Here is a 60,948-nt window from a genome sequence, read left to right as displayed (position 1 = left end):
TCTAAGGATTTAACTGCTTCTTCCCATGTATATGTAAGTTACATAAGAACTAGATTTTTTTCTCTGAAATCCACGATTGTAATGATATCATATGGTAACACAAAATAATATATAGTAATACCAAGCTATTTTAGACATTATAGATCAGACCAGTTACCATCTGAATACTCCTTTAGTGACCACAGTCAGTGTCACATGGAGCAGAATAATCACTCAGTGGATCCTGCCCCAATTCCTGACCCGTACACTTATGAGGTACCATAAAGTAATGTTCTAAGCTACATACCTAGGGTGTGATTTGTTATGCAACAGTAAAAAACTGAAACAGAACCCTTCCAATAGGTTACAAAATCAACATTCTTACCTTTCCTTCCATTATTTCTCTGGATGGTTAATATGTTATAGTAACAGTTGCTCTCTGAACATTCTCTTCTCTGAAATGAATGTCTCTGTTATGTATTTTAAGATGTCTTTATTGATGCCATGATACCTCTTTAAACAAGAGAACTAACTGATGTATAAGTTGTGGATATCATTTAAACTTATAGAGAAGAGATACAGTAAATAAATACCTTAAAACAATAAAAAAACTGTGTACAAACTACATTATTTTCCAATCAAGTTTGATTGAAAATATATCCAAATGGATTTTCTGTATTTTAATGGGAAACATCTAAAGAAATATAAGACTTTTGCTTCTTAACGGTAACTTTTGTTTGTTTAGCATACTGATTCTCTTTTCTCACTTATCCTACTTTCATCCAGAAGAACTTGGCAAAATAATGCAATAAATATCAGAAACGCTGCTCTATTAAATTCAATTATATGTTCCACCAAAAGAATTAAAAAAATTAAGTCAAGTAATCTTATTTTGGGAACAGTAGTTCAATCCCATATGTACCGTATGTCTGGAAAGCACAGTGCACTCATTTTTGCATTAATAAAATGTAAGGTAAGAAATTACCTTATTATTAATAAATTAATAAAATATTATAAAATTAATAAAATATTATTTTATCATAAATTAATAAATTTATTTATATAAATTATATAATAAATAAATATTATATAATAAATAAATTTATTATAAATTAATAAATTTATTATAAATTAATAAAATATTAATAAAATGTAAGGTAAGAAATTATCAAAACATTACTGGTCATGAATCAGCAATATAGAAAAAGCATATGTCAAAGAGAAAATCAGGCTGACTATAGAAAAAAAAGGCATATGCATTGCCATCTTAAAAATTTCTAAATTTCTAAATATCCATTATCAAAGGGCTTTTGTTTGTTTTAGTCTTTCCTTTAGTGTTCTCAAAATCATAACAAAGAAAACTCAGTTTGATGAATGGTAAAATGTCTCATTAAAGTATAAGCATCTAGATATTTAGCAAATATTCTCCAAAGGCTTACTATATTTACAATCGAATAATTTCATGAGAAGAAAAAAAGACTGTTACATAAAAGGGAAAGTATCAAAAACATTCATTAGACCATCTTTTAACTGTAAGTTCCTGAAATAAAGTCCATTTGCTCTAAGTAAAAAAAATAAAATAAAACAAAATAAAGACTATAATTTTTAGGTGGAAAAAGTATATGGCAATAATTACTAGATAAGAAAAATTACATTTTTCAGTAAAAAGTAACTAGTAGTTACTAGTAACTTTGAAGGAGAAGTAGAGTGGTGGCCCCAATATGGAATTGGCTGGATATTAGTTTCTTAATTTCTTAATTGGCATGACCACCTTGTGGATATAATCCTGATATTAGAGTCCAGCAAAAAACAATAAGTTCAGCAATGAGTACAGGTAATTAATGTATAGTTAGATAGGAAAACAAACTGAATACTAATTTTTGATTGCACAATGGCAGAATTAAATAAGAAAACTGACAATGAGTTCAAATCAGCAACTAATACATTAAACTTCAAGGCAACAATTTTCTCAAGGCTACCATGACATCCTTATTTCTCAGAGTGTATATCATGGGATTAAACATTGGGGTGACGATGGTATAGAAAAGAGAGAGAAACTTGTCTGTACTAAAAGAATGTTTAGATTTGGGCCGTAAATATGTAATGATTGCAGATCCAAAGAACATGGCCACAATTATGACATGAGATGAGCAGGTGGAGAAAGCTTTGGTTCGTCCTGTTGCTGATGGCAATCTCAGGATGGTAGAGATGATTTTACTGTAGGATCCAAGAATCAACAGAAAAGGGATCATGACAAAGAGCATAGCAACTGTGAAGACTAACATCTCATTCAGGAAAGTGTCCCCACAGGCCAGACTGAGTAGTGGGGGAATGTCACAGAAGAAGTGATTGATTTGGTTGGACCCACAATATGGCAGAGAGAAAATCTGGCATGTCTGTCCCACCTCGACTAGAACGCCAGTGATCCAGCAGGCCGCCACCAGCTGGACACAGACCTTGTGGTTCATGACGAGAGGGTAGTGCAGAGGGTTACAAATGGCAATGTAGCGGTCATAGGCCATGACTGTCAGAAGGAGGCACTCTACGTTTCCAAGCATAAGCACAAAACTCATTTGTGTTGCGCAGGCAAACAAGGAGATACTTCTTTTTTGAGTCCAAAGATCTGTGAGCATTCTGGGAAGAGTGGCAGATACAAAACAGACTTCCAAGAAGGAAAAATTACTAAGGAAAAAATACATGGGAGTCTGGAGAGCCTGGTCAACCCTGGTTATGAGAACAATAATGCCATTTCCCATCAGAATTATCACGTAGACAAAGAAGAATATTACGAAAAGAAACATTTGAAGATTGGGATAATCAGAAAATCCCAAAAGAATAAATTCCGTCATTGAAGTGAGATTTACTTCTGCTGGGGTTTTTTCCATCTGTGAAAATCATAAAATTAGCCATTTATCTTTTGAGGGCTGCTTTCCAGTTTGTTTTTTTTTTTTTTTTAAATATCTAATGGACTAAAGGGACTTGGGGGAATTAGCCTATAAAATTTCTATTGTTTACTAATTTCCAACTTTTTACATCCTGGTCTCTAAGAACACAACTGACGTCTAATGGAGAATACATGCTAAATACTAAATATATCAACATATTTGATATTTAAGGCTAGGTTTGGGTTTGGATGAAAGTGGTATGTTCTAGAATTATTAATTTTGAATTTTTGTAGGTTTGTGTGTAGACCAAAATAGTCCATTTTTTTCTTCATATTAACAAACAGAATCCTGAGGCAGAAGCTTTTACATCATATTTTCTCAGTGGTATATTATCATCATATTTCAAATTATTATTATTTTTTTTTGCAATTTCTCCACTCTTCCAAGTATAAGGCATGCCTTTCTTTCCACATGGTACAGCTGTAGCTATTACTATTCATGCATGCATGTTATTTGAACCCATCTGTTTTCATTTATTTATCAAAATAGAAGAAACAACATGGTCATCAAGTATTGCAATGCAAGATTTTTTATTTATCTTATTCAAAGATACAGTAAATGTTTTGAGTGTTTTTGGGCCTATTGATTATTTAACTAATAATGACAATATTAAAGGAATTACATTGATGATATGATTTCTAAAACTCTGCCTAGTAAATTTATGTTCCACTGACTTGTACCTGCCATTGGCCATTTTCATCTAACAATTTTCATTTTAATAATATGTCAGAGGTGAAAAATATAAAAATCATAATGGAATGCTACAAAGTATTTTAAAATATCATTATTAGTTTCCAGAAATACCAAAGACAGAGAATATATATTTTAGCTAGAGAGTCAACAAGTGTATTTTGATCAAGAGTAATTAATAAGACTTACAGAGACTCAATAATCTCATGTGTTGAGATATAGGTGGACAATATGGAAATTTAAACAAGAAAGACAATTACGTTATACCATTAAACAATATCTGAGAAAACAAAGGACAAAAGTGATTTTAACTAAGTGACCATTGTGTTGGCCAAGAACGCGCAATAAGATCTCTCATGTAGTCTAAACTGATCTTGAATTCTATGTTGGTGTCTTCATGGTACATTATAGGTGGAAGTCCTTAAGCTCAAACAGTGGTATGACTAACCTAAAAACTCTTCAAGATTCATTAGCATTCTGGGAGGGTAATGGATACATAGATTTCCAAGAAGGAAAAGAAAATTAAAGATTTTATTAGGAAAAACTTTAAAAACAAAATCTACATGGTAACATGGACAATGGGGCCCAGTTCTATCTTTTTTAGAAATTATGGCACCATTGTCCATCAGCATAAGGATATAGACAACTAAATCCCATGGATTATCACTGTAAAATCTCTCCTGAAAGTTCCTTGAAGGTCATTCCATTACACTTTCTGAAAACAACCCAGGATAAAGAAACTATACCCCAGTCAGCAGAGGCTCTGGAACATTGACTATTGTGGAGACAGTCTCGGAGCTTTGCCATATGACCTTACTTTCTTAATTGACTGCACTTTTTGACAATCCTATTGTACTTTTCCATGCAGTTTTTTGTTTAGTACCACTTTTTTTTTTTAAGATTTTATTTATTTATTTGACAGAGAGAGAGATCACAAGTAGGCAGAGAGGCATGCGGGGGTGGGGGGAGCAGGCTCCCCGATGAGCAGAGAGCCTGATGTGGGACTCCATCCCAGGACTCTGAGATCATGACCTGAGCGGTAGGCAGAGGTTTAACCCACTGAGCCACCCAGGTGCCCCCAGTAGCACTTTTCCATCAAGTGTCTTTTCACATATATTTTCAGCCACCAATTTCAGGCCTTCATTCCCCTGTCCTCACGTGTTGACCTTGAGCTTAAATGCCCCTATTATTCAGCTCAAATTATTAGATTTTTTTAATTGTTAGAACTGTTATCATCTCATGAAAACATCTTTTAGAAGGCTTCTAGGTGGAAAACATAAGAAGGTTTTATACAAAAATATTAACTAGAGAACACTGATTCAGATAAAAAACACTAATGGCGGTCGACCTTGGGGAAACAGGGATATCCAGAAATGTGTTCACTGCCAGTGGTCTGTATGTCTGTGGGTGCAGGGAGGATAGATGTCCACATCTGGTTTAACCCTCTACAATGTGCACCCTCCATTGTCTTTGTTGGTCCTCCAGACATACTCCCTCATCAGCATTTCTAAACTCACCATTCTTTAAAGATAAGGACATTGGACCTCACAAAATGTGGGTCGTTGACCCGTGGCACATGTTTGTAACTGCAAACTAGTGATTTTTTTTTTCATCTTTGAATCCTTTCTCCATGATTTATCATTTGTGCAATGTTAAATAATCATTTAAACTTTCTAAATGTTGCTTCTTCATTTGTGAGAAATGAATGGGAGACTATTGATAACATTATTACCTATCAAATTTAAGCTGATTACTTGTTAGTTGGGATTAAATAATTACAACTAGGATTATATTTTGTTCTTTGGCTGTATTCTCCAGGGTCATGGTGCATTGCCAGCAGAATTTCATGTCATAGAGTTATTGCATCCTCTTGTTGGTCATCACTCTTTTCCACTCTTCCCTTTCTCAGGGCCAGGATTAGTGAGGAGAAGGAGGCTCTGGAGAGTGATTTTAAGGGGGAAGGGGAGTGCAATCATGCTCACGTCTGCTCTTGAGCCTGTACAGATCTATCTCCATGTGAGCCCCTCCTTGACTGTTCCACACCCATGTCTTTTGGCTGACCACAAGGTCCACCCAGCCTGTCCCTCATCTCTCCATCTTGATGGGATTGGACATGGTTCATGAAACTTAGCACCTGTGCAAGGTCATAGGTAAGGAGTACAGTCCTCCACTGGTGGACGGAACTGAAGCCTGGCCCCTCCACTGCTAGTCTGTGACTGGTACAAGTGACTCTGTTCTCTCAGTCCAAAGTGATCCTGCTGCTCTTCCAATGCTTTGGGTCATTATGTGAATTAAATCATTTAATATACGCAAAATCTGGAAGAAGCCTTGGCATTTATAAAAGTTAACACAAGTGTTGGTTATGATCATTATAACCAAAAACTAGGTTTTATTCTTCTGCATTATACTCAGAGTTCCACACAACTTGGAAAAATGCCCTGTAAATAACTTTTCTTTGTGTCACACAATTATTAGAGAAATGCAGTGAGATTTTAAAGCAATCGCTGAATGTTATAAACATCCCAAACAATTAAACACTCAAGTTGCAAATTCTCCTGAATTCTCTGCCAATATATATTGTTTTGGAACTATTAACCTTGCCTACAAAACTTGCATAACTGTTCAAGATTTAGTGCTGCAATTTGCTAAATTCCTTTTGTTTGCTTTTCTTTCACCGACACTAAATTATCTGATGGGAAGGACTGTAATCTCTTTCCTATAGGGATACATACAGATCAATCAATCAATCAACAAAAGAAATACGATATATGTATCACGGTGCTCAATATTTGATTCTACAATGAACTGAAGATATAGATACTATTTAAGAATCATCACTCTTAAAAGGGATAAAAGGATTAGTGCAAGAAAGAATGAGAGTCTAATGTTTGTCCATCGCTTTAAAGAATGGTAGCATTTAGTTTAAATTATTTCACTCTAATTATTTCAATGTAACAGCCTCCAGTGCTGAATAAAATACAATTTCTAGTTGGACAAACCCTACTTTTTCACACTTAAATCATCAAGGTAAAACATGAACCGTGTAAGATTTGCATAGGCTACTCTCATGAGGGAGCAGAGTAGAAAGAGCAAATATTTACTCTGTGTCTCTCACAAAATTATTTATATTATATTCCTTTCCTATAAATGTTTAATTATTTACTCACTAAGAAAAAATTAAAAATGTTCTAATATAGCTATCTTTTAAATTCAAGCTTCTATTCTCTGGAAATATTCAAATGATTGAGGGACTGGGCAATATTATTCTAAATCAGTTCGATATTTGCCATATTAACATCTCTACTGGCTTTACTTATGTTTGTATATTTACTATTGATAAGCAAATGAAACCCTGTAATTAATTATAAGATCATTTTTTCTTTATTTTGAAGAATAAAATATTCCTTGGATTCCCATAAAATTGTGATTGTATTAGCTGAATTATTTTATTTTAAAATATTCTAGTAAATGTTGTCAAGACTAAAATTAATAAATAAATGTGTATTCATTACCAGGTCTTGGCTCAAAATTAAGTTTGACTCTATTATGTGTTTACCATACTTACAGAAAATATATCAGTTATTCAAGTTTTGAGTATTTCAAAGAGATTTAATATCACTATTTAACATTATTATTAAACTATAAACTATATTTAATATCAGAAATCTGTAGGACTTGCTTTAATATGACACATTTGCAATATATGTTAAATATTAATTTTTTAACTTAAACATATTATGACTGAAGCTTCCAAGAGTTTGAAATAGTTCATATTTACCTTTCTTAGGTGGGATGATGCTGATTTTTTTCTCACTGTAGAGGATTTAAATATTCATATTTGCTTTAGATGATATCACTTAGTCCATCAAAGACATTCAACTATAAGTTGTTCTGTTCTTTCCAAAAATAAAGTGCTCTTTAAATAAAAGATAGTCATCTTTACACTATGGGCTCTCTCCAACCAGACATGCTTAAATCTCTAATTACAAGTATCATTTTGAAATTCTGTGATTTGTTACATTTTTTTCCAGATAGCTCTCACTCTACCCAGAATATTTTCTCTTCAGCCTCTCCATGGAATAATGCACACAGTGCATCTTATTTGTTACTATGAATAGAGTACTGAGCAATATCATTTAAGACCATCCAAAACTGACAAACATCCAATTCATCCACTGTTATGAATACTCCATATAGAGCTTCTGTTTCTGTTAGACTCGCTCCTGTCACTTTCCTACACCATTTTTTTTCTTATTCTTCTCTATATCCAGAGTTCTGCCTGTGTAATCGTTGTAAATGTCCTGATGACAAATAATATTTTAACCTGTTATTTTATGACTTCTTCATGAGCACCAAGGCAGCCTGAGAGCTAGCTGTTGGATGTATTATATCTAGTTTAAAAAATTAATTTTGGGGGATGCCTGGATGGCTCAGTTTATTAAGCTCTCAGCCTTTGGCTCAGGTCATGATTCTGGAGTCCCAGGATAGAAGCCCACGTTGGGATCCCTGCTCAATGGAGTCTGCTTCTCCCTCTGCCCCTCCCTCTGCTCATGCTCTCTTTCTCTCTTTCTCTCTCTCTCTCTCATAAATAAATAGAATCTTAAAAAATAATTTTGGAACCAATACGACGTTTGGTAGGGGAAAATTCTTTTTAATACAGCATTTTGTCATCTTCCTCTAATTTTATTTCCAGCCTGAACCCACTTCTTTTTTAAAGATTTTATTTATTTATTTGACAGAGAGAAATCTGAAGTAGGCAGAGAGGCAGCCAGAGAGAGAGAAAGAGAAGGGGGGAGGCAGGCTCCCCACCGAACAGAGAGCAGGATGCGGAGCTTGATCCCAGGACCCTGGGATCATGACCTGAGTCGAAGGCAGAGGCTTTAACCCACTGAGTCACCCAGATACCCCCTGAACCCACTTTTAAGTGGAAACACTACCAAACAACATGGAAGATAATTATTTGATTTTTCCCAACTGTGTGGGAAAGATGCCAGGAAAAGAGTTGGTGTCCTCTCAGCTTCAATTCTGGAAAAGACAATGATTTCCAACACTTAGATTGTTTAAAAATCATGGCTTGGGTTCAAGTCCTCAAAAATAGGATGTTGCTTCTTGTTATTTAATAAACAGTGATTTCTACGAGTTTATGATTAGAAAGAAAATATTTCCGAGAGAGAGAACTCCTAAGGTAATGTGATAACAGAAAGTGATTAGGAAAACTAATTATGAAATATTAGGAACACAAGCAGGAGAACATGGAAGGCAGTGAGGAGGGCGACAGATGGCACAGGGAGGACAGCCATGACAGAGCTCAGCATGTGAGTGAAAGGAGGGCCAGGCAGGTGTTACTGAGAATGTACATCCAAGAAGTAGCTCTGCTGAAGGGTTCGGAGCCTCATGATACTAGTCCAGGTGTGGGTATGGAGATCTTCTGATGCCATAGAGTAGAATGATAGAAAAAGATTCCAATACGAATGAGAATTGATCGTTCAATAAAACTCACCTACTAAATTGGCAAGACGTGGACATTTAAAATACATGTTACTGGGACAGCATGGAAAGCTTTGAGGAAAAAATACAGATTTTCAGTAAAACATCATACTACAGTAAGGATACAGTCTAATAAGCCATACGTTTAAATATTTTAGAAGATAAGATAATGAAAGAGTTCTAAGTTTTTATAATTTTTTTTAAGTTTTTGTAATATTGAAGCACAGAAAGTTTATGTAGCTTTCGCTCAAGATTAAAAATTCAGGACATAAAAATTGAACAAAAAAAAAACTACATGAAAATAAGTAATTCTATGTTTTAGAAACAAAGTTGAACCAAAAGTAAAATCAAAATACTATTGATAATGTTGATAAAACGTAATATCTCAGGTAAAGTGTTATTTGCCATTACAAATAACATCTTCTTAAATATCAAGAATTCCAAAAAGAAAGAAAGAGAAAAAAAAAAAGGAAGAAAGGAAAGAAGTAAGGAAGGAAGGGAGGAAAGAAAGGAAGGAAAGCAGGTCAAGTAAATGAAGTAAAACTTTATAGAAAGGGGAGGGAAACCATCCTTTAAACATATGAAAGAATACTCAATTTCATTCAAGAAAAAGGAATACAATTGTAAAGGACACAGATATTTAGTTGGTAAGAAACCCTAGGACACTTGCCCAATGTAATTGCTTGGAAACACACATTTTATCTACTAATGGTGCACAAGCCCTGTGGGGAGGGATGGGACACCATCCCCTATTCCTTGAACAATACAACTTGCACATGTATGAATTTGTGCAGTTTTGTCTTTGGAAACATTGTAAGCAATTCTGCTGGATACATTCCTGAGAGTAAGTGTCTCTAGATGAAGGCAAACTTCTAATTGGAGTACCAAGGTTTTAATATCCATTTATTTATTTTTCTTTCAATTCCTTCAAATTATTTTATAGTTTATTGGATAGACTTTCCACACATTTTTATTAAAATTATATTACTCAAGTATTTGACATATTTGATCTTATTTGCACTGTGTTTTTTGTACAAAATATTAAATATTTAATTATGTTTGCTTCTCTTCATAAAAACAAATTGATTTTTGTTTACTGACTGTATTCAACAAACATGTTAAAATCATTTATAAACTATAATAATTTCATTGAAGATTCTGGAATATGTTCTGTATTTATATACATTTATATCCTATGACAATCGTAGTAAGTGTAAAATTTTTTACTCTGCCTTTCTTCCCCTTTTACATCTGCACTTAATTATTTTTTTCTTTTTTAAGAACTTAACCACAAAGGGGCACCTGGGTGGCTCAGTGGGTTAAGCCTCTGCCTTCGGCTCAGGTCATAATCTCAGGGTCCTGGGATCGAGCCCCACATTGGGCTCTCTGCTCAGCAGGGAAACTGCTTCCCTCCCTCTCTCTCTCTGCCTGCCTCTCTACCTACTTGTGATCGCTCTCTCTCTCTGTTAAATAAATAAATAAAATCTAAAAAAAACAAAAACAAAAACAAAACTTAATCACATGTAAGATTCTGTTGTCTAGATAAGAGTGTCATTGGTGAGATAAATGAGATGCATAATACCAGTTATAATGGGAAAATGTTTTATAAGCCTTGATTACCCAAAATAAATTAAACACCACCAAATGCTCCAAATGCAGTTTTTATGCATATGATTGTATTTGATTTATTTCATTATTGTATATAATCTTAACAATGTGTTTCTTTAAATTTTAAATGGTTTTCCCCAATAGAATATAAGTTACACAAAACTGGATTTTTGTCAAGCCATTTTGTACATTGTAGATCAGGCCCATCACCACCTGAGTACCCTTGAGTGACCACAGTCAGTGCCACATGAGATAGAACGATCACCAGCTGTCCCCTCTCTTAATTCCTAACCTCTACATTTATGAGATACAATAAAGTGATAATACTCTAAGTTAAAAAGTCTGGAGTATTTTTTTTTTTTTTTTATGCAGCAGTGCAATACTGGAACAGAGGGATTCCATAACTGTTATAAAATCAACTTTCTTGGTGACTTTTCTTCCATTATTACTCTAGATTGGCACCATATATAGACATTTGATCATCAGTTACTATTAACGTTCTGAGCTCTGAAATCATGGTCTTAATTCATTGGTGTTGATTTGTAAAATGATATTATTGGAACCATTTCTATTTAGATTACAAAAGAACTAACTAGGTAAGTTCAGGTGTATCAAAGATAAATTAGTTCCTACAAGTATTATGTTAAAGGAGAGAGAGATTAATATTATTCACCAAAAGAATTGATAAAGTCAAAAAATTTTAGAGAATAGGTGATTCCATATTTGAGCATTATAAAAAATTGTCTCATTATTTCTCTGAAAAAAACAAGGATGCGTTCATGTTTTTGCATTAGTAAAAGGCATAAAATTCTGGGGATGTCACTATATGATTCTGCCATATATTCAAATCATTTCTACAAATGGAAAATAAGGTTAACAGAAGAGCGGAAAAGAAAGATAAAAAAAAAATTCTGAGCTTGTTCAGATAACTAGTTCTAATTTCTTCTAATGGCTATCCACCTCCACTAGTTTAAAATAAAGGGGGTGGAAAACTTAAATAGTGCATTTCCATATCGAAAGCTTCTCAAATAACATTTTCATTAAGGTTTTATTGTCCATCTGTTCTTAGATTAATTATAGGTTAAATTTTAAATCAGAAAGAGGCAACATCCATCTTTTGAATGGGTAGAACTTCTAAAAATATAAGCTAGAATCATTCAGGAAGTTATTCTCCAAAGGCTTACCATACAATATTCTTTATGAGTTGATGTCTTTTTGAAACAAATATAAAGTACATGACAGAGGGGAAGGAACAACGATATCCACAATAATTTTTCTTAGGGAAATAGTATTGGGACATCAACTATTAAATAAGAAAGATGAATTACCAGTGAATAGACTAGCTCACCTAATATGAGATTTGATGAAAAAAAATTAGTTTCTTATGGGCAGCAGAAATACTGTGAATATAGCAGAAATTCCAGCACAAAGCAACAAGCTCCGGTATGAGTAAGGATAATGGATGTACACAGTTTTCCCACTCACTCGTTGACGGATATTTGGATCATTTCTAGTATTGGAATAAATTGAATAAAGTTGTTATAAATGTTGCAATAAGGACTTTGTGTGAACATGTGTTTTCTTTTGTCTTGGGTATGTAACCCAAGTGAGATTTCTGGGATATGTGGTAAGTGTATTTTCACTTTGTAGGAAACCATCAGATTGTTTTTCTAAAATGGCTGCACCGGGGCGCCTGGGTGGCTCAGTGGGTTAAGCCGCTGCCTTCGGCTCAGGTCATGATCTCAGGGTCCTGGGATCGAGTCCCGCATCGGGCTCTTTGCTCAGCAGGGAGCCTGCTTCCCTCTCTCTCTCTCTGCCTGCCTCTCTGCCTACTTGTGATCTCTCTCTGTCAAATAAATAAATAAAATCTTAAAAAAAAAATCCTTTAAAAAAAAATAAAAAAATAAAATAAAATGGCTGCACCACTTTGCTTCTTAGTAGCAAGGACTGAGGGCTCCATTTGCTCTGCATCCTTGTGAGTATTTCTATTGTCATTTACTATTTATGCTTTAACAATTCTAGTCCTTCTAATGGATGTATGAGACCACATTGTGGGTTTAAGTGATAGTTCCCTAATCTCAAGTGCTACTGAACAATTTCTCATGCACTTAGTTGACATCTATTTATCTTCTATGATGATGTGTTTATGTCCATTTTTATTGTTCATTTTTCTTTTATTTTCACATGATTGAGTTATTAGGATCTTTATATCTTCTGGATATATCCAGATATATACCCGCTCTTTATCAGGTAGCTGTCTAGCAAATGTTTTGTACAAGTATGTGGCTGGCTCATGCCCACGACAGTGTCTTCTACTAAGCTAAGATTTTAATTACAATGGACAGTTTATCATTTTTATTTTCTCCTATGATTAATAACTTTTGTGTTTTATATACAGATTTGTGGCTAACCCATGGTCACACAAATATCTTTTCCTCTCTCTACAAATGTTATAAGGTAAGGTTTTATATTAAGGTCTAAGATCCATTTTGAGATGAGGTTTTTTATATGGTGCAAGGAATGAGTCACTGTCTCCTTTTTTGTGCTGTAAGATTATTCTTCATATTCAACATCATTTTTTTAAAGACTATCTTTTCTCCATGGATTTCCTTAGAAACTGTCAAAAATTGGGGCACCTGGGTGGCTCAGTGGGTTAAGCCTCTGCCTTCGGCTCAGGTCATGATCTCAGGGTCCTGGGATCGAGCCAAACATCGGGCTCTCTGCTCAGCAGGGAGCCTGCTTCCTCCCCTCTCTCTCTGCCTGCCTCTCTGCCTACTTGTGATTTCTGTCTGTCAAATAAATAAACATAAAATCTAAAAAAAAAGCCGTCAAAAATTAATTGATTATATTCTGTGAATGAAATTCTGAAGACTATTGCATTCCACTTATCTAGATGTCTATCTTTTCACCCATGCCATACTCTTTATTATTTTAGCTTTGTAGTAAATCTTGATGAACTCATGCGAATCCTTCTAACACTTTCGTACTTTTTCAAAATTGTTTTCACTACCTTATTTCTTTTGCCATTACATATGAATTACCCTGTCAACTTTTTCAGAAATGGTTGTTAATTTTAATTAGAGTTACATTGAATGTGTGGATAATTTGGATTGCATTTAATGAATAGATCCTTTGTTCATAATTGGACTGGCTACAAATAACATCTTCTCAGCTGGGATGCCTATGAATTTTTCTTCATTCCTTCCTCCCTCTCTTCCTCTCTCCCTCCTTTCTTTCTTTCCTTCCCTTTGCTTTCCTTTCCTCTTTCTTTTTTTTTCTTTCCTTCTCTTTTCTTTTCTTCCTTCCCTGCTTCTTTCCTTCCTTCTCTTCCTTCCATCCTTCTTGCCTTCCTCTCTGTCTTCCTTTCTTCTCTCTCTCTCCCTCTTTCTTTTTTCCTCCCTTTCTCCCTTTCTGTCTTCCTCTCTTTCTTCTTTTTCACCCGATTCTATGGCCAACATTCTTTAACTACTAATTTAGAATCTCTGAGTGTACAGTTCAGGCATCCAGGTATTGTTTACAATTTTAAAAAATTAAGTACTAAGTAGGTACTAATATATAGATTAGTATATGGGATCCCAATACAACACAAGACATATACGATGCAAACCATTTAACATTTATCTCTGCCAGATCTCTAATATTCTAATGTCATACTATATAAAATATAAAATGGTCTGTACTGTGCACCTTATCTCCTGTCAATACTTTCTATTCATGTATTTATATCCTATATCCTCTGTTACACTTTCAATGAACTTAACTACATCTCTTGTACCACTTAGATGTATAGCACTTTAAAAGTTAAACAAGTATGGTAAGCTTTATTAAGTGATTTTGAAGTGTGTTCTTGGTTATGCTTTCATATTATTTCATTATGTACATGCTTACAGAATTTTGAAAGAATTAAACGGGTGTTATTCCCAGGAAGAGGAAGCTGGATTTTCAGAGAGTTTAAGTCATCAACCCAATGGTACATACTTATTTAATATCAGAACCAAGATATGTTGTGCTGCATTAGATTTCTATTCCAGCCCTATGCATATATATTTTTTTTTTCCACTAAGGATGAGGTTATTCCAGAGGCCAAACTGCACCATATAACCATTTTTCTCATGTAGCTAATTACTACAGAAATAGTCACTTATTCATTATGGAAAAGAATTAAATCATCTTGTAACTTCTCTGTCCCAGATGAGAACTGTTGTGTTTTGTCCTCAGGGCATTGTTGTGGACTTCAGGAAAAGCTTGAAAACCTGGCATAACAGTCCAAAAGCTTAATGTTTATAGAGAACCTTAGCTGAGTGAACAGTTCATTTCCACAGGTAAGAGGAAAGGATTTTCATCACTTATAAAATATTTTAGGAGCTATGACCTTAAATGTGAAACTAGATTCTTCATTTTAAATTTAGATCTGAGATAGAAAGTTCTAGTCAACTCACTGCTGAATTAAGAATTGAATGAGTGTATTCCAGGGAACACAGTAGGGGAAATAGGAAATACTTCCATTATCCTTAGGTCACTAGAGCTATAAATTAGAAAATCACTCTAATTTCTTTGATGGGAGGTAACAGTGAGAATGAAGATAGTAGAAATAAATGGCTATATTTAAAATTTGGGGAATTTATTAAGTGGAAAAATTAATTATCAGCCCGCCATTGGGCATATGCCATTTTGGGATCATAAATCACCTTATAATTTATTTTATTAGTTAGCTAATTGATCTACAAGCCACTGCAGATTTTTATTTTGTGTGCTTTAACATCATAGTGTATTCAAGCTTGATGATTTCTTAAAGAAATTCAAATACACATAGATGTTATATTGTATTGATTCTAGGAGATAGCATTTCCAGAATTAGGGCATGTCACCATGAGTCTGCAAAATGGACTGGTGGAAGTAGCTTAAAATGTGTGACCAATACTCCTGGACTTTAATTCTCCTCCTATTAGTAATTTATTGTGTGGCTTATATTAATTTACAATTCTCACTGATCCATAGTGTCCTCATCTATTAAAGGATCCAAATTATTTAGTTTGTAGGTTGCACAAGATGAAATACACAAAATCCCTAACCTCTCTTGACCACTTTATAATTTGTGGTAGTTGCCATCATAGTTTGCTTTCTTCTCAAGCTTAGTGTTTATAGTACAGTTCTCATGGGTATCCATACGGTCTGTGTTAGGGTTGAGGAACTCATTTAACTTTAGTTTGGAATCTATTATTTTTGCCTTTCAAATTTCTGTCTCTCAAAGCAAAAGCAGCTAGGTATAAAAACAATTAGTTTTAATTTCTTTAAATATTAGGTGACAGAAAGGCCTGTTTAGACCCATCTAGGATGAAATAAATGAACCTCATATTTTGTGTCTACATAATTGCTCTAATGGGGCATTATTTGGAATAACATTTACCTTCATTCATAAACTACATTCCTGTCCTACACATATGTTCAGATATCAAGAGTTATGTGAAATTATTATGGATAAAATGATGATGAGGATTTAAATAAACATACTATTATTTTACTGAAATGCCCAAGTCAGAATGCAGTGACCTAGATGCATTTTTTTTTTTTAATTTTTTATTTATTTTCAGCGTAACAGTATTCATTGTTTTTTCACCACACCCAGTGCTCCATGCAATCTGTGCCCTCCCTAATACCCACCACCTGGTTCCCCCACCCTCCCACCCCGCCCCTTCAAAACCCTCAGGTTGTTTTTCAGAGTCCATAGTCTCTCATGGTTCACCTCCCCTTCCAATTTCCCTCAACTCCCTTCTCCTCTCCATCTACCCTTGTCCTCTATATTATTTGTCATGCTCCACCAATAAGTGAAACCATATGATACTTGACTTTCTCTGCTTGACTTATTTCACTCAACATAATCTCTTCCAGTCCTGTCCATGTTGCTACAAAAGTTGGGTATTCGTCCTTTCTGATGGAGGCATAATACTCCATAGTGTATATGGACCACATCTTCCTTATCCATTCATCCGTTGAAGGGCATCTTGGTTCTTTCCACAGTTTGGCGACCGTGGCCATTGCTGCTATAAACATTGGGGTACAGATGGCCCTTCTTTTCACTACATCTGTATCTTTGGGGTAAATCCCCAGCAGTGCAATTGCAGGGTCATAGGGAAGATCTATTTTTAATTTCCTGAGGAATCTCCACACTGTTCTCCAAAGTGGCTGCACCAGTTTGCATTCCCACCAACAGTGTAAGAGGGTTCCCCTTTCTCCACATCCTCTCCAACACACGTTGTTTCCTGTCTTGCTAATTTTGGCCATTCTAACTGGTGTAAGGTGGTATCTCAATGTGGTTTTGATTTGAATCTCCCTGATGGCTAGTGATGATGAACATTTTTTCATGTGTCTGGTAGCCATTTGTATGTCTTCATTGGAGAAGTGTCTGTTCATATCTTCTGCCCATTTTTTGATATGATTATCTGTTTTGTGTGTGTTGAGTTTGAGGAGTTCTTTATAGATCCTGGATATCAACCTTTTATCTGTACTGTCATTTGCAAATATCTTCTCCCATTCCGTGGGTTGCCTCTTTGTTTTGATGACTGTTTCTTTTGCTGTGCAGAAGCTTTTTATCTTGATGAAGTCCCAGAAGTTCATCTTTGCCTTTATTTCCTTCGCCTTTGGAGACATATCTTGAAAGAAGTTGCTATGGCTGATATCAAAGAGGTTACTCCCTATGTTCTCCTCGAGGATTCTGATGGATTCCTGTCTCACGTTGAGGTCTTTTATCCATTTCGAGTTTATCTTTGTGTACGGTGTAAGAGAATGGTCAAGTTTCATTCTTCTACATATAGCTGTCCAGTTTTCCCAGCACCATTTATTGAAGAGACTGTCTTTTTTCCACTGGATATTTTTTCCTGTTTTGTCAAAGATTATTTGACCATAGAGTTGAGGGTCCATATCTGGGCTCTCTACTCTGTTCCACTGGTCCATGTGTCTGTTTTTATGCCAGTACCATGCTGTCTTGGTGATCACAGCTTTGTAGTAAAGCTTGAAATCAGGTAACGTGATGCCACCAGTTTTATTTTTGTTTTTCAACATTTCCTTAGCAATTCGGGGTCTCTTCTGATTCCATACAAATTTTAGTATTATTTGCTCCAGCTCTTTGAAAAATACTGGTGGAATTTTGATTGGAATGGCATTAAAAGTATAGATTGCTCTGGGCAGTATAGACATTTTAGTGATGTTTATTCTTCCCATCCAAGAGCATGGAATGGTCTTCCATCTTTTTGTGTCTTCTTCAATTTCTTTTAGGAGTGTTCTGTAGTTCCTCGAGTACAGATCTTTAACCTCTTTGGTTAGGTTTATTCCGAGGTATCTTATGGTTTTTGGTGCTATAGTAAATGGAATCGATTCTCTAATTTGCCTTTCTGTATTTTCATTGTTAGTGTATAAGAAAGCCACTGATTGGGGCACCTGGGTGGCTCAGTGGGTTGAGCCTCTGCCTTCGGCTCGGGTCATGATCCCAGGGTCTTGGGATCGAGCCCCGCGTCGGGCTCTCTGCTCGGCGGGGAGCCTGCTTCCCCCACCTCTCTCTCTGCCTGCCTCTCTGCCTACTTGCGGTCTCTGTCTGTCGAATAAATGAATTAAATCTTTAAAAAAAAAAAAAAAAAAAAAAAAAAAAAAAAAAAGAAAGCCACTGATTTCTGGACATTGACTTTGTATCCTGCTACATTACTGAATTGCTGTATGAGTTCTAGTAGTTTGGAGGTGGAGTCTTTCGGGTTTTCCATATAAAGAATCATGTCATCTGCGAAGAGAGAGAGTTTGACTTCTTCCTTGCCAATTTGGATACCTTTTATTTCTCTTTGTTGTCTGATTGCTGTTGCTAGGACTTCTAATACTATGTTGAACAAGAGTGGTGAGAGTGGGCATCCTTGTCGTGTTCCTGATCTCAATGGGAAGGCTGCAAGCTTTTTCCCATTGAGGATGATATTTGCTGTGGGTTTTTCATAGATAGATTTGATGAAGTTCAGGAATGTTCCCTCTATCCCTATACTTTGAAGCGTTTTAATCAGGAACGGATGCTGGATTTTGTCAAAAGCTTTTTCTGCATCAATGGAGAGGATCATGTGGTTCTTCTCTCTTCTCTTATTGATTTGTTCTATCACATTGATTGATTTGCGAATGTTGAACCATCCTTGTAACCCAGGGATGAATCCTACCTGGTCATGGTGGATCATCTTTTTAATGTGCTGTTGCATCCTGTTTGCTAGGATCTTGTTGAGAATCTTAGCATCCATATTCATCAGTGATATCGGTCTGAAATTCTCCTTTTTGGTAGGGTCTTTGCCTGGTTTGGGGATCAGGGTGATGCTGGCTTCATAAAAAGAGTCTGGAAGTTTTCCTTCTGCTTCAATTTTTTGAAACAGCTTCAGGAGAATAGGTATTATTTCTTCTTTGAAAGTTTGATAGAATTCCCCAGGGAATCCGTCAGGTCCTGGGCTCTTGTTTTTTGGGAGGTTTTTGATCACTGCTTCAATCTCGTTACTAGATATCGGTCTATTCAGGTTGTCAATTTCTTCCTGGTTCAATTTTGGGAGTTTATAGTTTTCCAGGAATGCATCCATTTCATCTAGGTTGCTTAGCTTATTGGCATATAACTGTTGATAATAGCTTCTGATGATTGTTTCTACTTCCTTGGTGTTAGTTGTGATCTCTCCCTTTTCATTCATAATTTTATTAATATGGGCTTTCTCTCTTTTCTTTTGGATTAGTGTGGCCAATGGTTTATCGATCTTATTGATTCTTTCAAAAAACCAGCTTCTAGTTTCGTTGATACGTTCTACTGTATCTCTGGTTTCTACCTCGTTGATCTCTGCTCTAATCTTGATTATTTCCCTTCTTACGTGTGGAGTTGGTTTGATTTGTTGTTGATTCTCCAGTTCTTTAAGGTGTAGAGACAGCTGGTGTATTCTGGATTTTTCAATTTTTTTGAGGGAGGCTTGGATGGCTATGAATTTCCCCCTTAGGACCGCCTTTGCTGTATCCCATAGGTTTTGGAGTGAAGTGTCTTCGTTCTCATTGGTTTCCATAAATTGTTTAAGTTCTTCTTTGATCTCCTGGTTGATCCAAGCATTCTTAAGCAAGGTGGTCTTTAGCTTCCAGGTATTTGAGTTCCTTCTGAACTTTTCCTTGTGATTCAGCTCCAGTTTCAAAGCATTGTGATCTGAGAATATGCAGGGAATCATCTCAGTCTTTTGGTATCGGTTGAGCCCTGATTTGTGACCCAGTATGTGGTCTATTCTGGAGAAGGTTCCATGTGCACTTGAGAAGAATGAGTATTCTGTTGTTTTAGGGTGGAATGTTCTGTATATATCTATGAGGTCCATCTGGTCCAATGTGTCATTCAATGCTCTTATTTCTTTATTGATTTTCTGCTTCGATGATCTGTCTATTTCTGAGAGAGGCGTGTTAAGATCTCCTACTATTAATGTATTCATATCAATATGACTCTTTATCTTGATTAATAGTTTTCTTATGTAATTGGCTGCTCCCATATTGGGGGCATAGATATTTACAATTGTTAGATCATCTTGGTGGATAGTCCCTTTAAGAATGATGTAGTGTCCTTCTGTATCCCTGACTACTGTCTTTAGTTTAAAATCTAATTTATCTGATATGAGAATCGCTACCCCGGCCTTCTTTTGAGGCCCATTGGCGTGAAAGATGCTTCTCCATCCCTTCACTTTCAGTCTGGGTGTATCTTTAGGTTCAAAATGGGTCTCTTGTAGACAACATATGGATGGGTCCTGTCGTTTTATCCAATCTGCAACCCTGTGTCGTTTTATGGGTGCATTTAGGCCATTCACATTGAGAGTGATTATTGAGAGATACGTTTTTATTGACATTGTGTTATCTTTGAAGTCTTTCTTTCTGTCGATTGTCTCTATATTTCTGTTCAATGCTATTCTTAGGATTTTTCCTCTTTTATAGAACCCCCCTTAATATTTCCTGCAGTGTCGGCTTGGTGGTTGCATAGTCTTTCAAGCCTTGCCGGTCTTGGAAACTCTTTATCTCTCCATCCATTTTGAATGTCAGTCTTGCTGGATAAAGTATTCTTGGCTGCATGTTCTTCTCATTTAGTGCCCTGAATATATCTTGCCAGCCCTTTCTGGCTTGCCAGGTCTCTGTGGACAGGTCTGACGTTATTCTGATGGGCTTTCCTCTGTATGTAAGGAGGTTCTTTGTCCTAGCAGCTTTCAAGAGATTGTATCTACAATTATGATTCCTCAATTTTACTATGAGGTGCCTGGATGTTTTTTTTGAATTTATAATCTTGGGGGGGGACCTTTCTACTTCTAGTACATGAACACTTGTTCCATTCGCAAGATTGGGAAAATTTTCATGAAAAATTTGTTCCACTATATCTTCTAGACTTCTTTCTTTCTCCTCCCCTTCAGGGATTCCAATAATTCTGATGTTGGAACGTTTCATGGCATCATTTATTTCCCTGATTCTGTTTTCGTGGTTTCTAAGCTGTTTGTTCCAGGCTTCCTCCTGATCCTTTCTCTCTATTTGTTTGTCCTCCAGATCACTAATTCTATCTTCTGTCTCAGTTACCCTAGCTTTTAGAGAATTTAGATTAGATTGGAACTCATTGAGAGCGTTGTGAACCTCATCCCTGGTGGCCTTCAGCTCTGCCCTAACATTATGAACCTCCTCTCTGGTCGCTTTCAATTCTGCCCTAATCAATTCTGTTTGGTCATCCATGGCTTTCTCCAACCTAGCTATTGCCTGGATAATTGTTAGCCTGAATTCTCTTTCTGACATATTGTCTATGTTGATAGCCGTTAGCTCTGTTGCAGAAGGCCCATCCTCTGTATTTTTCTTCTGTTGGGGATTCCTCCTCCTAGTCATTTTGGTGAGAGATGACTGGACAGATGTAGCTGGATGTATTGACCGTGGTGCAGTCAAGGTGCACCCTGGAACGCTTCTGAGCACTCAGGATTCCCCACCCAAATGAGAGAAAAAAGAAAAGAAAAAGAAAAAAGAGGGAGAGAGAGAGACAGGAAAAAAAGGGAAGATAAAAGTGAAGGTTCAGCCCAAATGGGCCCCAGGGTAAGGTTTATGACGTATACAAACAAAAACAGACAAACAAAAAGACTGATAAAAGTATATGACAAGAGAAAAAAAATATATATATAAGCAAAAAAAAGGAGGAGCCTCGTCAAGAAGAACCCCAAGTATAAGATTTATATACTATCCAGACAAACATAAATACACAGAGACACTGGCAGAAGAAAAAGATGGGAGCATGGTTATAGATTCTCGGTGTGGGCGAGGAAGGTTATTTTGATTCTTCCTGGATGTATCTTGATATCTTTGTTAAAGGACTCAACTTTCCTAAGAAAAAGGGGGATTAAAAATTGGTTCACCTATAGGGGTAGCATTGCTTGGAGAAAGGGGGTTACCTTGAAGTTTAACTCTATATGAATATTAGAAAATAAAAATAAAAAAGGAATAAACTGGACTAAACTAAATTAAAAATTTTTTTAAAAATTAAGAAAATAGAAAAGCAAAAGAAAAACACATGTGTATGTATCAAAAAATTCAGGTTAGAAGTTTATTATGGAATTTGATGTACTGGACATCTCACTGTGATGGTAAATAGGTTAAAAAATTATCTATATAAAAAAAGAAAAAAAATGAACCAGAATAGTGGGAAAGAATTAAAAATAAAAGTTGTATCTATGAAGTAGTGGTGGTTGTTCTCTTGTAGTCTTTTTTTTTTTTTCCTGATTTGTTTTCTGGGGGAGGGGGCTGCCACGTGGGTTTTCAGTCAATGATGTTCCCTGAGTTAAGTCCTCCCAACCCCCTCAAGGGGGTGGGCTCTGAGAAAAACGTTTTTTTTTTCAGGTTTTTGTTCTCTGGAGGTTTTTATGTTTGTTCACTTCTTTTCTCTCGCCTTGACAGCTTTTGATGGTTTTTGGAGGTTTAGAGGAAAGAAAACTGCACCCCAACCTCCGTCTCAGAGAGAAGCCTCAGTCTGCTCCCCTGCAGGTGCTGCAGCTGCTGGGCCGCTGGCAGAGCAGGTTCTGAGTCACGGTCCCTGGGGACGCAGGATCTCCTGCTTGTACGCAAAACCAAGGCAGCTGTGGCTGTCTGGGCAGCTCCAGACCGCCAGAGACGTTCCAAGCAGGGATCGCACACTGAGATTTTCCCGCTGGCTGGGGCTGAGAGCTCAGGTCTTGCGCGCACCTCTCCCAGGGGATGGTTTGGGGCGCGGCGCCTCCAGCTCTATCGGCTCTATCGCCGCGTGGGTCTATCACCGCGTGGGTCCCAGAACACCAGGCTGGGCGTTCGTGCACCTCTCTCAGGGGAGGTTGAGGCACGCGCGCATCTCCAGGAAGGTGCGCGTTCTGCCGTCTGGCGTGGCCCCAGCCCCTCACGGGAGCCGGACTCCACCCGTTCTCGGGCGCACTGGCGGCTCCGGGACAAAGACCAGGTTTCTCCGCCGCACTCTCCGGCTCAGCGCCAGGGGATGCTGTCCTGGGTCTGGGGATTTAAGCCCCTATCCCTATCCGCCCCGATTCCCACAATTTCCCCGCGCGAGTCTTTGCTCTTTTGAGTGCTTTCAACCAGACTCCAAGTTAATGCTGGTCCCCAGATGCCGGGCACTCTCGTATTAGGGTATTATTTTCCAGTCGGTCGCCTCTGGTGGCTCCCTCCCCCTTTTGTTTATCTTCCGATATCAGTCCGACGTTCCCACTCCACTTTACCTGCCCACTGGCGTCTTCTGGCCCCCGTAGAGATCCAGACGTGTATAATTCTGATCTCAGGCTGATTTCATGGGTGATCGGAGTTCTTTGGTAGGTAATCAGCTCACTTTAGGGTGCAGGTTGAAAAGGCGCCTCCTCCTACTTCCCCGCCATCTTGTCTCCCCAAATCGACCTAGATGCATTTTTAAGATGTCAGATACCATAGAATATTGGGATTCACTGGATTTAGTCTCATGAAAATGGTATTTTAATATGTAAGTGTCATATAACATGTATATGCCTACTAAAGAAGAAACACTTGGGATCCTTTCATTGCTCAATGCTTGGATGAAAAATTGATTTTATAACTCCCTGTTTGTTTTGTTGTAGTTAAATAAAACTTGGAAGTAATATATCACATGTATGCATCCCTCACATATAACAAACCCTTTACTAAAACATATTTCAGTGCATGTCATATAAAGCACTCTGCAATCACATGATATTCATGTAGCTGAATAAGACATGCACAAAAATTTTGTCCATCTTAATTATTGTCTGGTTAGGAGGATAAAGTTAGTAATCCCAGGTCATATTAGGTGCTAAAGCTGAGACTCTATTACAGAGTTTGAGACTCGAAGTGTAATGTTCTTTATCTTCCACAGGTGTGCTACCTGAGACACATCAGTTAAGTAAAGGTTAGAATTATATTGAGGCTGGAATTTCCCATATGTATGTCAGTCAACATGTATTTTTTAATGGATTCCTTTAGTAGACCACCTATTAGTCCATTTTTTAAAAATTTGCTTGTATATTTTAATTTCTTTTCACTCTGCTTCTTTCTATCTGCTTGATTCCTAATTTGTATCTGATTCTCCTTAGTAAATGTTTTTGTATGCAATGCATGGATTCTGGAAAGTGAAAGAGAAAACAAAAAACTCGTTTAAATATAAATGTATTTTTTGATGGTAAATACATTAATACATTTTAGTGTTGCTAGTTGATGGTTTTATAAGTTATTTCATTCACATAACCATTTACACTAAACTAAATTTTTAAATAAATATTTGTGTGTGCAGGTGTTCTCACGAATAAACTATGGATTATTTGAATTGACACAGATGTCAATATTTAGTTTAATTACTGTTTTTTTTTTTTGCTCTGTAATTCTCTAGGGATCAGAGAAACCTTTTTTTTCTTTTCTTTTTTTTTTTTTTTTTTTTTGGTTTGGGGTTTGGTAACCCCACATTTAAAAAGCGATTTGCTCTATATATCTAGAAAAATTCTTTTTTTTTTTTTTTTTTAAAGATTTTATTTATTTATTTGACAGACAGAGATCACAAGTAGGCAGAGAGGCAGACAGAGAGAGAGGAAAGGAAGCAGGCCCTCTGCCGGGCAGAGAGCCCGATGCGGGGCAGAGAGCCCGATGCGGGGCTCGATCCCAGGACCCTGGGATCATGACCTGAGCCGAAGGCAGAGGCTTTAACCCACTGAGCCACCCAGAAAAATTTCCACATGAATCTGGGAGGAATTTTTGAGAGAAAATAAAGAAATATAGATTTCTCCTCCTTCTAATAATAGTTTAAAGTTAATTTGCTCAATCTTTCCCTGATGTACGGTGTCTCAATACTAGAAAAATAAAGTATGTTTCATGTTAGAAATATAAATCATTGCTACTCACTGAATTCAACCCAGTCCTATGCACTACAGATTTGTCACTCCTTTATAAATATTGGTCTTTGATATGCTGAGGAAAAACAGGATTCACCATGCTAAAGTCTTGCTTCTAAATATGGTAGGTGCAATATTTAATTATGTTTCAGGGTCGGAGGCTTTCAGTTCAGATACTAGTGACACCTTAACATTCTGTTATACACTTTCCTTTCTTCATGCTCCACTGAGTAAGAGACAGTCTGACAGCACAGAAAGAACAATAATTATTAGACTATGTTGTGGCTTACACAAGGATTTTATTGTTTTAGTGATCACTTCTATAAGCAGTTTTATGAAATTTATTTTATAGTAAATATAGAAAGTCTGTAAGCAACTGTAACCTAGAAGAGGAGTGACCATTAATTATCTTTCACAGAAATGTACCTGAAAATACACCCAAGGACTTTTCAGGGGCGATGACTATATGTGCAGAGAAAAATCTTGAATTAATACGAAGTTAAAATTTGAAAAACAATAACAGTAAAATAAGCAGTGACAATAATAAACAGGTCAAGCAGGGGCAACTTACTGTTGTGTGTTTCAAGAAGCGAGACTGGAAAACAAACAAAAAAACATGGCTCTGTTTTTGTTTGCAAACAGATACTTCCAGTTTCAAAAGGTCTTTGGTTCTGCCCATCACTGTTCTCAAGAAATACTAATGAAATGACACAATAGCCAGAAAACAGGACAGAAAACACTTTGGTTGGAAAAGGCTGCCCCATATGACAAACTGAAAAGTAAGTCTCTTTTCCTAGCAATCTGGAAAATTTGGAAATTAAATGATTTTCACATTGATTTTTCATGTAAACCCAATCCAATCTTGTGACGTAAGTGTATTTGCTCCCATTTCACCTATTATGGACATTAAGGAAAGGCATTCCATGCACCATGGACTATCTAGGATCAGTACTCAGATGTCTATTTTCTATCACATATTTTTGTATTCAAAAACTCTTATATTTCAGTGTCTTTCTGAATGTGAAGATGATGTAATATGAAAACAAGAGGTACTAAATTTAACGGAAAGTGAACTGGAAGTTCAATCACGTAAGGTGCCACTATTTTTCACACAGCAAATTTAGCCAACAATGACATCAAATAATGTATTTAATCTGTTTGTACAGGGTAATGCATCCACTTGGACCACATTTTTTCATCTCTGCCTATACCTTTGGGACCAAAGGTATCCATACGACCTTGTAAGAGACAGATATGAGGATATGTCTGAGTAGATGATATATTTAAAAAAAATTGTCTTTAGAACCTATAAATAAAAATTGAAATGGCGGCGGTGCCATCAGATTTACATTTTTACAGGATTCAGATGGAAAATGTGACTCAAGTCACCACATTTATTTTGATGGGCTTCACAGATGATTTTAAGCTGCAAGTTTTCCTATTTTTACTATTCCTAGCAATCTATCTTTTCACTCTGGTAGGAAATTTGGGAATGGTGATACTGGTCATTGGGGATTCGCGGCTCCACAACCCCATGTACTATTTTCTGAGCATGTTATCATTCCTGGATGCCTACTATTCCTCAGCTGTTACCCCCAAAATGTTGGTCAATTTCTTATCAGAGGATAAAACCATTTCATTCCTTGGATGTGCAGCAGAGATATTTCTCTTTATTACTTTCGGGACCACGGGATGCTTTATTTTAGCTGCAATGGCTTATGATTGCTACGAGGCAATCTACAACCCTCTCCTGTATTCTGTTAGAATGTCCCCCAGAGTCGATGTGCCACTCATAATTTCCTGCTATGTTGCTGGTATCCTGCATGGTACTTTACACACTGTGGCTACTTTTACTCTATCCTTCTGTGCATCCATTGAAATTAAGCACGTCTTTTGTGACTCCTCTTCTTGCCATTTCTTGTTCTGACACCCACCTAAACCAGCTTCTGGTCTTCTACTTTGCCGGATCTATTGAAATATCCACGATCGTGATAGTCCTGGTCTCTTATGGTTTCATTCTGTTGGCCATTCTGAGGATGCATTCTGCTGAAGGGAGGTGGAAGGTCTTCTCTACATGTGGCTCTCACCTAATTGGAGTGTCAATTTTCCATGGTATGGTTCTCTTCATGTACGTGAGACCTAATTCCAGCTATGCCTTGGATCATGATATGATAGTATCAGTATTTTACACAATTGTGATTCCCATGCTGAATCCCATCATCTATAGTCTGAGGAACAAAGATGTGAAAGACGCAATGAAAAGAGTATTTGGTAAGAACTGGTTTGCCAATAAAGTATGCTTTTCATGCTAAACATCAAATTGAAAGAAATTAAGACTGATGTAATTGTCTTCATCTCAAAACACTATGAGTACATTGTTTCGTTTTCATTTACTAGTGTCTTTCTATTCTTCTTGGACATTTTTAACTAACGATCAGAGTCAACTCACTGCCAATGGGGTTTTTACACATGCAGAAACTGTCATCCATTTGCTTCTCTGGACTGAATAAAGGGAAACCCATTTAGGACGGAGTGAGGAGGCCAGGAAGAGGAGCGTTACATGCTACCGCTTGTGGTCAGCAACAGAACAAATGGGAAGAGTTGGATCTTGTATTCCCAGCAGAAAGAATTCTGCCCTATACCAACCCTAGCAAGAGGGAGAGAGGTTTCCTCCTCCCCTGCAACAGCCAAGCCGGTGAGAGACTGTCACAACCCAGCCAATGCAAAACCACTATTCTTGGAAATCTCAATTTAGTCCAATAGACTTTTGCTTACAACAATCCTTCGCACCTCCCGCCTTCCTCTATAAAAGAACAACTCCTCTCTTTCATGATCTGGGTTTGCCAATGTTTTTACATAGCCTGCATGGCCCAAAGAGCAATTCTCTGTTACTCTTGAATAAACCCATTTTATAAAGTAATCAGCTGTTTTATTTTTAAGTTAGCTCTCCTTAATTATATATGCACATAAACATGCATGCACATAAAATATCATGCTGATGCTGGTTGTATTGGTTTGCTGGGGCCACCATAACAAAGGTACCACAGACAGGTTGCTTAAACAACAAATTTTTATTTTCTCTCCCTTCGGGATACGAGAAGGTGATGCCAGGGTTGATTTCTCCTGAGACCTCCCTTCTACATTTGTAGATGGCAGTCTTCATCCTTTGTCCTTAAGTGATCTTCTTTCTCATGTCAGTGTCTTAATCTCCTCTTCTTACAAGGTAAATAGTCATATTGGATACAACGTCATTCGAAGCTAATTACCCCTTAAAGACCCTATCTCCATATACACTTATATTCTGAAGTACTAGTGGATAAGATTTCAACATACATTTACTGGGTTTATTTACAGGCACATATACCCATAGACATGCATGGAGTCACATATGCATGTCCTCTCTACCTTGGATTATATAGTATTATCTTTCATCTCCATGTAACTCAAATTGGATAGGCACCCATAGTTGCAAGTATAAGTAAACATTATACTTTTATCTAACTTGTGCAAATATCACTTCATTCATAGCAAAACCACCACTCACATAATCCCAATTCACTTTTCAAGGAGTCATTCGCATCTGATTCCAGATCAAACGCTCTGCTCTAACCTTGAGCGTGGGCAACAACCTGATCCCAGCCTGACTCTGGGTCCACAGAGAGTGTGTTCAAGTGCTGGTGTCATTACCGTATTCTTTGTGAGAATGCATTTCTCCTGCTTTTATTATTTCATTCAGAGCATGGACATTGAATGCACTTTTACTTCTTTCTTTTTTCTTTTTTTTTTTTTTTTTTTGACAAACAGAGATCACAAGTAGGCAGAGAGGCAGGCAGAGAGAGAGGAGGAAGCAGGAGCTCCATGGATGAGAGATTCTGATGCAGGGCTCGATCCCAGGACCCTGGGATCATAACCTGAGCCGAAGGCTGAAGCTTTAACCCACTGAGCCACCCAGGCGCCCCAGCTTTGGTCTTTTTCCTACCACCCTGGCATGCCCTTACAGACGGCACCACTCCTCCGTGCCTGGGCCTGAGAACCAAAGCACAGAAGAGAGTCTCTACCATATACACCTTTAGCCCTGCTTTTGACACGCCTTATTTGAACTGTAAGGATAGATCTCCCTCAATGTTGATTATAGACACACCTCAGAGACATTGCAGATTTATTCCAGACCACTGAAATGAAGCGAATATCACAAATAAGCAAGTCAAATGAGGTTTTTTTTGGGGGGGCGGGGGTTCAGTGCCTCTAAAAGTTATATTTACACTACACTGTATCTTGAGTGTGCAATATCATTTGTCTAAAAAACAATGTTCATCCCTCAAGTTAAAAATACTTTATTTCTAAAAAAATATTAACCATCATCTCAACTTTCAACAAGTTATCATCTTTTTGCTGGTGGAGGGTCTCGCCTCAGTGTTGACAGCCGCTGACTGATTAGGGTGGTGGGTGATGAAGGGGGGGCACAGCTGTGGCAATATCTTAAAATGAGACAACAATGAAGTTTGCTGCATTGATTAGCTCTTCCTTTCATGAATGATTTCTCTGTAGCAGGTGATGCTGTTTGGTAGCATTTTACCCACAGGGGAAGTTTCCAAATTGGAGTTAATTCTCACAAAAACCTGCTGCTGCTTTATCACCCAAGTTCATGTACTATTCTAAATCCCTTGTTGTCAATTCAACAATCTTTACAGCTTCACCAGGAGTAGCTTCCATTTCCAAAGACCACATTCTTTGTTCATCCACACAAAGCATCTCCTCATTTGTTAGTTTGATCATGAGATTGTTGGAATGTAATCACATGTTCAGGCTGCCCTTCTAATTCTGGCTCTCTTGCTATTTCCACCATAGCTGCTTTCCTTCCTTCACTAAAGTCTTGAATCCTGGTACTTCCTGCACTAAAGGCATTGGGGATGGTGAATCATTTCCAGAAGGATTTTCAGTTTATTTTGTCCAGATCCATCAGAGCAATCACTCCGTATGGCAACTCTATCTTTACAAACAGCACTTCTTAAATAATAAAACTTGAAAGTTGTCGTTCCTACCTGACCCATGAGCTGCAGAATGGATGCTGTGTTAGCAGGCACGAAAACAACACTAATCTTGTCCATCTCCATCAGAGCTCTTGGGTGATCAGATGCATTGGCAATGAGCAGTAATATTTTGAAAGGAATCTTTTTTTCTGAGCAGTAGGTCTCAACGGTGGGCTTAAAGTATTCAGTAAGAACCATGTTGTCAATAGATGTGCTGTCATCTAGGCTTTGTTGTTCCATTTAAAGAATGGCAAAGTAGAGTTAACATGATTCTTAAGGATCTTAGGACTTTCAGAAAGGTAAATGAGGGTTGGCTTCAACTTAAAGTCACCAGCTACTTTCACACCTACCAAGAAAGGCAGTCTGCTCTTTGAAGCTTTGAAGCCAGACATTGACTTCTCTCTAGCCTGAAAGTCCTAGATGGCATCTTCATTCAATGGAAGGCTGTTTCACCTACATTGACAAGCTGTTGCTGAGTGAGGCCATGGTCATTAACATCATAGCTCGATCTTGTGGATTGCTTGCTGCAGCTTCTCTCCCAGCAACTGCCCCTTCACCTTGCACTTCGATGTTATGGAGACATTTTCTTTCTGAAATCTCAGGAACAAACCTCTACTAGCATCAGACTTTCCTTCTGCAGCTTCACTTCTCTCAGCCTTCATAGAATTGAGGAGAGTCAGGGTCTTGCTCTGGATGAGGCTTTGGGTTAAGGGAATGTTACGGCTGCTTCGGTCGTCTATCCCGACAGCTCAAACGTTCTCCGCGTTGGGAGGAAGGCTCTTCCACTTTTTTATCGTTTATTTGTATGTTCACCAGAGAAGCACTTTTAATTTCCTTCAAGAACTTTTCTTCTGCATTTACAACTTAGCTGTTTGGTGCGAGATGCCTACCTGTCAGCCTATCTTGGCATTGACCATGCCTTCCCCCCTGACCTTAATCATTTCTAGCTTGTGCTTTAAAGTGAGAGTTGGGTGACTCCATCTTTCAACACTTAGAGGCCATTGTAGGGTTTTTAACTGACCTAATTCAGTATCGCTGTTTCAGGGGATAGGGATGCCTGAAAGGAGGGTGAGAGACAGGGGCACGGCTGGTCAGTGGAGCAGTCTGAGCACACACAACATTTATTTAATGAAGTTCACTGTTTTATATGCATACAGTTCACAGCATCCCCTCAAATGACAAATGTAACATCAAAGACCAGATCACAGAGTCCCATAATATTTGTAATAATAGTGACTAAAATTTGAATATTGCAAGAGTTACAAAATGTGATACAGAGACATGAAGTGGACAAAGGCTACTGGCAAAATGGCTCCAAAAGGCTTGCTCAGTACAGGGTTGCCACAAACCTTCAACTGGTATAAATGCAGTGCCTTGTGAAGCCCAATAAAGCAGAGGACCGAAGGAGAGGTGTGCCTGTGTGGGCAGCTTGGCAGGACACAATGTCCCGAGAGCCCCTGGCTTCTTCACTCCAGAAACATGTTCTAAATGTCGCCTTCATGAGAGGTATTCAAAAATAAATAACCACAACCTCCTGACCTGCTTTGACATATTCCATCAGAAAATTTTCAAGGCCTTCCTCACTTCAAATGCTTCAGATTAGTACCACTTGCTCTGTGGAGTCAGCAGAGATAAAAATGCCTATAAGTTAATGTCCTGTGTCCCCAACAACTTGGCAGTATTTTGCAGCTCAAGAGCTCATCCTCACCTGGGACTCCTCTCTGGTGTGGCTGGTCTCCTCATCCACGAACTCAGGCTGAAGCTAGAAACCCCACCTTTCTCCATAGCGTTCGTAGGACTCGGGAAATCCTCCAGACCACACAAGGGTTTTGCTCTGTTAAATAGCTTTTCTATAATATTCTTATTTATTTCATCCTTCTCAGACTGGATGTTCTATATGTAGGGTCTAATACAACCACACGGTAAAGCCACACATTTTAGAAAGAAATACAATTCTGTTGTTCCTATACTGACTGAATGCAAAGTTTAGAATACCAGCCCTGTGCACCCCGATATCTATCCTTTCTTCTGCTGCTACAAACATCTTTCAGAATTTTAATATTCCAAACAGGATAGACAACCCCGATCTTATTGGGGGAGGAGGCAGTTCTAGAGGTGACATTGCTAAAAAATAAAAATGAATAATCCCCCTGATATTTGTTTTGGTAGCACTTTCACAAGGACGTTAAGAACATCTCTAAGATCTATTTTCTTATGACATGTTTCTCTCTTTCTCAGAGATAACGTTTTTTATTACAATTGAACGCTATTATGACCTTGATAACTATTTCTTAATATATGTGTTTTTTTTTCTTTTTTCTATTTTAAGTTAAGGTTTTATGCCAGGGAAAATTGCAGAGACGTTGTGTTATGTGTACTCTCTCTTCCTTCTAAAGGACTCTGATGATAAATGCAGCAGGGGATGCAGAAGGTGGAGCGGAGTGAAGGTCCTCAGTCTTTTGAAAGGAATATGATGGGGATCCTGGTGGGAGTACCCAAGGGCCTGGAATCATTGGTGCCAGAAGTGTACAAAATTCAGGATCGTGTGGAAGAAATGGTTGTGGGAAGAACAGTGTTGTTTTATAGTTTTATAAAATTTTGTTTCTTTCTTTTTTTATCTTTTTAAAAGATTGTATTTATTTATCTGAGAGAAAGTGGGAGCCAGCGAGATCACAGAGGGAGAGGAAGAGGGAGAAACAGACTCCCCACTGAGTAGAGAGCCAGATGAGGGGCTGGATCCTAGGACTCTGAGATCATGACCTTAGCCAAAGGCAGATGCTTAACTGACTAAGCCACTCAGGCACCCCAGATTTTGTTTCTTTAATGTTCAAATTTACTCTTTCCTGTCTTTCTGCATAGTCATTTCTTTGTCATTAAGACACTATAAAATTTATTTTAAAAAAAGGAAGAAGCGGGGTACCTGGATGGCTCAGTCCATAAAGTGGCTGCCTTCAGCACAGGTCATAATTCCCAGAGTCCTGGGATTGAGTCCTGCATGGGGCTCCCTGCTCAGTGGGGAGCCTCCTCTTTCCTCTCCCTCTGCCCTTCTCCCCTGCTTGTGCTCTCTCTCTCTCTCTTCCAAACAAATAAATAAAATCTTAAAAAGATAAAATGGAAAAATTAAAAAAGAAAGAAGGGAAATTGCTGATTTCTCCTTTAAGAAGGGAGGAAGAGGTAAGGAAAGAAACTTACACAGCCCAGAAAAAACATTCTACAAAAAATTGGTTTCAATTACTCGAATACTTTTATCTGCCCCCCTACTTGTGTCCTCTATGTACATTTACAATCTATATATTTATATTGAATTTACAACCAAGTCTCCTAATTAGCATAATAAAATTATAGGGGATTAGCTAGTATTACAGACTAAGTCTGGATTCTGGAACTGAGATAATGTGCTCCCCCCCCTAAATTTCATATGTGAATTTAGTTTTAGGGAATTAGCTGATGAATCACCAATAAAAATCAACTCTATAACACATCAACCCTACTCACTGCTGTTAGATTCAAATCCTTCTATTCTTTATGTGATGCCACCTGATGATTATAATGCAATTGTTGTTCATGAGTAGATAAAATATCAGTAGTTCAGCCTTTCCTATTAATCATCCTTTCAATCTAACAAAGTTAATTAGATGTCTGTTATTTTTCATATGATATGTCGGGACTGGAGATATGAAAATGAATAATCTTCTTGTGAAACAGAAAATGTTGGCCATATTCTGGAATCTTAAAAAGCACCAGCAAAAGCAACTTTTAATAACTTCTATGTGTTATTTTCACTATTTCAATACCTGGAATTAAGTTTGGAATTAATTTGATATTTAAAAATAACAGCCAAATTTATTTCACGGGAGATAAAAATATGACAACTCTTACGTAGAAGAATTAAGAGTGGTGACAAAAATTGGAGAAGCACCAGCATGAGTATATGGGGACTGTGATAAATAAGTAACAAATTTCATAAAATTATGTTTTTGAGTCATAGTACAATCCATTTCAGTAGGAATTTTTTGAGTGCCACCGTAACGTCTTTGTTTCTCAGACAGTATATTATGGGGTTAAACATTGGTGTCACAATGGTGTAAAAAAGAGAAAGAAACTTGTCTGTTCCTGTTAAATTACTGGACTTGGGGCTCAAGTACGTCATGGTAGCAGATCCAAAGAACAAAACCACAACCATGAGATGTGAGGAACAAGTGGAGAATGCCTTGGCTCGCCCAGCTGCTGACGGCAACTTCAGGATGGTTGAGATTATTTTCCCGTAAGATCCAAGAATCAACATAAAAGGAATAGTGACCACTAGAACAGCAACCGCATAAACCAACATCTCAATCGTAAAAGTATCCCCGCAGGCAACCTTAAGTACTGGAGGTATGTCACAGAAGAAGTGTTTCAACTGATTGGACCCGCAGAAGGGTAGAGAGAAGATCAGGTAGGTGAACCCTATGTGTACTGGAATTCCAGTGACCCAGCAGCTAACTGCCAGGTGGATGCAGAGCCTGTTGTTCATGATGAGAGGGTAGAGTAAGGGGTTGCAAATAGCAACATACCTGTCATAAGCCATTGCGGTCAGAATGAAGCACTCAGTGGCTCCAAACACCAGAAAGAAATACATTTGTGTAGCACAAGCCAGAAAGGAAATACTTCTATTTTGTCTACAAAGATCTGTTAATAATCTGGGGACAGTGACTGACACATAGCATATTTCTAAGAAAGAAAAGTTCCTAAGGAAAAAGTACATGGGAGTCTGGAGGGAGGGATCGACCTTGGTTATTATGATAATGAGGCTATTTCCCATCAGAATAATCATGTACATGATCAGAAACACCCCAAAAAGAAATCCTTGGAGGTCAGGAACATCAGAAAAGCCAAGCAGGATGAAATCCATTAATGGAGTCTGATTCCCTTGCAGAGGATTTTGTCCTGTGGATTCCATCTATAAACAAAATGATTTCAAGGCTTAGAATTCACTTCAATTGCTGGGCCCAGTTGCAGAATGGGACATAGTAAATAGACGATTTCAAATCCACTGACAAAGGATAGATATTCAGCTTTTTTTGTTGTTGTTGTTGTTTTGTATTTTGGGTAATAAATTTCAAACCTAATACCCCAAATTCTGGTAGATAAAAACAGAAAGTAATCAACTCTAATCTTCCTGCTAATATGAATAGAATATATAAATGAACAACACACCAAAGCACACAATAACAAAATAAAAGCAAAACATGTCAAATAGCCTATTCTCCAGTGTTAGTTAACACAGGACATTCTCTAATGAGAAATGTGTCTCCTTCCTTGTCAATCAGGTATTTAATGCATTTTTATGTTTTTCTGCTTACCACCCTTTTTTTTTTTTTAATTAACCTATCATGTATTATTTGTTTCAGGGGTACAAGTCTGTGATTCATCAGTTTCACACAATGCACTCACCATAGCACATACCCTCCACAATCTCCATCGCCCAACCACACCATCCCTCCCACCCCCATCCCATCCAGCAAGCCTCAGTTTGTTTCCTAAGTTTAAGAGTCTCTTACAGTTTGTCTCCCTCTCTGGTTTCACCTTGTTTCATTTATTTCCTCTCTTCCCCTATGATCGTCTGCCTTGTTTCTAAAATTCCACATATCAGTGAGATCATATGATAATTGTCTTTTTCTGATTGACTTATTTTGCTTAGCATAATAGCCTCTAGTTCCATCCACATTGTTGCAACCGAATATTTGATTGTTGTATGTTTGGTTTGATGTTTCCCCTGTGACCTGCATCTCACATAACCACAGGGCAAGGTGGTCAGGAAGAATGCATAGCCAGGCCCAGCTCAGACCAGCCTGGGATGCTCATTATCTGGGAAAGAGACTGAGACTCTGATCAGGAAAACAGGGAATATTGCCTAGACTCCATCATGGAAAACCATTTCATTTAAGATATCATACAAAGTTATATTAGAAATCATGCATCATAGCAAGTCATACGTTTAGAATGTAAAATAAATTATATAAGATTTGACTATAACATGTCCTTAAACCTACCATGGCCTCCGAAATCTTAGTAGAAATTCTGCTTATATTCTGAATGGTATGACTCTGGGGATGCGTGGGTGGCCCAGTTGGTTGAGTGTGTGCGTTCACTTAAGGTCATGATCCCAGGGTCCTGGGATCAAGTCCCACATCGGGGTCCTTGTTCGGCAGGGAGCCTGCCTCTCCCTCTGCCTGACGCTTGCCCCGCCCTTTCCTTCTCTCTCTCTCTCTCTCTGACAAATGAATAAATCTTTAAAAAAATAAATGCCATGACTTTAGGAATAATTAGATAAGTTTAGGGCATTTACAGGATAATTAAATAAGGAAAAGGAAAAATAAAATGGGCAAGAGAATTTGATCTTAGGGTTCATATACCTGATGCCAGACAAAATGTGAAATTCATTTTTGTGTACCCTTTCTTATCTCTGAGTTGCTGAATATGTATAATACATATTATCAATATACACTATAGTATTCATTTAAATATATATTATGAACATACCAATTGATATAGATTTTGTAGTACATATTACAGCTTATGTTGAATAAATGCTGTGTGTTATGAATATAATATATCCAGTTGACCCTTGAGCAACGAATGTACCAATCCCTCTCCATGCAGTCAAAAGTCTGCATATCACTTTTAACTCCCTCAAAACTTAATTACTAACATAAATAATCAATTAACTCATGTTTTGTATGGTATATGCATTCTACACTGTATTCATATAATAAAGGAAGACAGACAAAGAAAATGTTGCCAAGAAAATCATAAGAAAGAGAAAACAATTATGGTGTGCACTGTAAAAATCTGAGCAGAGTGGACCAATGAGGTTCAAACCCGTGTTGTTCAAGGGCCAAGTGTATTCTCAATATCTACAGCTGACCAGCCACCAGGAATCACAGGGCTAAACGCAGTGTAGACAGACTCCTGCCAGCTCTTTCAAGAATCAAGCATTTTTCGACCGCTTAAGTTCGGTCTCTCTGCCACACAGTGCACCTTAGATGCCATATTCCTTTAAGTGACCTCCATCTAGTCCTTCATAAATGTTAACCTGGGACCTTTTTCACAGATTGTCACATACTCTGAAACCCAGATTGCCGTGGATTTTGATGTCTCTTTGTCAATTTCCCAGGTTCCAAATTTGCCTTCCTTCCTCCACCATATGGCCGCCCTTTCTTCTTTTAAGACCTGATTCCTTTCACCTGTGACAGATCCCAGACGGCCGAAACAATTTGCAATGTCTACTTTGTATTCCCTTCTTCTCACTGTTCCTAAATCTGTGGTTTATTAAGGGTAAACACTGAGCATCTTCACGACAAAGTAGACTAAGGACACTAATGACAAATAAAGGAGCTCAGTTTCCATCTTTACAGAGTTTACAGAAGTCAGCTGTCAGGTGTTGCTGGGAATGTGCATGGTCTATGAAAAGAGAATTACAAGGTGCTCTGGGAGCACCAGACAATTTCATATGAATATGGTATCTAACCTAGTACTTCATTAGATTTTAAGGTATCAGAGAAATCATTTTGTGATTTTTGATTTTGAGTAAAAATAGTAAAGCATATCTGAGGAACAAAAGGTCCTCGTGTGTTCCTCAGTTTCCTATCCCAATAGCTAATCAATTTCTTACATGGGTTTTTAAATATTTTAAATTTAAATTTAAATTTAATTTTAAATATTTTTAAATAGTTTTTAAATATTTAAATATTTCCTCTTGGGTAATGGCAAAATGAAGTTTCCCTACTGATCTCAGCAATCATGCTGCATTCAACAAGATTCAAATTCACTGACCAAACAATCTCATGTTGAGTGACTTACAATGGGAATTAGATATATTCTGGCAATATGTCCTTAGTTAAATGACCAGAGCTCATTTTTCCTTGTTTGAAAGTATATGCTAGGGGCGCGTGGGTGGCTCAGTGGGTTAAAGCCTCTGCCTTCAGCTCAGGTCATGATCTCAGGGTCCTGGGATCGAGCCCCGCACTGGGCTCTCTGCTCAGCAGGGAGCCTGCTTCCCTCTCTCTCTGCCTGCCTCTCTGCCTACTTGTGATCTCTGTCTGTCAAATAAATAAATAAAATCTTTAAAAAAAAAAAAAGAAAGTATATGCTATAAAGATAACATGAATCTCAGGGAGCTGTCTTGAGGACTAAGCTGCTTGGATTGTATTAATCACTTTACTTAGACTCTATTACAAGTTTGTGTTTATCATTATTGTATTTATCATTATTATCATTGTGTTTATCATTATGACTTAAATTTATATATTTTTTTCTTCTTTTGAATTTTGCTCATCCTCTAAATTCTCTGGAGTAGAGTTTTCTTAATCTGGGGAGGAGAGGATGTATGGGGTAGTATTTTCCAGGAAAACTAACATTATCAGTAGACTCTTCTATGCTGGATAGATGCTAACATAGAAATATTATTAAATAAAGAGCTGGAGTTTTCATGTTAAAATTGCAAAAGGCCATTCATTGTTAATAAAGACAATAGATCAATTTCAGAAAAGAAAATAGCCAAAAAACGTTATTGCTGAGGATGCTTTCATATATTAAATGGGATTTGAGTTAGGCTTTGAAATTTACTTTTGCTTATACATCTATAACAAAGCCTGCTTCTCTTATTTGCTCAAAATACAGGATGCTGGCAGAGATGAGAGGAAAATAAAACAAAAAATCTGAAAATGAACGTCCAGCAAATTAAAGTGGTTTTCCCCCAGATACTGCTGCTAGTTAGTAAGAATGGGAATAGCTATGGACAGTAGAGAGACCTGATCATTCGAAATTCTTTTTATTAGTGTTAGGTTTTGAACATTTATTATGTGCTAACCACCCTGTTAAGGACTTTCCCCATATTAGCTCATGTATTACATTCTGAAAGTAGTAGGTAATGTTATTACTCCCGTTTTGCATAAAGAGCGAGAGGCATACAGGGATTAAGTTAACGTGCCCAATGTCAGGAAGCTCGGATGTGACCTGACTTCAAACTCAGCCATGTAATGTCAGGGTCCATTTTCTTTTCCTTTCCTTTCCTTTTCTTTCTTTTCTTCTTTTCTTTTCTTCCTTTTCCCTTCTCTTCTTTTCTTTTCTTTTCTTTTCTGTGTGTTTATTAGGATCAGTGATGCAGCATATAGAACATAATTAGTTTTTGATGTGGTGTTCAATGGTCCATTTTCTTAATCAAAACTTAATGGGCTTCATAGAACGGTGCGGTGACAGATTGTAGCTACACTTGTGATGAGCACAGAACAATGTATAGAGTTGTTGAATCACTATGTGGTACATTTAAAATTAATGTAATTTGTGTGTTTGTGTGTCAACTATATTAAAAAAAACTCAGTGGGCTTCATAGAAATTTGAACAGATAATACCATTTTGATTTTAATATTTTAGTAATAGCAACATAACTAAGAAATATAAAACTTTTCATAGTCACAAAAGGACATCATGTCTGTTTTATATCTCATTTACTCTTATAAAAATGAAAGATTGATTACTTATAATTATACAGTGTATATATTACACATTCAGAAAATTTATCTCATAAAGGTATTGGATTGGAAGAAAATATTTCCTGAGTTTTGAATCTTGAATTAAAAATACAGTTCAATAAAATAAACAGGGTAAAATAATTAAAGCTTACCTTTTTAGGGGCACCTGGGTGGCTCAGTGGGTTAAAGCCTCTGCCTTCGGCTTGGGTCATGATCCCAGTGTCCTGGGATCGAGCCCAACATTGGGCTCTCTGCTCCACAGAGAGCCTGGTTCCTCCCTCTCTCTCTGTCTGCCTCTCTGCCGACATGTGATCTCTCTCTCTGTCAAAGAAATAAATAAAATCTTTAAAAAAATTAAAAAAATAAAGCCTACCTTTTTATATTATGAAAGAAACACTGTGTCACTCTTTTATAAAGACTGTGGTCTTATCTGATATAACTTTTGGTTTTGAATTATTCAAGGAACAATTTCCAGTCATCCTTGTTTTTTTGTGAAACTTACACTTTACTTAGCTAGGTCAGTGGAACTCTGGTAGAAAATAGCTCCTTACTCATTGAAGAGACATCTTTTCTCCATGGCATGTTGCATTTTTAAGATCAATAATCTGTCGAGTGGTAACTTAGAGAATAACCAAGGTTGTCTCTGGTTGGATCCGTGCTGCCTTGAAGGCACTGTCCCTATGGAGTATGATCTGAGGAACAGTAGCCTCCTGGCCACTCCTCTCTACCTTGCTCTCCAGCCTCATCATCTTTGGAGAATAGAGTAATTCCCCTACAAGGGCATTCAAAGACTTAAAGCTGGTTTATATTTATGCACAAAATCTCAGAATACTTAGTTTGAAATTATTAAAATGCCATTTCTTAAACTCAAATACTGCGAGTTTGAAAGTATCTAGATTCCATGCATCATCTAAGTTGTTTACATGTTAAGGTCCTCTCTCTGCTCATGCTGTAGGTGGAATTCTTTAGTTACATATACATACATAAGGAAAAAAGTGAATTTTGACAAGAAGACACATACACTGAATTTCAAGTTTTCTATATCGTGAAGCTGAAGATGGGAAAATGATATCATGAGGGCTTTAACGCTATTAGGAGAGAAAGATAAATTTTTCTGTTGCTATAACTTTCAACTTTACTATGTTAAGAAATGGTGGCTTACTTCTGTTTTTGTTTGAACTGTTTTGGCCCGCAAAAATAATTATTGTTCATGTTGGCAGAAGTAGAACATTAGCCAGCATGAAAAAGCACTATATAGAATAGTGTTGAGCATACCATGACATATATTTTCTTAGTTTAAAACACAGGTGACAACAACAGTTACATTTGTAAGATGTACACAACTTCCTTGGAATCAAGGGTCTAATGACAAGGAGAGAAGGTCAAATTCAGAAAAAAAAATGAAATGGGTCATGTGTCATGGGATAGGACACACTAGCTCAGTTTCACAGAGGAACACAGGTTCGGTAGTCTAGAGAGTACAAAGTTTTCTGTGCCTCATGTAGTGTATAGCACAACACCTTACATGGTTAGATACTTTTGAATGCTTCCATAAATAGAGAAAAGCTGAGTGTATTAGCTAATTATTTTGATACTATCAGTATTTTAGTAAATTCTCCTCACCTTGTTTCTAACCTTTGCTTGATATCTAGAGCTCTAAAAATTGATTTGACATTTTTTAGTATATTCTTTGCTTTATTAAAGACATGGTGATTCACAGAGGTCCTTGGCCCCCATTAGAGAAGTCCTCTGTATTCCTTTTATTTCTTCTTTTTTTAAATTGAAAAAATTTAGATCACTTATTAATATCATTTATCATCATACAGATCCATATGGACAGAAAGCTAATTTAGTAATCATCACTAGAAACATCTTCATATATGTATTATTGGTATGAAAGATTTCCTATATGTCAAATTGGTGACAAACGTAAAACATTGTTTTTTTTGTTTGTTTGTTTGTTTGTTTGTTTTTTTTTTGGTGGTGGTGGTGGAATGTCATTTTTCACCATTGAAGAATCATTGTAAGAATTAGGGATATTTTCACATCAAATACATTACGCTCTGTGCATCTGAACAGATCAATAGTAGATAGCTCCTTCATATAGGTCTTAGATGAAGTTATCAGCCTATCGGAGGGGATAAATTTAACACACATTTTTTAAAGGGAAACATAAAAAGTAAGAAATAAGCAAAGAATGTATGTTACAATTTTGTTTGCATGTGAGAAAAAAAATCACTGACCATAGCCACTTAAAAATAAAACTTGTGTCTTGTCACTCTGCTTCTAATCTCTGTTGGTACCATTGTATGAGCCCATATTTGGTGTCTGTATTGGACCCTACCACTGAGGGTTGAAGTATGTCACTGCAATCAGCTGTAGAGATATCTTTAGCATTGGCTTCTTAAACATGACGTTCCTTTTGACTACTCTCACCAAATCTAGCATTTAGGATAGTTCTGACACACGGTTCTCTTCTGCAATACATGATTTGGGCATGATAAGGTTATGATGTGTGAAATCTAACCTCAGTCTTTATTTTGCATGTTTTTAATGCTGCTTTTTCTGTTTCCAAACTAAATAAACCTTCTGTTTCCATATCCTCACCAAATCTGTAACTTCTTTTTATCTAGCTGTTTCTCTCATCAGTGTGTAAACGAATCTGACACACTCTCAGCACAACCTTAGCTAATAAGTTATATTTTGTTCATTTTACTTTACAACACATGGTTAAAATGATCATAAAACTTCAGGAGGTTGAGGGTTTGGAGCCCAATTTGGAAACTCAGCTTTTGACATAGATCTTGATCCAGTTGATCTCCTATTTGCAAAAACTCACCATGACCTGGTCCATATTCACTACCTTCCTCTTTAGGGAAGATCTGGGTGTGATAATTTTTGTTAGGTGACAGAAAATCATCAAGAATTCTTCTGAGACTTTGGAATGGTACATGGACATATACAATGTTTTCACATTCAAGATTAAAATTACAAAATTTCAAGAGAACCCTAAAGATAGTACACACCAGTTTCTCAGTCAAAATAGTAAATTATAGGGATGCCTGGGTGGCTCAGTGAGTTAAGCCTCTGTCTTCGGCTTAGGTCATGATCTCAGGGTCCTGGGATCGAGCCCTGCATTAAGCTCTCTGCTCAGTGGGGAGCCTGCTTCCCCCTCTCTCTCTGCCTACTTGTGGTCTCTCTGAAAATAAATAAATATATATATTTTTAAAAAATAGTAAATTATACCTAAGTTGAACCACAATGACCACACTTCTGCTTTCTGTTGCAACACATTCTATTTGATGTGTGTTCTATGTTTTCAATAAACATACTTGTTTTAAAATTGTTTTAAGATTGTTTCTATAAAGCTGTGTATTTCCATGAAGTTATACACTTTCTTTTTTTTAATTTTAAGATTTATTTATTTGTTTGGTGGGGAGGGGCAGAGAGAGAGGGAGAATCTCAAGCCAACTCTAAGCTGAGTGTGGAGCCAGATGCTGGTCTTGATCTCATGGCCCTGAGATCATGACCTGAGCTGAAATCAAGAGTCAGAAGCTCAGCAGACTGAGTCACTCAGGTGTCCCAAAACTATAAATTTTCAATACAGCTCTTTGTATATTCCTTTTCTACAGATTACATCTTCTCACATCAGCTCAACTACTTTTTTAAAAAATATTTTCCTGTTTATGCAGCCATTTTGGCTTTATCTTCTTGACAAAATTTCACACATCTCTATCCTCTGGAGGCTTATTATGAGTTAACATAGTATCTTTTAATTTAGCAGCGTGAAATTAAATGGATTATTACTTCACTTATTTCAGCACCTAGCTTTTACTTAATTATCATTTACAAATGTATACCTGTGATTTTTAATGGACTAATGGAAATTATGTCATCCATGTTAAATTACGCTTAATAAGTAAATCCAAAATTATTTTTATACATAATATAAAACTGTACAATTTTTTTTGCCCAAATGCAGGATTTCAATAACAATAATATTTCTTCTTTTGGTTGTTTATTTGGACCTATATGATTCTCGAATACCTATTCTTCATTATTTCCAACTTGTCTGCTCACTCAATATAATAATTAGAAGTCTCAGTGGTTTCACAGGTTAAATTAATTTTGAGTTAATGAAAATAAACCATATTTGGAACATTTTTCACATAAATGTGTTGTACACTACACACAAAATTATGATAATTAAAAAATATATTTTTACCAATTTATGGGTTAAAGAAATAATCAGAAACCCGTACTTAAGTAATTAAAAAGCAGACAAGATAATTAAGTGAGTATAGCCCCGAATATATAAAGTATTTGTAGACTCTGTACATAAGATAAAGTAAGTGTAAAAAAGCTGCATTAGAGAGCAGAGAACATGACCTAAAATAGGATATGTCTAAAAATCAGATCTCAGGATAACTGGATTTTCTCTCTGAAACATCCTTTCAATTGTTAAATGTTACTAGAAAATCAAACATCTAGTGGAAGGAATATGTGATTGCCATTGACTTATGAAATATCTTAGTCTTTTTTTTTTTTTTTTTTAAAGATTTTATTTATTTGACAGACAGAGATCACAAGTAGACAGAGAGGCAGGCAGAGAGAGAGAGAGAGGGAAGCAGGCTTCCTGCCGAGCAGAGAGCCCGATGCGGGACTCGATCCCAGGACCCCGAGATCATGACCTGAGCCGAAGGCAGCGGCTTAACCCACTGAGCCACCCAGGCGCCCCTATCTTAGTCTTAATATATGATCCCACCAAATACTGGGGACGGGGAATGCAGCATGAATCTAGCCAGTGAGCAGCCAGCTGGTGCAGAAGATTGTAGGCAAACTACTCAGAGGATGGACAAATGATCTCAGAGAACAAACTGGCATTCTGCTGTGGGGTGGCCAGACCAAGCAACCACTCAGGACCTGCGAGTGAGAGTAAAGTTCACAGGTGCATAGACAACACCCATGACATCACAAACACCTGTCTGGGCAATTGAGAGATATCTGTAAGAGGAAATCCATAAGCTTATTATAAAGAATCTATGTCAGATTCATCCACTGAACGTTGATGTACCTTCTATGGAGCTATGCACTGATTAAACTCGGCAGCAGCTGAATGCATGTGTATGTAACTTGGTCCTATGGGTCAGGCCAAGAGAATGGGAGGGAAAGAAAGGTTAAACATTTTGAAGACCAGAGAAGGGAATATGAGAGTTGTGACTGGTGCATTCTAATGAGATGACACCTCTCCTGATATCACATTTTGGACAAGCTCACATTTCTTTCTTTTTTTTTTTAATTAATTATTTTATTTCAATAAACATATAATGTAATTTTATCCCCAGGGGTACAGGTCTGTGAATTGCCAGGTTTACACATTTCACAGCACTCATCATTTCCCCACCACCCTCTCCTGTCCCCCCTCACCCCAGCAAACCTCAGTCTGTTTTTTGAGATTGAGTCTTTTATGCTTTGTCTCCCTCCCAATCCCATCTTCTTTCATTTTTTCTTTTCCTACCTGCCCCTAACCCCCCACATTGCATCTCCACTTCCTCATATCAAAGAGATCATATGATAGTTGTCTTTCTCCAATTGACTTATTTCGCTAAGCATAATACCCTCTAGTTCCATCCACGTCATGGCAAATGGCAAGATTTCATTTCTTTTGATGGCTGCATAGTATTCCATTGTGTATATATACCACTCTTCTTTATCCATTCATCTGTTGATGGACATCTAGGCTCTTTCCATAGTTTGGCTATTGTGGACATTGCTGCTATAAACATTCGGGTGCATGTGCCCCTTCGGAGCATCACGTTTGTATCTTTAGGATATATACCCAGTAGTGCAATCGCTGGGCCGTAGGGTAGCTCTATTTTCGGTTTTTTGAGGAACCTCCACACTTTTTCCAGAGTGGTTGCACCAGCTTACATTCCCACCAACAGTGTAGGAGGGTCCCCTCTCTCCGCATCCTCGCCAGCATCTGTCATTTCTCGACTTGTTAATTTTAGCCATTCTGACTGGTGTGAGGTGGCTTCTCATTGTGGTTTTGATTTGTATTTCCCTGATGCCAAGTGATGTGGAGCATTTTTTCATGTGTCTGTTGGCCATCTGGATGTCTTCTGTGCAGAAATGTCTGTTCATGTCCTCTGCCCATTTCTTGATCGGATTATTTGTTCTTTGGGTGTTGAGTTTGCTAAGCTCTTTATAGATTTTGGATACTAGCCCTTTATCTGCTATGTCATTTGCAAATATCTTCTCCCATTCTGTCAGTTGTCTTTTGGTTTTGTTTACTGTTTCCTTTGCTGTGCAAAAGCTTTTGATCTTGATGAAATCCCAATAGTTCATTTTTGCCCTTGCCTCTGTTGCCTTTGGCGGTGTTCCTAGGAAAAAGTTGCTGCAGTTGAGGTCAAAGAGTTTTCTGCCTGCATTCTCCTCAAGGAGTTTGATGGATTCCTTTCTCACATTGATGTCCTTCATCCATTTTGAGTCTATTTTCGTGTGTGGTGTAAGGAAATAGTCTAATTTCATTTATCTGCATGTGGCTGTCCAATTTTCCCAGCACCATTTGTTGAAGAGGCTGTCTTTTTTCCATTGGACATTCCTTCCTGCTTTGTCGAAGATTAGTTGACCATAGAGTTGAGGGTCTATTTCTGGGCTCCCTATTCTGTTCCATTGGTCTATATGTCTGTTTTTGTGCCAGTACCATACTGTCTTGATGATGACAGCTTTGTAATAGAGCTTGAAGTCTGGAATTGTGATGCCACCGACTTTGGCTTTCCTTTTCAATATTCCTTTGGCTATTTGAGGTCTTTTCTGGTTCCATATAAATTTCAGGATTATTTGTTCTATTTCTTTAAAAAAAATGGATGGGATTTTGATAGGGATTGCATTAAATGTGTAGATTGCTTTAGGTAGAATAGACATTTTCACAATATTTGTTCTTCCAATCCATGAGCATGGAATATTTTTCCATATCTTTGTGTCTTCCTCAATTTCTTTCATGAGTACTTTATAGTTTTCTGAGTATAGATTCTTTGCCTCTTTGGTTAGATTTATTCCTAGGTATCTTATGGTTTTGGGTACGATTGTAAATGGGACTGACTCCTCAATTTCTCTTTCTTCTGTCTTGTTGTTAGTGTAAAGAAATGCGACTGATTTCTGTGCATTGACTTTATATCCTGACACTTTACTGAATTCCTGTATAAGTTCTAGCAGTTTTGGAGTGGAGCCTTTTGGGTTTTCCACATATAGTATCATGTCATCTGCAAAGAGTGGTAGTTTGTCTTCTTCTTTGCCAATTTGGATTCCTGTAATTTCTTTTTGTTGTCTGATTGCTGAGGCTAGGACTTCTAGTACTATGTTGAACAGCAGTGGTGATAACGGACATCCCTGCCATGTTCCTGACCTTAGTGGAAAAGCTTTCAGTTTTTCTCCATTGAGAATGATATTTGCAGTGGGTTTTTCATAGATGGCTTTGATAATATTGAGGTATGAGCCCTCTATCCCTACAGTTTGAAGAGTTTTAATCAGGAAAGGATGCTGCACTTTGTCAAACGCTTTTTCGGCATCTATTGAGAGTATCATGTGGTTCTTGTTCTTTCTTTTATTAATGTATTGTATCACATTGATGGATGTGCAGATGTTGAACCAACCTTACAGTCCTGGAATAAATCCCACTTGGTTGTAGTGAATGATCCTTTTAATGTACCGTTGGATCCTATTGGCCAGTATTTTGGTGAGAATTTTTGCATCTGTGTTCATCAAGGATATGGGTCTGTAATTCTCTTTTTTGGTGGGATCCTTGTCTGGTTTTGGGATCAAGGTGATGCTGGCCTCATAGAATGAGTTTGGAAGTTTTCCTTCCAGTTCTATTTTTTGGAACAGTTTCAGGAGAATAGGAAGTAATTCTTCTTTAAATGTTTGGTAGAATTGCCCTGGGAAGCTGTCTGGTCCTGGACTTTTGTTTGTTTGGAGATTTTTGATGACTGTTTCAATCTCCTTACTGGTTATGGGTCTGTTCAGGTTTTCTATTTCTTCCTGGTTCAGTTGTGGTAGTTTATATGTCTCTAGAAATGTATCCATTTCTTCCAGGTTCTCAAATTTGTTGGCATAGAGTTGCTCATAGTATGTTCTTATAATTGTTTGTATTTCTTTGGTGTTGGTTGTGATCTCTCCTCTTTCATTCATGATTTTATTTATTTGCGTCCTTTCTCTTTTCTTTTTGATAAGTCTGGCCAGGGGTTTGTCAATCTTATTAATTCTCTCAAAGAACAAGCTCCTAGTTTCGTTGATTTGTTCAATTGTTTTTTTAGTTTCTATTTCATAGATTTCTGCTCTGATCTTTATGATTTCTCTTCTCCCGCTGGGTTTAAGCTTTGTTTGTTGTTCTCTCTCCAGCTCCTTTAGGTGTAGGGTTAGGTTGTGTATTTGAGACCTTTCTTGTTTCTTGAGAAAGGCTTGCACCGCTATATATTTTCCTCTCAGGACTGCCTTTGTTGTGTCCCACAGATTTTGAACCGTTGTGTTTTCATTATAATTTGTTTCCATGAATTTTTTCAATTCTTCTTTAATTTCCTGGTTGACCCATTCATTTTTTAGAAGGATGCTGTTTAGTCTCCATGTATTTGCGTTCTTTCCAAATTTCCTCTTGTGATTGAGTTCTAGCTTCAGAGCATTGTGGTCTGTAAATATGCAGGGAATGATCCCAATCTTTTGATACCATTTGAGACCTGATTTATGACCCAGGATGTGATCTATTCTGGAGAATGTTCCATGTGCACTAGAGAAGAATGTATATTCAGTTGCTTTGGGATGGAATGTTCTGAATAGATCTGTGATGTCCATCTGGTCCAGTGTGTCATTTCAGGCCTTTATTTCCTTGTTGATCTTTTGCTTAGATGATCTGTCCGTTTCAGTGAGGGGAGTGTTAAAGTCCCCTGCTATTATTGTATTACTGTCAATGTATTTCTTTGATTTTGTTTTTAATTGGTTTATATAGTTGGCTGCTCCCATGTTAGGGGCATATATATTTAACATTGTTAGGTCTTCTTGTTGGACAGAACCTTTACGTATGATATAGTGTCCTTCCTCATCTCTTATTATAGTCTTTCACTTAAAATCTAATTGATCTGATATAAGGATTGCCACCCCAGCTTTCTTCTGATGTCCATTAGCATGGTACATTGTTTTCCACCCCCTCACTTTAAATCTGGAGGTGTCTTTGGTTCTAAAATGAGTTTCTTGTAGGCAGCATATTGATGGGTTTTGTTTTTTTATCCATTCTGATACCCTGTGTCCTTTGATTGGGGCATTTAGCCTATTAACATTCAGGGTAACTATTGAGAGATATGAATTTATTGCCATTGTATTGCCTGTAAGGTGACTGATACTGTATATTGTCTCTGTTTCTTTCTGACCTACCACTTTTAGGGTCTCTCTTTGCTTAGAGGACCCCTTTCAATATTTCCTGTAGAGCTGGTTTGGTGTTTGTAAATTCTTTCAGCTTTTGTTTGTCCTGGAAGCTCTTTATCTCTCCTTCTATTTTCAATGATAGCCTAGCCAGATATAGTATTATTGGCTGCATGTTTTTCTCATTTAGTGCTCTGAATATATCATGCCAGTTCTTTCTGGCCTGCCAGTTCTCTGTGGATAGGTCTGCTGCCAATCTAATGTTTTGACCCTTGTATGTTACAGACTTCTTTTCCCGGGCTGCTTTCAGGATTTTCTCTTTGTCGCTCAGACTTGTAAATTTTACTATCAGATGATGAGGTGTGGACCTATTTTTATTGATTGTGAGGGGCGTTCTTAGCATCTCCTGGATTTTGATGTTTGTTCCCTTTGCCATATTAGGGAAATTCTCTCCAATAATTGTCTCCAATATACCTTCTGCTCCCCTCTCTCTTTCTTCTTCTTCTGGAATCTCAATTATTCTAATGTTGTGTTGTCTTATGGTGTCGCTTATCTCTCGAATTCTCCCCTCCTGGTCCAGTAGTTTTTTGTCTCTCTTTTGCTCAACTTCTTTATTCTCTGTCATTTGATCTTCTGTGTCACTAATTCTTTCTTCTGCCTCATTTATCCTAGCAGTGAGAGCTTCCATTTTTGATTGCATCTCATTAATAGCTTTTTTTATTTCAACTTGGTTAGATTTTAGTTCTTTTGTTTCTCCAGAAAGGGCTTTTATCTCTCTGGAGAGGGTTTCTCTAGTATCTTCTATACCTTTTTCAAGCCTGGCTAGAACTTTGAGGATCTTCATTCTGAACTCTAGATCTGTCATATTAACAATGTCCATATTGATTAGGTCCCCAGCCTTTGGTACTGTCTCTTGTTCTTTTTTTTTTTTTTTTTTTTTTTTTTATTGTGGTGAGTTTTTCCGCCTTGTCATTTTGTCCAGATAAGATTTGCTTTCTCCTCCTCTAGAATTCCACTGTTCTTGGTGAGTGAAGTTGGTTTTGGATGGGTTTCTTGTTGATCTTCTGGGGGAGGGGCCTGTTGTAGTGATTCTCAAGTGTCTTTGCGGCAGGCGGAATTGCCCCACCCTTGCCAGGGGCCGGGCTAAGTAATCCGCTCAGGTTTGCTTTTGGGAGCTTTTGTTCCCTGAGCACTTTCTGTAGAGTTCTGGAGGACGGGAATGAAAATGGTGGCCTCCCAATCTCTCCACCTGGAGGAGCCGAGAGCCTCGGGTTCCGCTCCTCAGTGCGCCCTCCAAGAAAAGCGCCCAACCGCCCCCCCTCCCTGGCCTGCGGGCACGCCGGTAGGAAAGCAGTCAATTGCTGGCACTTTGAGAGAAATGCCCAGATGCTTCCATCTCTGTGGCCTCCGGCCGCACTCCGAGCCCACCCAGCCTGTGACTGGCACAAAGTAACCCCAGGCTGAGAGCTCACTCCTCAGCTTTGTAGCTGTAGCTGGCTTCCCTGCTCTAACACCTGCAAGCTCTGTGGCTCTCAGAAACCCCGGTCCTTCTGTGACCCCGCGGGACTTGGGGTTAGGCTGACCCTGCCTGGGCTTCCCACCGGTTTAGCCTCTGGAGCAATGTCCCTCCGTGGAGCAGACTTTTAAAAGTCCTGATTTTGTGCTCTGTTGATCCACTGCTTGCCGGGAGCCGGCCCCTCCCACCGTGGTCTGTCTTCCCGTCACTTTAGATTCACTTTTCCGCAGGTCCTACCTTTCAGAAAGTGGTCGATTTTCTGTTTCTAGAATTGTTGCTCTTCTTCTCTTCAATTTCCTATTGGATTTTTAGGTGTTCACAATGATTAGAGAAGCTATCTAGCTGATCTCCTGCTACCCGATGTCGTCTCAGCCTGCTACTTCTCCGCCATCCTGACTCTTTACCACTCACACTTCTTTCTTAATGAATATACATGTATATGCAGAGAATGATATGGGGGAAGAAAGATGGTAAGTTGATAGCTGCAATTAAAACTGTAGTCCTGAAATTGGATTTAAGCCTCTCCCCCATAAGATAATTCAATACGTTCAAATGTTAATTTATTTTAAATTCAAATTGTTTTACAGATAAGTGATACATGACAATCTCTTACAAACCACAAATGGTGAAAAAAAGATGCAGGAGAAAAATAAGTCAACAATTACAAATGTTCTATATGGTTCATTTCATGTGATATTGGGACTTTTGATTCTAAATACTGAGTCCCTTTCATTCTCTAACCAAGATTTCATTAGAAATAAGCCCTATTTGAGAAAATCCAGCAAAAATAGACAATAATTACATGAAATCGCTGAGTCCCTATATAAGACTGATGAATCATTTGTACATACATGGGTCCCTGCACTCAAGTATTAACAGAAAGCAATTACTTAGAAATATCCTAATGAAAACTGTAGGATACAATCAACCTAGAAAATTCATTTAATACCTAATTGAGAAAATTTACCAAGCATATCAGAGAAAGGAAGGGAACCTTGTCCTGGTAGTTAGATTCCATAAAGCTTTCTTTACTTCCTTATTCCTGAGGCTTTAGATGAGAGGTTTCAACATAGGGATCACCACTGTGTAGAACACAGAAGCCACTTTGTCCTGATCCAGGGAGTAGCTGGAACTGGGTCTCAGATAGGTATAGATGGCAGTGGCATAGAACAGAGTTATAGCTGTCAGGTGGGACCCACAGGTTGAGAGGGCTTTGCCAAAATAAGCCTAAATGCATACAATTTAAACATCTTTCATTAATTATAGTAAATAAATTACTCAAAAATCATTAAATAAGGCAATATTTTGGTTGACACCTGTATATTTGGATAAGGAATGTGAATTAGTATTCAACCAAAACAAAAGAATGAGGGAGACAGAAAAAGAGAAAAGCAATGACATAGTGTATCAAAGAGGCAGAAACACTATTACATTCATAAAGATAGGTTTAGTAAATATTGTCATGGACTTAAGACAAAAGAGAATGATAAATCCCCACTCTATATAATAATGAGAAGTCACAATGTTTTTGTATTTTAAATTTACCTTGAGTTACATAAAATATATAATAATTGCACATTTTTGCACCAATTCAATAAACATTAAACAAAAAATTAGGATAATTTAAAATGTCTTTATAAGTAGTTTTGATTAAAGAAATAATCAAAATGTACATGAGAAACATGTGTTCATCCTTGTCGTGTTCCTGATCTCAAAGGGAAGGCTGTCAGCTTTTCCCCTTTAGGATGATATTCGCTGTGGGTTTCTCATAGATAGATTGTATGAATTTGAGGAATGTTCCCTCTATCCCTATACTTTGAAGGGTTTTTATTCAGGAATGGATGCTGTGTGGCAGGACACAAAATCAATGTATAGAAATCAATTGCTATCTTATATCCTAACAATGAAAATATAGAAAGGGAATTTAGAGAATCGACCCCATTGACTATAGCACCAAGAACCATAAGATACCTAGGAATAAGCCTAACCAAAGAGGTAAAAGACCTGTACTCGAGGAACTACAAAACACTCATGAACACTCTATTTTACCCCTGCTTATTTGTTTTGTTTCTTAAATTTCGCCTATTAGTGATATCATATGGTATTTGTCTTTCCCTGACTGACTTACTCCACTTAGCATTGTACTCTCTAGCTCCATCCATGACATTGCAAATGGTAATATTTCATTCTTCTTGATGGCTGAGTAATATCCCATTGTATATTTATACCACATCTTCTTTATCTATTTGTCAGCCAATGGACATTTGGGCTCTTTCCATTAATACTGCAAGAAATATAGGGGTGCATGTGCCCCTTTGAATCCGTATTTTTCTATCTTTCGGATATATACCTAGTGGTGTAATTGCTGGATCATAGTGTAGGCCTATTTTCATTAAAGCTTTATTATGTTGGGAGACAAGATGGTGGGGAAGTAGGAGGAGGCGCCTTTTCAACCTGTACCCTAAAGTGAGCTGATTACCTACCAAAGAACTCTGATCACCCATGAAATCAGCCTGAGATCAGAATTATACACGTCTGGATCTCTACGGGGGGCAGAAGACGCCAGTGGGCAGGTAAAGTGGAGTGGGAACGTCGGACTGATATCGGAAGATAAACAAAAGGGGGAGGGAGTCACCAGAGGCGACCGATTGGAAAATAATACCCCAATATGAGAGTTCCCTGCATCTGGGGACCAGCATTAACTTGGAGTCTGGTTGAAAAGAGCAAAGGATCGCGGGGAGAAATTGTGGGAATCGGGGCGGCTAGGGACAGGGGCTTAAGTCCCCAGATCCAGGACAGCCTCCCCTGGCGCTGAGCCAGAGAGAGTGCGGCGGAGAAACCTGGTCTTTGTCCCTGAGCCGCCAGTGCGCCCGAGAACGGGTGGAGTCCGGCTCCCGTGACGGGCTGGGAGCCACACCAGACGGCAGAACGCGCACCTTGCTGGAGATGCGCGCGTGCCTCACCCTCCCGTGAGAGAGGTGCATGAACGCCCAGCCTGGTGTTCTCGGACCCACGCCGCGATAGAGCCAATAGAGCCGATAGAGCCGGAGACGCCGCGACCCAAACCCTCCCCTGGGAGAGGTGCGTGCAAGCCCGGCGCACTTAGCCCCGGACAGTGGGAAAATCTCAGTGTGCGATCACTGCTTGGAACCTCTCTGGTGCTCTGGAGCTGCTCAGACAGCCACCGCTGCCTTGGTTTTGCGTACAAGCAGGAGATCCTGCGTCCCCAGGGACCGCGACTCAGAACCTGCTCTGCCAGCGGCCCAGCAGCTGCAGCACCTGTAGGGGAGCAGACTGAGGCTTCTCTCTGAGAGGGAGGTCGGGGTGCAGTTTTCTTTCCTCTAAACCTCCAAAACCCATCAAAAGCTGTCAAGGCGAGAGAAAAGAAGTGAACAAACATAAAAACCTCCAGAGAACAAAAGCCTAAAAAAACTGTTTTTCTCAGAGCCCACCCCCTTGAGGGGGGCGGGAGGACTTAACTCAGGGAACATCACTGACTGAAAACCCACGTGGCAGCCCCCTCCCCCAGAAAACAAATCAGGAAAGAAAAAAAAAAAAAAGACTACAAGAGAACAACCACCACTACTTCATAGATACAACTTTTATTTTTAATTCATTCCCACTATTCTGGCTCATTTTTTTCTTCTTTTTTTATATAGATAATTCTTAACCTATTTACCATCACAGTGAGATGTCCAGTACATCAAATTCCATCATAAACTTCTAACCTGAATTTTTTGATAAATACACATGTTTTTTTCTTTTGCTTTTATATTTTTTTAATTTTTTAAAAAAATTTTAGTTTAGTTTAGTCCAGTTTATTCCTTTTTTATTTTATTTTCTAATATTCATATAGAGTTAAACTTCAAGGTAACCCCCTTTCTCCAATCAATGCTACCCCTATGGGTGAACCAATTTTTAATGCCCCTTTTTCTTAGGAAAGTTGAGTCCTTTAACAAAGATATCAAGATACATCCAGGAAGATTCAAAATAACCTTCCTCACCCACACTGAGAATCTATAACCATGCTCCCATCTTTTTCTTCTGCCAGTGTCTCTGTGTATTTATGTTTGTCCGGATAGTATATAAATCTTATACTTGGGGTTCTTCTTGACGAGGCTCCTCCTTTTTTTTGCTTATATATATATATATATATATATATATATATATATATATATATATTTTCTCTCGTCATATACTTTTATCAGTCTTTCTGTTTGTCTGTTTTTGTTTGTATACGTCATAAACCTTACCCTGGGGCCCATTTGGGCTGAACCTTTTCTTTTATCTTCCCTTTTTTTCCTGTCTCTCTCTCTCTCTTTTTTCTTTTTCTTTTCTTTTTTCTCTCATTTGGGTGGGGAATCCTGAGTGCTCAGAAGCATTCCAGGGTGCACCTTGATGGCACCACAGTCGATACATCCAGCTACATCTGTCCAGTCATCTCTCACCAAAATGACTAGGAGGAGGAATACCCAACAGAAGAAAAATACAGAGAATGGGCCTTCTGCAACAGAGCTAACGGCTATCAACATAGACAATATGTCAGAAAGAGAATTCAGGCTAACAATTATCCAGGCAATAGCTAGGTTGGAGAAAGCCATGGATGACCAAACAGAATTGATTAGGGCAGAATTGAAAGCGACCAGGGAGGATGTTCATAATGTTAGGGCAGAGCTGAAGGCCACCAGGGATGAGGTTCACAATGCTCTCAATGAGTTCCAATCTAATCTAAATTCTCTAAAAGCTAGGGTAACTGAGACAGAAGATAGAATTAGTGATCTGGAGGACAAACAGATAGAGAGAAAGGATCAGGAGGAAGCCTGGAACAAACAGCTTAGAAGCCACGAAAACAGAATCAGGGAAATAAATGATGCCATGAAACATTCCAACGTCAGAATTATTGGAATCCCTGAAGGGGAGGAGAAAGAAAGAAGTCTAGAAGATATAGTGGAACAAGTTCTTCATGAAAATTTCCCCAATCTCATGAATGGAACAAGTGTTCATGTACTAGAGGCAGAACGGCCTCCCCCCAAGATTATAAAACATCCAGGCACCTCATAGTAAAATTGAGGAACCATAATTGTAGATACAATCTCTTGAAAGCCGCTAGGACAAAGAAGCTCCTTACGTACAGAGGAAAGCCAATCAGAATAACGTCAGACCTGTCCACAGAGACCTGGCAAGCCAGAAAGGGCTGGCAGGATATATTCAGGGCACTAAATAAGAAGAACATGCAGCCAAGAATACTTTATCCAGCAAGACTGACATTCAAAATGGATGGAGAAATAAAGAGTTTCCAAGACTGGCAAGGCTTAAAAGACTATGCAACCACCAAGCCGACACTGCAGGAAATATTAAGGGGGTTTCTATAAAAGAGGAAAAATCCTAAGAATAGCATTGAACAGAACTATAGAGACAATCGACAGAAAGAAAGACTTCAAAGATAACACAATGTCAATAAAAACATATCTCTCAATAATCACTCTCAATGTGAATGGCCTAAATGCGCCCATAAAACGACACAGGGTTGCAGATTGGATCAAACGACAGGACCCATCCATATGTTGTCTACAAGAGACCCATTTTGAACCTAAAGATACACCCAGACTGAAAGTGAAGGGATGGAGAAGCATCTTTCATGTCAATGGGCCTCAAAAGAAGGCCGGGGTAGTGATTCTCATATCAGATAAATTAGATTTTAAACTAAAGACGGTAGTCAGAGATACAGAAGGACACTACATAATTCTTAAAGGTACTATCCACCAAGATGATCTAACAATTGTAAATATCTATGCCCCCAATATGGGAGCAGCCAATTACATAAGAAAACTATTAATCAAGATAAAGAGTCATATTGATATGAATACATTAATAGTAGGAGATCTTAACATGCCTCTCTCAGAAATAGACAGATCATCGAAGCAGAAAATCAATAAAGAAATAAGAGCATTGAATGACATATTGGACCAAATGGACCTCATAGATATATACAGAACATTCCACCCTAAAACAACAGAATACTCATTCTTCTCAAGTGCACATGGAACCTTCTCCAGAATAGACCACATACTGGGTCACAAATCAGGGCTCAACCGATACCAAAAGACTGAGATGATTCCCTGCATATTCTCAGATCACAATGCTTTGAAACTGGAGCTGAATCACAAGGAAAAGTTCAGAAGGAACTCAAATACCTGGAAGCTAAAGACCACCTTGCTTAAGAATGCTTGGATCAACCAGGAGATCAAAGAAGAACTTAAACAATTTATGGACACCAATGAGAATGAAGACACTTCACTCCAAAACCTATGGGATACAGCAAAGGCGGTCCTAAGGGGGAAATTCATAGCCATCCAAGCCTCCCTCAAAAAAATTGAAAAATCCAGAATACACCAGCTGTCTCTACACCTTAAAGAACTAGAGAATCAACAACAAATCAAACCAACTTCACATGTAAGAAGGGAAATAATCAAGATTAGAGCAGAGATCAACGAGGTAGAAACCAGAGATACAGTAGAACGTATCAACGAAACTAGAAGCTGGTTTTTTGAAAGAATCAATAAGATCGATAAACCATTGGCCACACTAATCCAAAAGAAAAGAGAGAAAGCCCAAATTAATAAAATTATGAATGAAAAGGGAGAGATCACAACTAACACCAAGGAAGTAGAAACAGTCATCAGAAGTTATTATCAATAGTTATATGCCAATAAGCTAAGCAACCTAGATGAAATGGATGCATTCCTGGAAAACTATAAACTCCCAAAATTGAACCAGGAAGAAATTGACAACCTGAATAGACAAATATCTAGTAACGAGATTGAAGCAGTGATCAAAAACCTCCCAAAAAACAAGAGCCCAGGACCTGACGGATTCCCTGGGGAATTCTATCAAACTTTCAAAGAAGAAATAATACCTATTCTCCTGAAGCTGTTTCAAAAACTTGAAGCAGAAGGAAAACTTCCAGACTCTTTTTATGAAGCCAGCATTACCCTGACCCCCAAACCAGGCAAAGGCCCTACCAATAAGGAGAATTTCAGACCAATATCACTGATGAATATGGATGCTAAGATTCTCAACAAGATCCTAGCTAACAGGATGCAACAGCACATTAAAAAGATGATCCACCATGACCAGGTGGGATTCATCACTGGGTTACAAGGATGGTTCAACATTCGCAAATCAATCAATGTGATAGAACAAATCAATAAGAGAAGAGAGAAGAACCACATGATCCTCTTAATTGATGCAGAAAAAGCTTTTGACAAAATCCAGCATCCGTTCCTGATTAAAACGCTTCAAAGTATAGGGATAGAGGGAACATTCCTGAACTTCATCAAATCTATCTATGAAAAACCCACAGCAAATATCATCCTCAATGGGAAAAAGCTTGCAGCCTTCCCGTTGAGATCAGGAACACGACAAGGATGCCTACTCTCACCACTCTTGTTCAACATAGTATTAGAAGTCCTAGCAACAGCAATCAGACAACAAAGAGAAATAAAAGGTATCCAAATTGGCGAGGAAGAAGTCAAACTCTCTCTCTTCGCAGATGACATGATTCTTTATATGGAAAACCTGAAAGACTCCACCCCCAAACTTCTAGAACTCATACAGCAATTCAGTAACATGGCAGGATACAAAGTCAATGTACAGAAATCAGTGGCTTTCTTATACACTAACAATGAAAACACAGAAAGGCAAATTAGAAAATCGATTCCATTTACTATAGCACCAAGAACCATAAGATACCTCAGAATAAACCTAACCAAAGAGGTTAAGGATCTGTACTCGAGGAACTACAGAACACTCCTAAAAGAAATTGAAGAAGACACAAAAAGATGGAAGACCATTCCATGCTCTTGGATCGGAAGAATAAACATCGTTAAAATGTCTATACTGCCCAGAACAATCTATACTTTTAATGCCATTCCGATCAAAATTCCACCAGTATTTTTCAAAGAGCTGGAGTAAATAATCCTAAAATTTGTATGGAATCAGAAGAGACCCCGAATTGCTAAGGAAATGTTGAAAAACAAAAATAAAACTGGCGGCATCACGTTACCTGATTTCAAGCTTTACTACAAAGCTGTGATCACCAAGACAGCATGGTACTGGCATAAAAACAGACACATGGACCAGTGGAACAGAGTAGAGAGCCCAGATATGGACCCTCAACTCTATGGTCAAATAATCTTCGAGAAAACAGGAAAAAATATCCAGTGGAAAAAAGACAGTCTCTTCAATAAATGGTGCTGGGAAAACTGGACAGCTATATGTAGAAGAATGAAACTTGACCATTCTCTTACACCGTACACAAAGATAAACTCGAAATGGATAAAAGACCTCAACGTGAGACAGGAATCCATCAGAATCCTCGAGGAGAACATAGGCAGTAACCTCTTTGATATCAGCCACAGCAACTTCTTTCAAGATATGTCTCCAAAGGCGAAGGAAACAAAGGCAAAGATGAACTTCTGGGACTTCATCAAGATCAAAAGCTTCTGCACAGCAAAAGAAACAGTCAACAAAACAAAGCGGCAACCCACGGAATGGGAGAAGATATTTGCAAATGACAGTACAGACAAAAGGTTTATATCCAGGATCTATAAAGAACTCCTCAAACTCAACACACACAAAACAGACAATCATATTAAAAAATGGGCAGAAGATATGAACAGACACTTCTCCAAAGAAGACATACAAATGGCTACCAGATACATGAAAAAAAGTTCATCATCACTAGCCATCAGGGAGATTCAAATCAAAACCACATTGAGATACCACCTTACACCAGTTAGAATGGCCAAAATTAGCAAGACAGGAAACAACGTGTGTTGGAGAGGATGTGGAGAAAGGGGAACCCTCTTACACTGTTGGTGGGAATGCAAACTGGTGCAGCCACTTTGGAGAACAGTGTGGAGATTCCTCAGGAAATTAAAAATAGAGCTTCCCTATGACCCCGCAATTGCACTGCTGGGTATTTACCCCAAGGATACAGATGTAGTGAAAAGAAGGGCCATCTGTACCCCAATGTTTATAGCAGCCATGGCCACGGTCGCCAAATGTGGAAAGAACCAAGATGCCCTTCGACGGATGAATGGATAAGGAAGATGTGGTCCATATACACTATGGAGTATTATGCCTCCATCAGAAAGGATGAATACCCAACTTTTGTAGCAACATGGACAGGACTGGAAGAGATTATGCTGAGTGAAATAAGTCAAACAGAGAGAGTCAAGTATCATACGGTTTCACTTATTTGTGGAGCATAATAAATAATATAGAGGAAAAGGGTAGATGGAGAGGAGAAGGGAGTTGAGGGAAATTGGAAGGGGAGGTGAACCATGAGAGACTTTGGACTCTGAAAAACAACCTGAGGGTTTTGAAGGGGCAGGGGGTGGGAGGGTGGGGGAACCAGGTGGTGGGTATTGGGGAGGGCACAGATTGCATGGAGCACTGGGTGTGGCGAAAAAACAATGAGTACTGTTACGCTGAAAATAAATAAACAATTTAATTAAAAAAAAAACTTTGAAAAAAAAAATCCTAAGCCTGGCTGTTTTCTGATACCTCAATACTTGATATTATATATAAAAAAATTTTTAAAAAGAAAAAATAAAGCTTTATTATGTTGCATTTCATATTTAGGTTTGCAAACTACTTGGATTTTTTTTTATAAATAACGTCACATATGGGTTTATTTTTTAAAATATATTCACTTCTAATTAAATTAGTACAATTTATAAAAACTCATCTTTTCTATATTATTCTGCAGTTTTTACGTATTCAAGTGAGTCCATGAGCTTGGTATGTACTGGGCTCCCTATTTTGTGCCACTGGTCTCTTGATCTATTGTTGAATTCTTTCCTCTGGTCTGAATTCCCAGTTTATAATGTGTCAGGATGCCCAACAGAGTAGGTGCTCCCACTCCACTTCTCTCCAGCAGTGGTTTGGCTATTGCTGGCTGTCTTCATTTCCACAACAGTTTTAGAATCAGGCTGGTACATTACAAACACACATCTTGCACACATACAGATGGGATTTTATTGTATTGTATTGAATTTGTGGTTCATACTGAGGAAAACTGACCCCTGAAAAGTATTATTAATATTCTCAATTATTGAAAAATATTTACTTTTAATTCATGAATGTGTCCTTGCAATCCATTTACTTTATTTCTCTAAAACTTTCCTCAAATTATCTTCTAGTTTACCGGGTAGACTTCCTGCATGTTTGTTTTCTTACCAGATTTCTCTTAAGAATTTGATATATTTGATCCCATTTACATAGTGCTTTAATGTTAACTTATGTTTGCTTCTTTTGTGTGGAAATACATTGATTTTGTTTATTGATTATGCATTCAGCACATATATAGGATTA

At 37.8% G+C, this 60,948-nt stretch overlaps 1 protein-coding gene and 1 pseudogene across 2 annotated transcripts; one reads left to right on the top strand and one right to left on the bottom strand.

Moving 5' to 3' along the window:
- Window positions 1–1,931: 1,931 nt before the first annotated feature.
- On the bottom strand, window positions 1,932–35,020 carry LOC308351046 (olfactory receptor 10AG1-like; the record flags this gene model as incomplete). Its single annotated transcript, XM_080816530.1, has 2 exons — window positions 1,932–2,602; window positions 34,792–35,020. The coding sequence occupies 2 exons, from the start codon at window positions 35,018–35,020 to the stop codon at window positions 1,932–1,934; spliced, it is 900 nt and encodes a 299-aa protein (XP_080672656.1).
- Window positions 26,424–27,411, top strand: LOC308351879 (olfactory receptor 5T1-like; annotated as a pseudogene). The gene has a single exon. The product of its transcript is annotated as an olfactory receptor 5T1-like (transcript).
- Window positions 35,021–60,948: the final 25,928 nt, after the last annotated feature.

The sequence above is a fragment of the Martes martes genome (genome assembly GCF_963455335.1).
Source record: "Martes martes genome assembly, chromosome: 10".
In the NCBI taxonomy this organism is placed as follows: Eukaryota; Metazoa; Chordata; class Mammalia; order Carnivora; family Mustelidae; genus Martes; species Martes martes.
This window is presented reverse-complemented; position numbering and strand designations above follow the sequence as displayed.